Here is a 70,664-nt window from a genome sequence, read left to right as displayed (position 1 = left end):
CCAGTATGATGGTGCAGCTCTGGTTTTCCTGCTACAACGGCTTTACCACTCAGGTATGGGGTGTGTGTGTGTGTGTGTAGCAGGGCCCTCAGAGGCATGGCTTCTCCCTGGTCACCTCGCAGGTGCAGCCTGGGTATCGTTGGGGGGCCACACAGCCCAGGTGCTCAGTGGCTATCCCTGGCTCTGTGCTCAAGAGTCGCCCCTGGCAGTAATTGAAGGGCCATATGCAATTGCTGGAGATCCAACTGTGGTGGGCTGTATGCCAGAGAAAAGTTGTTTTGTTTTGTAGCTACATCTGCCCCTGCTAAAGGGTTATTCCTGGCTCTACACTCAGGAATTACTCCTGGAAAAGCTTAGGAGACAATTTAGGATGCCAGGGTTTGAATCTGGGTGGACCATGTTGCAAGGCAAGTGTCCTCCATGTTGTATTATCCTTTTTTTTTTTTTTTTTTTGGTTTTTGGGCCACACCCGGTGACGCTCAGGGGTTACTCCTGGCTAGGCTAGCGCAGGTAAGGCAGGCACCTTACCTTTAGCACCGCCTGGCCCCAGAAAGACTTGACTTTTTTTTTTTTTTTTGGTTTTTTGGGCCACACCCGGCGTTGCTCAGGGGTTACTCCTGGCTGTCTGCTCAGAAATAGTTCCTGGCAGGCACGGGGGACCATATGGGACACCGGGATTCGAACCAACCACCTTTGGTTCTGCATCGGCTGCTTGCAAGGCAAATGCCGCTGTGCTATCTCTCCGGGCCCGTATTATTCTTTTGATCCTAGACATCTTAAGTCCTTTGCCTCTTATTTTTTCATTTTTGGGTTTTCCATTTTTGGTCATACCCTGCAGTTTCAAGAAGTCCCTCATGGTGGCGCTCAAGACACCAGAAATTGAACCCAGATTCTATGTACAAATCCTGCACTCCAGGCCTTTAAGCCATTTTTCTTATAGCTCTGTTTTGTTTTTGTTTGTTTTTGAGAGTAGGGAGGCATATCCTACAGTGCTCAAGGATCACTCCTAGAGGGGTTCAGAGGACCCATTGGGATCCCGGGGATCGAACCTGGGTTAGTCCGGTGCAATGCAAGCACCCTGTTGCTGTGTTGTCTCTTGGGCACTTTTCCCTACATTCTCATTAGTTTGGAAAGTCTCTGGGTTGCAGCTTGCTGGGTGGGTGTATGAATGTGGAGCGCCATCTGAGGTGTTGCTCTGCCCCTGTCCCTCAGCCAATGTATGAGGGCTGGTTCCTGGCTCTCTTCAACCTGCTTTACAGCACCCTCCCCGCGCTCTACATTGGACTCTTTGAACAGGTAAGCCTGCCCTAAGGCCTGAAAGCTTTCGTTCCTATGAACTTTTAACCAGACCCTCTCTCCCTGTGCCAACCTCATCCTGGGGTCCATGGATCAGCCCTTTGCCCTTTGTGGGACACCCCAGTCCCCACCACAAGGCTGATCCCTCTATCTGTAACTCTGAGGAACAATGGTGAACGTGACTTAGAAATGATGCCTTGGGGCCAGAGAGGTGGTACAAGTGGTAGGGTGTTTGCCTTACACGCACTAGCCTAGGAAAGATCACGGTTCGATCCCATATGGTCCCATATGTCCCATATGGTCCCCCAAGCCAGGAGCGATTTCTGAGCGCATAGCCAGAAGTAACCCCTGAGAGTCACTGGGTGTGGGCCCACCCCCCCAAAAAAAAGGGAAAGAAACGATGCCTTGCATGCAGCCAACTCAGATTTGATCCCTGACATCCCATATGGTCTCCTGAACACCACCAAAAGTAATTCCTGAGTTCATAGCCAGGATATGCCTGAAACATTGCTAGGCACGGCCCCAAAACCAAAAAAGAAAATATTTGTCCAGCATAAAAACCTGTGCTCCAGCTTTCTGGGACTATATGACATACTGCTGGGGATTGAACCTGTTTGAGATGACCTACAAGATAAGTTTCTTTACCTCTGTACTATTTCTCTGATGTCCCCCTTTTTGTTTATGGGACACACCCAGTGGTGCTCAAGGCTTACTCCTGGCTCTGCGCTCAGGAATTACTCCTGGTGGTATGCTCAGGGGACCCTTTGGGATGCCAGGGATCAAACCTGGGTTGGCCAGGACAAGGCAAATGTTGTACCCACTGTACTTACTGAAACTCCAGCCCTTGTTTTTCGGTTTTTGGGCCACACCTGGCAGCGCTCAAAAGTTACTTCTGGCTCTGTGCTCAAAAATCACCTCTGGCAGGCTCGGGGGAACCATATGGGAAACTGAGAATTGAACCCAGGTTCGTCCCGGTTGGCCACGTGCAAGGCAAACACCCTACTGCTGTGCTATCTCTCTGTCCCCAACTTCTTTTTTGGGGAGGCCACACCCGGTGACATTCAGGGGTTACTCCTGGCTATGCACTCAGAAATTGCTCCTGTCTTGGGGGACCATATGGGACGCCAGGGATTGAACCCAGGTCTGTCCTGAGTCAGTCGCTTGCAAGGCAAGCACCCTACCACTGCGCTACCGCTCCACCCCCACTTTTTTAATAGGGCCATTTTCAGGGTAGAGTTCAGGATCTTCCTAGGGACATAGATAGCCTAGCAGTGCTGGCCTGCCAGTTTGGTGCTCCATCCCTGCAGTGCTTGGAGAGCCAGCCAGAGTACTACCACCCAGCAGTGTTGGGGTGGGTATGAGGCACCAGGGATCAAACTTGGGGCCTTGAACAAATAAGGCACATATTCCCGTCCTTCCATCCCCTGTGAAACCATTTCTTTCTCTCTCTCTCTCTCTCTCTCTCTCTCTCTCTCTCTCTCTCTCTCTCTCTCTCTCTCTCTCTCTCTCGTCCAGGACACCCACTTATATATCCAGAACTCCTTCTTGGGGTAGTAAGTCTCCCAAGCAGTGCTCAGAGAGCCGGGATGCTACCGGAGTACTTAAAAAAATGAGCTTAGAGGAGCCGGAGCGGTGGCACAAGCGGTAGGGCGTTTGCCTTGCATGCGCTGACCTAGGACAAATCGTGGTTCCATCCATGACGTTTTATATAGTCCCCCAAGCCAGGAACAATCAATTTCTGAGTGCATAGCCAGGAGTAACACCTGAACGTCACTGGATGTGGCCCCCCCCAAAAAAAATGACCTTAGAGGTTTATTGCCAACCATATGAAGGTACATGTCCTTAACTTGAAGCTTCCCTTTCTTTCGTGCCCTTCCACCCACATCCCCTCTGAAGGAACTCCCTTTGGAGCTCAAGGGCATCCTACTCATGAGTGACCCCCAGCGGTGTCCAGTGGAACTGCAGGCAGTTGGTTAAACAAGAGTTGGTCCTGTGCCAACCAAGCTCTTGTCCCCCTGGTACTACCTCTGTGTAGGACTGGAGCGATAGGACAATGGGGAGGGCGCTTGCTTGGCATGTAGCCTATCTGGGTTGGATCCCTGGCGTCCTGTAGGGACCCCCAAGCACCACCAGGAGAGATCCCTTTGCGCAGAGTCAGGAGTGAGCCCTGAGCATCATCAGGTGTGGTGCAAAACCAACCCCCCAAATAACACCCTCCTCTAAATCCTCTGTATTATCTCTGAAAAGCCAAATGCTTCATCTCTTATTCCACTCATGGGTGGGGCTGTTCACCCCTCCACCTCCAGGATTCCAAGAGCTTGTCCCCACCCCACCCCAGGATGTGAGCGCAGAGGAGAGCCTGAAGCTGCCAGAGCTGTACACTTTGGGCCAGCAGGACAAACTGTTCAACTACTTTGTCTTCCTGCAAGCCGTGGTTCACGGCATGCTCACCTCGCTAGTCAACTTCTTCATGACCTTCTGGGCCAGCACGCACGGGCTTCCTGGCCTCAACGACTACCAGTCCTTCGCCGTGGTGCTCGCTCTCTCCTGCCTGCTGACTGTCACGTTGGAGGTAGCCAGCCACCCGTTTACCCCATCTGGGCCTCATACACCTGGGGGCCCCCCATTCTGGAGCCCCTGAAGTCTCATCTCCCTCCTCCCTGTGCAGATTATAGTGATCATTAAGTATTGGACCGTCCTGGCGGTACTAGCCATCATCATCAGCCTGTTATCTTACTTCATCATCACCCAGAGCAACCAGACCTATGCTTTCTTCAGACTCTCCCCCAAGGCTTTTCCGTTTTTGTGTGAGCCACCCCCTTTGTTTCCCTCGGCAAAGGGATGGATGGATGGAGGACCTGGGGCGCTGGCCAGAAAGTGCCCAATCCTTTCATCAGCTACAGGCAGGGCGAGTGGGGATGTGGCAAGTGGGTGGGGCAATGTTAGGGGCTTGGCACTGTGGAGGGGCTGGTAACTGGGTGGGCAGTGTTGGGGGCATGGCAAAGTGGCACAAGGCCTGGCACAAGGCTCAGGGTCATGGCAAAGGGGAGGGAAGTGGCAGGGTGGGGGTGTGTGGCAAATTGGAATAAGTGGGGTAAGGTGAAAGGGAAGAGCCAGGAGAATAGTTGGCCTTGGGCACAGAGGCTTGCAAGGGAAGTAGGGACCTCCAGGAGACACAAAGGGTGCCCAGCAGGCTCTGGCAAGGCCCCAGACCCAGCTGGCCTTGGTTCTCCCCGCCCTAGATGCCGACCAACTGGTGCTGAGCCAGCCCTTCCTCCTGCTGGTCATTCTCATGAACATCTCCCTGAACACGCTTCCGGCTCTGGCCTTCCGCTTCCTGCAGGAGATAGTCAAGAAGCCTCTCCAGAAAGTGAGGCTGGAAGCCACAGGCCAGCCGGTAAGTCCTTGTGAGCAGCCGACCCAGGTTCATGTCCAGCACCCTATAGGGTACCCGGAACCCCACTTGGAGGGATCCCTGAGCTCAGAGCTAGGAGTCAGCCCTAAGCATTACTGGGTGCAACCCAAAATCCAAACAAATAAAAGTGAAGTTTATTGCCCTTCCCTGCCCCCTAATCAGCCAGATTGAGGGGGGGGGGCAGCAGGCTACTTCCTGAAGGAAGGGTGGCCCAGTTCCAGCACTAACACCTAATACATGCACCTCAGATAATCTAAGGCTGATGACAAGGAACCTGAGAAATGGTTTCCAAAATATGGGAGGCATGGGCCAGAGCGTTAGTACAGCGGGTAGGGCACTTGTCTTGCACGCGAATGACCCGGGTTCAATCCCCCCAAATCACATATGATTCCTTGAGACTGCCCAGAAATGATTCCTGAGCGCAGAGCCAGGACTAACCTCTGAGCACTGTCAGGTGTGACCCAAAAGCGAAAAAAGAAACAAGGAAGACTTGAGGGCTGGACAGTTTCCTTGCACCCTTGAGGACCCAGGTATGAGCGTGCAACTCAACGATGCAGCCCTCAAAGGAAGGGCACATTGACATCAACTGCAGTGTGGGACACCAGGAGAAAGGAGACGCAGGGACATGTCCTGGGGACACCCACCCTAGGCAAGTTCCCCCTGCAGGGGGGACACAGTGTATGGAGTATGGAGGTGTGTATGGGTGTGGCAGTTGAGGGAGAGGAGAATGTTCTTTTTGTCTTTCTTTGGAGAATTTTGGGTCATACCCAGCAGTGCTCAGGGCTTACTCCTAGCTCTGTACTCAGGAGTCACTCCTGGGGCTGTTCAGGGCATTCTCTGGTGCTGGGGATTGAACCCAGGTTGGCCACATGCAAAGCAAGCTCCCTACCCTCTGTACTATTTATTGTTCCAGTCTGAGGAACACGAGGAACTCCGGGAGGGTCTTGAAACCTAATGAGCAGAACTAACTTCATGCTCCTGAGCCATGACCACCTGGCTGTGCTTTTTTTTTTTTTTTTTTGGTTTTTGGGCCACACCCGGTGATGCTCAGGGGTTACTCCTGGCTATATGCGCTCAGAAGTCGCTCCTGGCTTGGGGGACCATATGGGACGCCGGGGGATCGAACCACGGTCCGTCTCCTAGGCTAGCGCAGGTAAGGCAGGCACCTTACCTCCAGCGCCACCGCCCGGCCCCCTGGCTGTGCTTAATATGGGTGAATAAGAGGTTGGGAGGGGGCCGAAGAGATAGCATGGAGGTAGGGCGTTTGCCTTGCCTGCAGAAGGACAGAGGTTCGAATCCCGGCATCCCAAATGGTCCCCTGAGCCTGCCAGGAGCAACCACTGAGCGCTGCTGGTTGTGACCCAAAAATTAAAAAAAAAAAAAAAAAAAAGAGGTTGGGAGATAGTACAAGGGTTAAGACATTGCCTTGCATGTTGTGATCCTGCTTCAATCCCCAGTATCAGGAGTGATCCCTGAACACCACTGGGTATGGCTCAAAAACAAAGAAGTAGGGGGCTGGAGTGATAGCACAGCTGTAGGGTGTTTGCCTTACCAGTGGCTGACACAGGACAGATCTGGGTTCGATCCCCAGCATCCCATATGGTCCCCCAAGCCAGGAGCGATTTCTGAGCACATATCTAGGAGTAACCTGTGAAGGTCATTGTGTGTGGCCCAAAAACCATAACCAAAAACAAACAAAGAAGCAAAATTAAAATGGAGAGCTGGGAAGGTTGTTCTGAGGCAGGAGCAGGTGCCTTTTGTAAAACAGCAACTAGCATAGTACAATTAAAGAACAAGTCTACTTGGTTTGCAGAGCCAAAAACTCCAGGGTGTGCCCTACAGTGGAGGGGAATTGAGTTAAACCTACGCAGGGCTACAGATCTGCCACCTTTTTTTCATAATCTGGGCACATGGCCACCCAAGCCCACTTCCTGGTTAGTGGGTGCACAAGACATCAGAATTGAGTCCCAGGGAAGGACTCTGCTAAGATTCACACAGGAGTGTTCTGATTGGCTGGTTCCAGAATTGAGTCCCAGGGGAAACTCTGATTGGCTAATTGCAAGATGAACTCTCAGGGAAGGACTCTGATTGCCTGGCTTCAGAATTGAGTCCAGGGAAGATTTTGATTGCCTAGTTGCAAATGAAATCTCAGGGAAGGACTCTGATTGGCAGGCCCTATGTTGATTCTCAGGGAAGGAGTATGACCATGAGTTAAGTTCCAGAGGTCAGATCATCTTGGACAGGGAGTAGCCTGACCCCCACTGTAGGGTGGTGTCAGGTGACAGGCTTCTTTGTGGCCCATGACTCCTGCCTCCCTTTTGCTCAACAGAATGTAGAGGTCACAAAGGACACCACCCCCAGTCTGAAGCGTCAATTGAATTCCCGGCGCTCCAGCTATGCCTTCTCCCATCTGGAGGGCTATGCAAGCCTTATCACTCAAGGCACAGTTATGCGGAGGGCCACAGAGATCCACCCCAACTTGCCGACTGACCTCAACTTCAAGGAGCAGGAAACCAGCAAGCCGCAGTCCTGGGACTCCAGGAAGATGTCATGGCTGGGGAGGAAGAGACGCTTGCTACACCAGGGCATCATGTCCTCTGAGGACTCCCAGCCTGCCTTCCCACTTGGCTTCTGTCTGGAGGAAAGGTCTTCTGAAGACCTGGAGAAACCATCTTCCTTCCCCAAACACTAGCCCTCTGTCACCAAGGTGCCCTCTGGTTCCTTCCAAGTCTCAAGTCACAAGAGAGCCAGTGGGAGCTGTGGGCTCACTGGCCTGCTTCCATAAGGCCAACCCAGGAAAGAGTATTCTCCTTGGAGGAGAAGGTCTCCACCATCCCTGAGAGCCACTTGTAGCATTTTCTGAGTCAACCACAGCTGTTGGTGAGTCACTGAAGAAGATGCTCACTTGGAAGTCCTATTTGTCCTTCCTTAGGTCACAGAAGAAAGAGTTGGGTCCCCATTTCCCATTACCACCAGAGGCAGGAGGAGCATGTGGAAGGGGAAGAGCTAGTGGAAGCATTTCAGGGGCCTAGGGGAGGGTCTGCCCTCGCCCAGGTTACCCAGACATGTCCCTTCCCTCTCTTGAATACCAGTGACCTTCCTGGCTGCAGAGGGGACCTGGCTGCCCAGGTCTGGCAAAAGTTTCCCAGGCTTCTGCTCAACACAGGGATGAAAGACCTTTTTTTTTTTTTTTTTCAATAAACCAGGGTCTTCCCGCCTCCAGGGATCAATGAAGCTCCCTTCTCTTTTCATTTCTTGTAAGGTCACCTGGAATCATTATAAAAGGGAGTGGGGCAGGGAGATAGTACAGATGGCAGGTGCTTGCCTTGCGTTTGGCCGACCCACGTTTGATCCCTTACACCCCATAAAATCCCCTAAGCTTGGGTGCTGAGCCAGGAGTAAATCAGGAGAACCACGGGGTGGGGCCCAGAAACCAAAAGAAAGAAAGAAAGAAAGGGGCCAGAGCTGTGGCATAGCAGGAACAGATCCACGGTTCAATCCCCTGGCATCCCATATGGTTCCCCAAGCCAGGAGCTATTTCTGAGCACACAGCCAGGAGTAATCCCTGAGTGGCTCAAAAACAAACAAAAACAACAACAAAGAAAAAGAAAAAGAAAGAAAGAGCACTGGTCTCTAGTGGTCACAAGTGAGAATTGCAAGAAAAGCGTTTTTTTGTTTTTTTGTTTTTTTTTTTGGTTTTTGGGCCACACCCGTTTGACGCTCAGGGGTTACTCCTGGCTATGTGCTCAGAAATCGCCCCTGGCTTGGGGGGACCATATGGGACGCCGGGGGATCGAACCGCGGTCCGTTCCTTGGCTAGCGCTTGTAAGGCAGACACCTTACCTCTAGCACCACCTTCCCGGCCCCAAGAAAAGCGTTTTGATTTGCATTTTCTTCCCACACAACTGTCAACCCCATTTCCCACCCGCCTTTTTATGGCAGGTGCAGGGTGTGGGGGGGGGGCAACCAGCAATGCTCAGGGGTTATTTCTGGTTCTGCTCTCAGGACATACTCCTGGCAGTATTCAGGGTAGGATGTTGAGAATTAAGCTCAGCTTTTTGCAAGGCAAATTCCCTGCTTTTGTTCTATGGCCCCAGCCCCCCCCCATGTTTTCTCTTGGATGCTTTTCCCTTCAGTTTTTTTTTTGGGGGGTGGTCACACCCAGCAGTGCTCAGGGGTTATTCCTGGCTCCAGGCTCAGAAATTGCTCCTGGCAGGCACGGGGGACCATATGGGACTCTGGGATTCGAACTGATGACCTCCTGCATGAAAGGCAAACACCTTACCTCCATGCTATCTCTCCGGCCCCTCTTTTTGGTTTTTGAGTCACACCCAGCAGCACTCAGGGGTTACTCCTGGCTCCACGCTCAGAAATCGCTCCTGGCAGGCTCGGGGGACCATATGGGAACCTGGAATTCGAACCAATGACCTTCTGCATGAAAGGCAAATGCCTTACCTCCATGCTATCTCTCCGCCCCCCCCCATCCAGTTTATTTTTAATGAGGTCCCTGCCTCTCCCTCATTCCTTCCAAGCACACCTCCATTTTACCCTCTCTAATAAGGCACTTCATATTCTAGAATGATTCTAGGATGAAATACTGCACAGGGAGCAAACCCCCCCCCCCCCAAAAGGCAGAGACCAACAAGATCCTACATCCCAAAGGGAATAGAGTTGATTCTGTTTCCTTGGGAGAGGACTTGGAGGGCTAGGGAGCAGAGAGTGAGTGATGCTCCTTTGCCCTTGGTGCTCCCTCCTCCCCTTCCTGCCCCCTGCCCTGAGCAGTCAACACACAGGCCCAGATGAATGACTAGAAAATAATTTATTGCAGAAAAACCAAACAAGAAATCCAGCCCACACCAATGGTTAACAAGGAGGATGACACAGAGAAAGAAAAACCCAGAAAATTGTCCTGCCTGGCACCGGTGGGGGGTGTGGAATGGCTGGCTGGGTGGGAAGAGCTTGGATCCCTCTAGTATTGTGGGATTTTTTTTTTTTTTTTGCGGGAGAGGAGGGAACTTGAGGGAATCCAAGCAGCAATTCTCCTGAAGGCAGAGAGCACCCTTCCTGTCTTGATAACACATTCAGGACCTCTTGGACTCTGGGTCACCCTTGCCTGGATCTGGGACAATCCTGAACCCCTAAAGCCCTATCCTTGGAGGGGGAGAAATTTTGCCAAGACCACAGGATGGAACTCAGGTGTCTGCTGGGCTATTTTTGGAGCTACAGGCTGTAGAAGTAGAATCAGAGTCCCAGGGACTGATACAGGACCCCCTTTATGATTTGGGGTTCTCCAGAGTGCATACCAGGATTAGGGGGATCTCTATTTCTGATCCCTGCCTCCTAGGGCTTTTTTTTGTGTGTCCTTGGGAGATGCCTTCTTGGGATGTGAGGGCCCTGGGGATATTAGGAAAGGGGTTCAGCCCAGCACTCCACCTACAGCGACGGGACTCTAGTGGCTGATTGTCTCTTCTCTGAAAAAGACACTTGGGAATTCATGCTGATGAACCCAGCCAGGTTAGGGGTCTGAGATAGTGGTGGCTGCCTGTACCGCCAAAGCAAGGAAAGGTGTCCAAAGAGGGAGTCCCAGCTGGGAGGTGGAAAGATCCCCCTTCCTTCCTTCCTTCCTTCCTTCCTTCCTTCCTTCCTTCCTTCCTTCCTTCCTTCCTTCCTTCTTCCTTCCTTCCTTCCTCTCCCCACCTTCCACTGTAGGGACACAGTAATCTCCCCCCCCCCAATAAAATAGGGGTAAGAAAATGCAGCTAAGGGGCAGTGAAGCCCCAAACAGCCTTGGCCATGGAACACAGATGTGACATGGATTCTGGGGACACCCCAAGGTCCCAGCCCACCCCCCACCCCTTCCACCCAGTACAGAACCAGCAAAAAAGATTACATTAGTCATGCAACAAATCAAATGCGGTCGCATCTTTTTTTTCTTTTCATTTTTTTTTCTGTCATTTTTTTTTTGCCTTAAATTACATCAGAACACCAAAGACACAATAATACTCTGATAAGACAGAAGAACTTCAAAAAAGGAAAGGAACCAAACCAGGACACTTCAGAGACAGAAAGCTCTCTCCCTCTCTCTCTTCCTCTCACTCTCACTCTCTCCCTCCCTCTCACTCTCTCTCCCTCTCTTCCTCTCTCTCCCCTTTCTCTTTTCCTCTCTCTCTCCCTCTCTGCTCTATCTCCCTTTCCCTCCTCTCTTTCTCTTCCCCTCCCTCCCACTCACCCCTTTCCTTTCCCCCTCTCTCCCTTTTTCCTCCTTCTTTCCTTTCCTCCTTTTCTCTCTCTCCCCTCCTTCCCTCTCTCCTTCCATCCTTTCCTTGCTCTCTCTCTCTCTCTCTCTCTCTCTCTCTCTCTCTCTCTCTCTCTCTCTCTCTCTCTCTCTCTCCCTCTGCTAAAGGACTTGTCCAAGTAAGAAATCTGTAAACTCCTGTTTCTCCCTCCCTGCCTCAGTCTCTGGGCCACAGCCTGTTGTGGAGCAGCCTGACATGGCAGGATTTGGGGCCTCAGGAAGCTTCAAGTCACGTACTCTCAAAACTAGCTAAGGATTTCCTTTTCCTTTTTTTTTTATATCACATAAACTATACATTAAATATTTTGAGGTATTTCAGAGAAAATTGTCAAAGGCTCAACGGATTTGTGCTGGAAGAACCCTTCCCTGTCTGAAGAATTGGACCTGGGACCACCAGTGGGTGCAAGGGCTGGGGGTGGGCTGGAGTGGGGAAACCCCTGGAGTCTAGGGGCCTTACTTGGGCTGGTCAAGGGGGGGAGCTGGTGGGTATGTTGTGTGTGTGTGTGTGTGTGTGTGTGTGTGTGTGTGTGTGTGTAATGAGACCTGGGAAGGGGTGGAGAGTCATCATCCTTGATTTCAGAGAGGGACCCCAATACATTCCTGGTTAGGCCTTCTAGAATATTCCCCTGCCAGAACCACCTCCTCAGACTGCAGTGAGCAGGTAGAATCAGGTGCCAGCTAGAGGTGGAAGGAAAGGGCCCCCCAATTCCCCCACAAGGACAGCAGATGCAGGTGCAAATGTGTGTGTGCCTGTGTGTGTGTGTGTGTGTGTGTGTGTGTGTAGACAGTTGTGTGTGTCTGTGGCAGAGAGGATGTGGACATGGAGCAGGAATGGGACTGGGGATTTTGCTCCCACACTGGGAGGTTCTAGAAACTTCACCCAGTTGTTTAAAAAAAAAAAAAGCCAAGAGAATAGCAAGTTGTTGTGATAACAAGAGAACGTTCCATACACATCTTTGGTTCAAGAAAAAGGCAGTCGTCAACTTTGCTATTCTCTCTCTCTCTCTCTCTCTCTCTCTCTCTCTCTCTCTCTCTCTCTCTCTCTCTCTCTCTCTCTCTCTCTCTCTCTTTCTCACTCACTCACTATGGGTCCCCACACCAGGGAACGGGTATATCCAGCACAAATCCTTGGGGGGGTGGGGGAAATCTTTGGTATCAAGTGATTTTTTTCCAATCACAGAACATTTGTGTGAGGTAGTCTTTACCTGGGGGCGGGGCATTTCTCTAGAAACGTCCTTTGCATTCTTGACGGGGCAGGGAGGGGGGCTCTCGGAGAGGGGGGGTGTTGGCTACCTCCCTAGGAGGCCTTGGGACAGGAGACAAGGTTTTGGGGTGGGTGGGCGAGGATGAGGGGAGAAGTTCCTTCCAGTCTCCAGATCTTGCAGCCCCAAGAGCTGGGGTGGGGGAGGCAGGCGCTTTGAGGGGGCCAGCAAGGAGGCAGTTTTGGAGGTTGCCTCCCCCACTCCGTGGGGCACAGAGGGACAGTCACTGTCTTAGTCACAACAGAGAAGATGAAGGCTTTGGTGGGGTTGGGGGTGATGGTGCGTATCTTCCTCTTCCTCTCGGACCCTTCCTTCCCTCTCCAGGGAAAAAAAAGGTTTTTTTGTTGCTGGAAAGACAAAAACAACCCCCCCCCCAATAAAAACCGGAGCATGACTATTGTGCAGTAGAGGCTTTTTGTCCGTCTTTGGAGAGGCCACGGATCAACCACGACACCCCCATGACGTCCCATGAGGACCAACCAGTGCAGGAGTGGTGGTGCAAGTAGGGGGCACATCCAAAGCTGGAAGGTGTGGCTGGGGGGAAATTGCAGAAGGTTCCAGATTCCAGAAGAACAAACCACCCCCAGAAGAAGTGCCAGCAGGCAGCGACTCTGGGACGAAGAGTAGGATGAGGGAGGGCAAGTGGGGGGACGCTGCCTAGCCGGGATCCGGTTTTCCGTGCAGTCTAGGGGTGTCCTTCTGTCCTTCTGTCTCTCTGTCTTTCAAGGTGCCTAAAGCTAAAGTGAACTTGACCGAGGAGGAGCGAGCGGGCCGGGAGGCGCCTGGAATGTACCCGTGTGTTCACACGAGAGCCCCCTCCTGCCGGTGGGGGGTGGTATAAGGGGGTCGGGAAAGGGTCCCCGAGACTGGCCGGCCCCTCCCCAGGCTTTAAGGCAGGGCGATTCTTGGCACGGGAAGGCCATGGCCGCCGGGAGGGGCAGCCGGGGTTTCGGCGGTGTATGGGGGAGGCGGGATGGGATGGAGGACAGTGCTGCCCCCAAAAGGGGCTCAGCTGGAATCGGGGTGCGCGCGGGCACGGCGGGGCGTAGCTCCGGCCAGCGGGTTTTGGCGGTTCTGGAAGAAGGAGTCCTGGGGAAGGGAGAGAGGCGCAGGAGCGGTCTCCCCACGCCCCTCTCTTCGGGCTGGAGTTTGGGGGGCTGGCGAAGGAAGAATAAGTCTTAAACTTCCTTTGCTACAAGTAACCATGTGCTTTCCATCCACAATGAGCCTGATTTTTGAATTGTTGTTTTGTTTGTTTTTGGAGACTCACCCTGAATTGAAAGGTGGAGCTGCGGGGGGGGAGTGGGGTGTTGTCTTTCTGCGGCCTCTTGCCCTGAAGGGGGAAAAGTGGGATGCAGAGATTTGGCCTGGAGGAAAAGATGGGGAGCTTTGGTGGTTGTGCATTTGGAGGGGGGCCTGGGACGGTACCCCTTCTCAGCACCCCCGCACCCTAGGGCAGGTCTCCAGTGGGGGAGACCGAGCGGGCCCGGGCCGGGGGAGCTGGGGTGCGGGCGTGTGGCGCGCTTCAGGCCTTGGAGAAGGTGGCGGCGGCGCCGGCGGGGCCCCCGGGCGCGGCGGGGGGCTCCTCGGCCCAGCGGTTCATGCAGCGGCGCCGCGCGTTCATGAAGAAGTTGCTGACGGTGTTGAGCTCCAGGCCGAGCTGCTGAGAGATGGTGACCTGCATCTCCTTGGAGGGCCGCTTGTTCTCCTTGAAGATGGCGATGAGCGTGCGCCGCTGCAGGTCGGTGAACACCAGCCGCTGCTTCTTGGGCTGCAGCGCGCGCTCCTTCTGCTGCTCCTGCTCTTTGCGCTTGCAGGCTGCGGCGCGCGGAACCAGGAGCAGGAACCGGGGCGCAGGAACCAGAGGCGTAGGAGTCAGGGCGCGCAGGAGCCGGGCGCAGAGCCAGGAGCAGGAATTCGGATGCGCAGGAGCCGGGGCGCAGAGCCAGGAGCAGGAATTCGGATGCACAGGAGCCGGGGCGCAGGAACCAGAGACAGCAATCGGTAACACAGGAGCCGGGGCGCAGGAACCAGAGGCAGAAATTGGAGGCGCACAAGTCAGAACCGGGGCGCGCGGGAACCAGGTGCAGAAAAGTCGCAGACAGGCAACGCGCAGATTCGGGTCAGGCCCACGTGGAAACATCCCGGGTGAGCCGGTGCAGGCGGTGACAGGCAGAAAGGGGAAGAAGGAGAAGGAGGGGAGAAGAGAAAATAGAGGGGAGACAAGGAGGGAACATCGTGAGTCCACATTCAAGCAATAGGAAACCCCCCTCTTGCCATCAGTCCTTTCTGTAGATAGCTTGGTAGATCTCCTCCGTCAAAGCTGCCCGCTAGATATCTCAGAGTAACTGTCTGAAATTCACTACTTTACTCCTTTCTCAGGCAAAGCATACAGCCAATGAGGGGGGTGATAAGGAGACAGGCTCTGTGAGTGAGTGACCCAGGGTAAATGGATAGTGAATAGATCCTCTAACCACTAACGGATCCTCCTGCACCTCAGGGTGCCCTTAGCACCAGTGGGAGTGAACCAGAGTCCACAGGCGTCTCCAAGTACAGCCAGGTATGACCTCCAAATAAACCGGAAGGAACCGGAAGGGAGCCATAGGACAGAGGTGGTGGTGCAGGCCTTGCATGTGGACCCCATCCAGGTTTGATCCTAGCATCCCATAGGGTCCCCCAGGCCTGCCAGGAGTCAACAACCCCAAGCACTGCTTGGTGTGGTCCCAAACAATACAAAAAGAATGAGCAGACCTTTGGGTTACTGTAATGTGTGTAACATGTGAGTCACACGTGTAATATATGACACATGTGTAATGTGGCATGTGTGCAATGTTATATGGTGTGTGTCATGTGTATTATGTAAGGTGCATGTATAATATGTGTAAACCTGTAATGTGTATTACATGAGTTTTGTAATGTGTGTTTCCACACTCAAGGATGGGTCGGCTTGGGTGTCCAAAGGGCGCTGGTGCCACCTAGCCTGGACCATTCTGGGGACCCCCTGAGGGCTGCTTCGAGCATTTTTGAGCATGGCTGGCTCCTTACCCACTTCAGCTACAATGCACCCCCAGATCCCACCACACAGGGTGGGGATGCACATCTTCCTCTGGAGAGGAGAACCTGCCCCATACACTGGGCACAGTGGTGGCTGTCACCACTGTCAGTGACAAGCAGAGCCCCTTGGCATCCCTGGTGACCTGCTGGGCTCACACAGTGAGCCTGTGATCGTTTCAGAATAATCCCCAGATCTAGGTTCACAGCAAAATAAATGAAGGGACCAAAGATAGTACAGGAGGGAGGGTGCTTGTCTTGTACAAGCAGGTTGATCCTCAGCATCCCATGTGGTCCCCAGAGCCTGCCAGGAGTGACTTCTGAGTGCAGAGTAGGGAGTATTCTCCTGAGCATTGCCTGGTCCTCCCCAAAACAGCTGTCCTATAGCAGACGAGTGCCACCCCCAAAAGAGGTAATTCAAAGGAGAAGAGAGGGACAGAGCAATAGGACGGTAGGGAGGGCGATTGCCTTGTATGCTGCCAACCCGGGTTCGAGCCCCAGCATCCCAAAGGTCCCCTGAACCCACCTGGAGTGATTCCTGAGTGCAGAGCCAGGAGAAGACCCTGAGCATCATTGGGTGTGGCTCAAAACCAAACAAAATTCAAAAGAAAAGAGATTACTTGGGGCCGGGTAGGTGGCGCTGGAGGTAAGGTGCCTGCCTTGCAAGCGCTAGCCAAGGAAGGACCAAGGTTCGATCCCCGGCGTCCCATATGGTCCCCCCAAGCCAGGGGCGATTTCTGAGCACATAGCCAGGAGTAACCCCTGAGCGTCAAACGGGTGTGGCCCAAAAACCAAAAAAAAAAAAAAAAAAAAAAAAGAAAAGAGATTACTTGTAACGGAAAGATTATGGAAAAGGGAAGAAGGAAAATAAAACAGACTGACGGAGGGTGTGGCCTAGTTAAAAAAACCCCAAGGAGAGTGCTGGGAGGCTTGGTGGGCCCCCAGCCATCCCCCTCTTTTTCCCCTGGACTCCAGGCCCTCCCTGGATGCCGGCTCAGATGGCCAGAAGTGGGTTCAGATGGATTCTTAGGGGTCCTCAGGCTTCTCTCCTCCTTCCGTACTCCAGGGGGGAGGTGCGTGAGGAGGAGGGTGGGCAAATATCTGGCTTCCGGTTTCCCCTTTGATTCTGGAGGCTAGCTCTTCCCCGGTATGGGGTTTGGGGAGTCCCCATACCAGAGGCCTTCTCCCTACCCTGGGGAGTGCTGGGATGCTTGGCAGGCCCCCATCCATCCCTCTCTTTTCCCCCTGGACTCCAGGCCTTCCCTGGGCGCCAGTCCAAGTGGGCTCTATAGGGGTCATCAGGCTTTCCCCCTACTTCTCCCTACAGTAATGGGAATGAGCTTTGGGAGGAGAGGGGGTCATTCTAGTACTGGTTTATGTTGGGACAGTCACTGGAAATTTTTTCTCCTTGGTCTCCTATTGACAGTATTGTATGCATATAGTTTATATATGCATAATATCCAACTTGTATTGTGACCTTGATACTGCCCTACAAAGCTCATCTCTAATCTTTTACTGCCTCAGTCCCAACCCTTATTTCCCCCCATCTTCCCATGTAGGTGCAGCTCATGACATGAAGCTCAACACATAGAGTGATGAGTGCAGTTAGAGAAATAATTATAACAATGTGAATGAATGAGGAAAATAGAAAGCCTGTCTTGAGTACAGGTGTGGGTGGGGTGGGGAGGAGGGAGATCTGGGAAATTGGTGGTGGGAATCTTGCTCTGGTGAAGGGAGGTGTTCTTTACATGACTGTTATCATACAACTACAATCATATTTGTAATCACGTTGTTTAAATAAAGATAATTTAAAAAAACCCAAGGAGGGCTGGGACAATAGTACAGCTAGGACGGTCTACGCCTTATAAGTGATTGGTTGACCTGGGTTTGAGCACTGCCAGGAATGATCCCTTAAGTCAGAGCCAAGAGTTAAACTTGAACATCATTGAGTGTGACCCGAAAAACAATAATTAGAAAAATAAAATATCCCAAGGGTAGCTGGAACTATAGCACAGCAGGGAGGGTGTTTGCCTTGCACGCAGCCAACCTGAGTTTGATCTCTGGCATCCCATATGGTCCCCAAGCCTGCCAGAAGTGATTTCTGAGCACAGAGCCAGGACTAACCCCTGAGCACCCCTGGGTATGCTCCCCGCAAAGTATCTAAGGAGAATCTCCACACTCAATGAATTCAAAACAAAATAAAAATTAAACAGGACACCCACAATCCATAGGAGAATTTTAAAGTCTCCAAATAGCGATCCTAAAAGTTTTCAGAAAGAAAAGTCAGATATAGGAGGCTGGTAGATGCAATAACACAGTAGGGAGGGTGCTTTCCTTGCATGTAGCTGACCCTAGTTTGATTCTCAGCATCCCATAGGGTCCCCTGAGCCCAGGAGAATTTATTCTTCAACTCAGAGCCAGAAGTAACCCTGAGCACAGCTAGCTGTGACCCCAAAACAACCAGAAAAATGCCAGATTTTATGCAAAAGTTTAGGAATCAGAGTGGTGGGGCTTACAGAGAAGTAGCTCACCCAAATTTGGCACTGCAGGAGAGATTTAGCACAGAGCCAGTAATAGTAAGCTTGGTGTGGCTCAAAACCAAAATAACAAATAAAAGAAAAGAAAGAATTGGAGTGACTGTGACTTCTCAAAACCCAAGAGACACAGGGGAGCCAGAGCTTTGAACAATTTGAGCTAGAAACATATTCAGCTAGAATTACATAGCCAAGAACAACTATGGGGAAAAGAGGGTCACAATTCCAGGTAAGAATTCCTGCTAGGGGGCTGGAAAGATAGCATGGAGGTAAGGCGTTTGCCTTTCATGCAGAAGGATGGTGGTTCGAATCCCGACATCCCATATGGTCCCCTGTGCCTGCCAGGAGCGATTTCTGAGCATAGAGCCAGGAGTAACCCCTGAGCACTGCCGGGTGTGACCCCCCCCAAAAAAAAGACAAACAAACAAACAAAAGAATTTCTGCTAGAAGGTACCATAGGCTGCTCTCAGACCATACCCCCCCCCACTCTCCATGCAGCCCAAGGTTATCAGCAAGAGTACCAAGAAGTTCATCAGGCACCAATCCGACCACTATGACAAGAGTTAAGTGTAACTGGTGGAAACTCAAAAGCATAGACAAGAAGGTGTACCAAAGACTCAAGAGCCCAGCATCAGTGATGGGAGCCCCAAGAAGACAAAGTGCATGTCTAGTGGCTTCCGGAAGTTCCTGATTTGCAGTTTGCAGTTTCAAGGAGCTGCAGGTGCTGCTGGGATGTATGAGTCTTACAGGGCTGAGATGGCTCCTAATGGCTTCTCCAAGAATCACAAAGCCACTGTGTAAAGAAAATCCCTACTGGCCATCAGAGGCCACATACCAATCTGGACTGCCCCATGAAAAAGATAAAGAGACAGTCGTTGAGCATGTTAATAAAATCAGAACACTGTAGCAACAAGAAAAAGAATTCAAGGCTGATGAGAGTCTAGATCCACAGACTTTCCTTGAGAAACTTGAGGAAGTTTCAACATCAACGTAAGGAGGGATTCCAGAAATGAGTTTTACCTTAGGGAGATGAGGAAAGGGGTGCCCCCCAAGGGATGGAGGATGGTGAAAACCTGGAGCTAGAAGGACAAAGACCTCAAGGAGAAGGGGGCACAGTGAGAAGTGGAAGTGGCAAAGGAGGAATTGATGATGCATTTAATTTTGAAATTTTTTTTTTTGTTTTTGAATTTAGGCCACACCCGGCGGTGCTTAGGGATTACTCCTAGCTCTGTGTTGGCAGGCTCAGGGAACCATATGGGATGCCAGTGATCTAACTCAGGTCCATCCCAGGTCATCCGTGTGCAAGGCAATGCCCTACAACTGTGTTATCACTCTGGCCCTTATTTGTATTTTACTGGGGCCAGTGTTGCCACTAATTCTGGGAAATAAGTGCAGTGAGAAAGGAAAGGTGAGTCAAGAACCTGGTGTATCTTAGTGGTGGACACTACTCTTTTTTTTGTGGGGGGCACACCCAGTGGCGTTCAGGGTTACTCCTGGCAGGTTTGGGGATCCAACTTAGGTCAGCCTCATTTAATGTAAGTGCCTTCCCCATTCTATAATGGCTCCAGCCCAAAGAAGATGGATTGGAGGGCCGGAGAGATAGCATGGAGGTAAGGTGTTTGCCTTTCATGCAGGAGGTCATCGGTTCAAGTCCCGGCATCCCATATGGTCCCCCGTGCCTGCCAGGAGCAATTTCTGAGCCTGGAGCCAGAAATAACCCCTGAGCACTGCCGGGTGTGACCCAAAAACCACACACACACACACACAAAAAAAAAAAAAAAAAAAAAGAAGATGGATTGGAAAAAAAAATGGTTTTTGTAGGATTTGTGTGTGTGTGTGTGTGTGTGAGGTTACACCTGGTTGTACTCAGGGCTTATTGTTGGCTCTGTGCTCAGTGATAATTCCTTAAAGTACTCAGGGGACCTATGGGATACTGGGGATCAAACCCAGGTCGACCATGTGTAAGGCCAGCACCCACCCACTGTGCTGTGCTATTGCTCTGGCTCCAAAAGTGAGCAATAAATAAATATAATATACCATACTTGTCGGCATATAAGACGACTGGGCGTATAAGACGACCCCCTAATTTTGCAGTTAAGACATAGGTTTAGGCCTATATTTGCTGTTTCAGACAGAATGTTCCTGTGCTGCAACTGTATGTACCACAGTGAGCCAATCACAACAAGCAAAGGTTCAAAGGTTCTACTGTAATAGACTTCCTCTCCGACTCTGGCCAATCTGAGCAGGCTTTTCACAGTGTAGATTTGGGTCCAGAACATTGTCTAATTTGCATGCATAAAAAGCCTGCTTGGATTAGCTGAGTTAGAGAGGCGGTCTGAGCAGCCTGGCAGTGATTGGTGCAGGATTGAGTTGGAAAATTCGTTTTGTGGCAATATTCAGACAATTTTTGTTTAGCGGCATATTGAAACATTTTTTGAGATATACTCGGCGTATAAGACGACCCCAGATTTTTGGTTGACTTTTTTTTTTGTTTCAAAAGTTGTCGTATGGGCCCGGAGAGATAGCACAGCAACAAAGTTTGCCTTGCAAGCAGCCGATCCAGGACCAAAGGTGGTTGGTTCGAATCCCGGTGTCCCATATGGTCCCCTGTGCCTGCCAGGAGCTATTTCTGAGCAGACAGCCAGGAGTAACCCCTGAGCAACGCCGGTGTGGCCCAAAAACCAAACCAAACCAAACCAAACCAAACCAAACCAAACCAAACAAAAAAAGTTGTCGTATACGCCGGAAAATACGGTATGTTGGTTTTGGGGTCACATCCCGTGATGCTCAGGAATTACTCATGGCTCTAGCCCCAGAAATTACTCCTGGTAGGCTCGGGACCATATGGGATGCCAGGGATTGAACCCAGGTGGATCGTGTACAAGGCAACTGCCCTCCCCACTGTGCTGTCTCTTAGCTCCGTGAGCAATATTCTTTCTGACATTATCATGTGCTAGCTCAGGATTGTCTTAGACAAGAGAATGTTTCTGCCCGGAATTGTGGGAGCTGACTGTGGGAAAAGAGGTGTGGCTGGAAAAGAAGGTGAGATGAGGAGAGATCCCCGAGGGCAGAGCCAGGAGTAACCCCTGAACACCTCTGTGTGTGCCCCTAAGCAAACAAACAAAAATAAACTAGCAAAAAATCAGCCCCAGGGGGCCAGAGAGTTTCAACTGGAGTAAGAAACACGTCGTGCCTCTGAGCACAGAGGCAGGAGTCAGCTCTGAGCACCACCAAGTGTGGTTCCCAATCAAAGAAAAAAATTAGCCCCTTGTCTTTGTATTCCTGGGTAAGCCCTTTGTTCTGACTTGTTGCTTGTTTGAATTCATTCATTCATTCTCTCATTTATTCATTCACTCATTTGCAGTTGATCTGGGATTTCCTCCCATATTAGCTGTCAGGACAGAAATGAAAAGACTTTGAAAGTTCTGAAGTGCTTCACTTATAAGAACCACCTTTTCAGGGGCCAGAGTGATGACAGTACAATGGATAGTGCACTTGCCTTGCACATAGCCAGCTCAGGTTCGATTCTTGACATCCCAGATTTCACCAGGAGTGATGCCTGAGCACAGAGCCAAGGGTAAGCCCTGAGCACCTCTAAGTGTGGCCTCTAAACAAAGAACCATCTTTCCAACCTATTGGTCACTCCATACAGAAAGTGGTGCTTAGGGATTACTCTGGCTCTGAGCTCAAAAATCGCTCCTAGCAGGCATGGGGGACCATATGGATGCCGGGATTCGAATCACCACCACCATCCATCCTGGATCTGCTGTGTGCAGGGCAAACGACCTACTGCTGTGATCTCTGCTCTTGGGGCCCCAGAGAGAATTTATTTTCTCTTTTTATTCCCTAGTTCAGAGAAGACAAGACACTTGTTTGAGGGTACACAGCAAACCTGGGCAGGGCTAGAAACCAGAGGACACATAAATTAGGACATTCCCTTTCCTTAGCAAGTACTTTAGCCCTCCTTCATTTCTACCCCCCAAGTAAGGGCTGGGGAAGGCACCAGCCAAAGCTGATTCGCTTGGATAAAGAAAAAAAAAAAAGTCGCGTTTTGTTGATCGCAGCAGAAAAGACTCCACGTTCAATCTAATTACAGCTGCTCACAGTCGATCGATCCTGCTCCGCGCTGTTTACTGCCAGCGGCTTTGTCCACCTCTATCCCCTGCACCCCCAGGGCCTGGCCCGGAGCCCTTTCTGGGGGGTGCTGGAGGCTGTAAGCTCAAAGTGCATCCTGAATCCCATCACCCCCATGCACCCCACACCACAGGCAGGTTCTGGGGTTGCTGCAGCCCCAGAAAGGGGGAGACAGAAGTGGGTGTGCATTTCCCCTAGCTAGTGCAGGCTGGGCTGGGCAAGGGGAGTTTGCAGGAGCCCCAGACTCAGCAACTGCAGCAAATTCACACTTGGATGAGCTCACTGGGGTCTCCACAGACCCCCACCGAGCAGTGAGCAGTGACCTGCTTCCAGGAACAGCAGCTTCCATCCTCTCTTCCATCACCTCCTCCTCTACTTCCATTACTTCCTCCACTCCTACTTCCACTTCCTCCCCCTTCCAGCATCCTCATCTTGACTCACATCTTCATGACCCCACCCTGGACCTCTCATCACCTCCCCTGGGAAATGGCTCGAACCCCATGTTAGCACTGAACTTTAAGAGCTCCTTGGTGCAGGCTGGGACTCCCTTCATCCCATTCCTCATCCAGGGATGGGACGTCTTCAGCACCAGCATCTCAGCTCAGAGCAACCAAGGGTTCCCTTCCTCTTCCTCCCCTCCTTCTCCTCTCCTCACCCCTCCCTTGTTCTTCATTTCCTCCTTTCTCCTTCCTCCTATTCCCTTCTTTTTCCTCCTGAGAGGCCTCATGCCTAGGATCGAGCCCTGAACTCTTGTGTACCAGCCCGAGGGACCATCTCCCCACCTGCCATCTTAGAATATTCCTGTGGATCTAGGGAAGTCCAGGGATAGGGAGGAGCTGGCACTGACTTCTGGGGACTTCCTGGAGGAGGTCAAAGTTGATCTAGAAGAGATGTTAGGTCAAATTTGAGACCCACATTCAGGCCCCCACCATTGCTACCAAACTAACCCCATCTCTGCAAGTCAAACACTCACGGGCAGTTCTCATAGTAGCCAGCAGAGGACAGCCTCGCCCTCCCGGGGCCAGATTCAGGGTGCTGGTAGCTTAAAGGGAAACAAAATCCAGGATAAGGGGGAACCTCACTTTACAGCTACTCCTGGGATATGCCCCCCAACACCTCCTTTCCTGCATCCTGTCTTTCCAGAAAGCCATTGGGATCAACTGATGAAGCCACCCCAGGAGATGGGAACCCCCTAGTCCTCCTTGCTAGACCCTTTAATGTTGTGGAACTGGAATGAGGTTCTGAGCTCCCAAGTGGGGTGCAGAAACTATCTCTGGGAGGACCTGAGCATTAAACCCCACTTGCTGGGAGGTGAAGAAGCTTCTGAAAGATTTCTTTTGGGGGTCACACCCAGCGGTGCTAAGGGTTACTCCTGGTTCTGTGCTCAGAAATCGCTCCTGACAGGCATAGGAGTCCATATGGGATGCTGGGATTCAAACCACCATTCGTTCCGGATTGGCTGCGTGCAAGGCAAACGCCCTACTGTTGTGCTATCTCTCCAGCCCATTCTGAAGGATTTTGATGCCACTCCCAAAATCTTACACATCCATCAAGGCCCCAACACCATGACCCTTCCTCCAAAAAGTGCTCCTCTCCTTCCAGGAGAGTCTCAATTCCCTTCTCTGGAACCTGGACTCAGATCCTGTGGGCCTGAGATTTCTCTGTCCTGCAGGGTTGGTTGGATAGTGGGTCTGGGAGGGGACCCAGCTCTAGGTCAGACCAAGTCTATAGAATCAGGCAAAATAGTGGGGCTCAGAATAGTCAGGACCTGGGCCCGGAGAGATAGCACAGCGGCGTTTGCCTTGCAAGCAGCCGATCCAGAACCTAAGGTGGTTGGTTCTAATCCCGGTGTCCCATATGGTCCCCCGTGCCTGCCAGGAGCTATTTCTGAGCAGACAGCCAGGAATAACCCCTGAGCACCGCCGGGTGTGGCCCAAAAACAAAAAACAAACAAAAAAAAAAGAATAGTCAGGACCGGGGCCAAAGAGATAGCATGGAAGTAGAGCATTTGTCTTGCATGCAGAAGGATGGAGGTTTGAATCCTGGCATACCATATGATCCCCCGAGCCTGCCAGGAGTGATTTCTGAGTTTAGAGCCAGGAGTAACCCCTGAGCGCTGCTGAATGTGACCCCAAATTAAAAAAAAACAACAAAACACAGAATAGGCAGGACAGACACATTCCTGGGTTCAGTTCTAGATCTAGCTCTTAGCTTCTTTCTCCTATCTCCTTCCCTCTACTCCCCCCCACCCACCTAGCCTCCCACTTCCTCCTCCTCTGTCCTCCCCTGGGACTGTGGGGTCAGGCTTTTCCTCCAGTATACCTAGATCTCCCACTGGTCACCTGTGGGAACAAGTCCATCTGTAGGGTCCCATTCCTGGCCTGAGCAGAATGACCATCAGTGGCCCATCTGTCCCCTCTCACTGGGTGGGGGAACCCAGGGATCTGTACAAGGGCTTGGCCAGGCAGCGGGCAGGTATGCAAGACAGAAGGGCTGCAGAGTGTACCCCATGCCAGGACCCCTGTAGTGGAAGCAAGAACCAGCCCATAGGGGGCTAGGCCAGGTGGTTTAGGACATGGCGAGAGGCTGAAGGGCGGTGTGAGGTGACCAGAGAAATAGTGGGTGATGTCCCTGCTGAGCCTGAGTGTTTGTGGTATGTACCTGAGTCCCTGCAAGAGCTCCCACAAATTCAGACACATATACAGACTCTGGCACCTTGCACTCACTCGTGTACACACACACACACACACACACACACACACACACACACACACACACAGTTCCTGGCCTGTGGGGAGATAGAATCTGAATTTTTTGGAGTTGAGTAGCCACACCCCACAGTGATGGGGCTGACTCCTGGATCTGGGCTCAGGAATCACTCCATGTTTGGGGCCCTCTGGAGTGCCAGGGATCATATCGAGATTGGCTGTATAGAAGGCAATTGCCCCTCCCTGCTAAGAAAACTTGAGCAGGGGCCTGAGAGATAGCAAAGTGGAGTTTGCCTTGCAAGCAGCAGATCCAGGACCTAAGGTGGTTGGTTCAAATCCCAGCATCCCATATGGTCCCCCGTGCCTGCCAGGAGCTATTTCTGAGCAGATAGCCAGGAGTGACCCATGAGCACCGGCTGGGTGTGGCCCAAAAAACAAAACAAAAAAGAAAACTTGAGCATATACTGGGTAGAGTGACACTCTGTGTCACAAGTGGAGGTGCGTGTCACCCTATGCTTGAGCTGTTGGACCTGTGAAATGGGCTTTGAAAGAATATTCAAGTGAGGGACCCTATAGTCAGCCCCCACCAGCTGCACTTGCATCCATCCATCCATCCACCCCCAACCCCCATGCAGCCATGAATCCAACTATCCACCCATGTATCTATCCACTCATCCATTCACCCATATATCCACCCACCCATCTGTAAAATAAAAATCTAGGAGTTGTGGGACCGGAACGGTGGTGCTAGAGGTAAGGCATCTGCTTTGCAAGCACTAGGCTAGGATTAACTGCAGTTTGATCCCCTGGCGTCCCATATGGTCCCCCAAGCCAGGAGCGATTTCTGAGTGCATAGCCAAGAGTAACCCCTGAGCGTCACCGGGTGTAACCCAAAAAACAAACAAAAAAAAAATCTATGAGTTGTGAGATCACTCCAGGCACCGTAGTTCTTTATTTTTTAAAATTTTTTGTTTGTTTTTTTTTGTTTTTGTTTTGTTTTGTTTGGGTCACACCCTGCATTGCTCATGGGTTCCTCCTGGCTCTACACTCATAAATCGCTCCTGGCAGGCTCGGGAGATCATATGGAATGCCAGGATTCAAACCACTGTCCTTCTGAATGTAAGGCAAATGCCCTACCTCCATGCTATCTCTCCGGCCCCCAGGCACCATATTTTTTCTTTTTCTTTTCTTTTTTTTTTTTGGTTTTTGGGTCACACCTGGCAGTGCTCAGGGGTTACTCCTGGCTGTCTGCTCAGAAATCGCTCCTGGCAGGCACGGGGGACCATATGGGACGCCGGGATTTGAACCACGGACCTTCTGCATGAAAGTCAAACGCCTTACCTCCATGCTATCTCTCCAGCCCCATCTTTTCTTTTCTTTTTTTTTTTTTTCGGGTCACACCAGTTTGATGCTCAGGGGTTACTCCTGGCTAAGCGCTCAGAAATTGCTCCTGGCTTGAGGGGACCATATGGGACGCCAGGGGATCAAACCGTGGTCCTACCTTGGCTAGCGCTTGCAAGGCTTACCTCTAGTGCCACCTTGCCGGCCACTCTTTTTTTCTTCTTTTTGTTTTTGGGTCACACCTGGCAGTGCTTAGGGGTTACTCCTGTCTCTACGCTCAGAAATCACCCCCAGCAGGGTCGGGGGACCATATAGGATGCCTGGATTTGACCCACCGTCCTTTTGCATGCAAGGCAAATGCCTTACCTCCATGCTATCTCTCTGGCCCCAGACACTGTATTTCTTTTTTTTTTTTTTTTTTTTTTTGGTTTTTGGTTTTTGGGCCACACCTGGCAGTGCTCAGGGGTTACTCCTGGCTGTCTGCTCAGAAATAGCTCCTGGCAGGCACGGGGGACCATATGGGACACCGGGATTCGAACGAACCACCTTTGGTCCTGGATCGGCTGCTTGCAAGGCAAACGCCACTGTGCTATTTCTCCAGGCCCAAGACACTGTATTTTGTGTGTGTGTGTGTGTGTGTGTGTGTGTGTGTTTTGGGTCACACCCGGCAGTGCTCAGGGGTTATTCCTGGCTCCATGCTCAGAAATTGCTCCTGGCAGGCACGGGGGACCATATGGGATGCCGGGATTTGAACGGATGACCTTCTGCATGAAAGGCAAATGCCTTACCTCCATGCTATCTCTCCGGCCCCAAGACACTGTATTTCTAAACCTCATGCAGTCGGGTCTGAAGAAGCAGGGTAACGAGGAAGAAAAATCACCCAAGTTAGACAGAAAAGGATGATCATGGCATCCATGGCCTTTTTCCTCATGCTCTCTGCCTATGCCAAAAAGCCAGAACTCTTTCTTTACTAGAATAAATTCCCAATTCCAGGAGGGAGAAGATTGAGTAATCCAGGTGGGTTTTTATATACCAAAAGAAAGATTTGCAGAAAAGAGAAAGACTGGGAACAACTTCACTTCATTTGGGGTTGTTAGCTGGATGTCATCTTACATCCATCCACCCATTCACTATCCATCCTTCCACTCACCCATCCATTCATCATTCCACCCATCCATTCATCCATTCACCCATTCACCTATCCACTCACCCATACATCCATTGTTCCACCCATCCATCCACTCACCCATCCACCCACCCATACATACATTCATCCATCTACCCATTCATCCATCCACATATCCATTCACCCATCCATCTACTCACCTATCCATCCATCATTTCACTGGTCCATTCATCCTTCCACCCATCTATCATTCCACCCATCCATTCATCCACCTATCCTTTCACCCATTCATCCACCTATCCACTCACCCATCCATCCACTTACTCATTGATTCATCCATCCATCCATCCACCCTCCTATCCATCTACCTATCCACTCACCATCCATCCATCCATCCATCCACTCATCCATCCATCCACCTATCCACTCACCATCCATCCATCCATCCATCCATCCACTCATCCATCCATCCACTTGTCCACTGTTCTACCCACCCATCCATCCACCATTCTACCCATCCATTTATTCATCCATCCATCTATTTATCCATTGTTCCACCCATCCATCCATCCATCCATCCATCCATCCATCCATCTATCCATCCACCCATTCAGCTATCCTTCCATCTATCCACTTACCCATTCATTCATCCACCCAGCCTCCTTCCCACCCACCCATCCATCTATCTATTGTTCTGGCCATCCATTCATCCATCTATCCATCCACCAAGCCACTCACCATCCATCCATCCACCAAGCTACTCACCATCCATCCATCCACTCATCCATCTATACATCCATTTATCCATTGTTCCATCCATCCATCATTCTACCCATCCATTCATCCACCCACCCACCCACCCATCCATCCATCCATTTATCCATTGTTCCACTCATCCATTCATCCATCCACCCATCCATCTATCCATCCACCTATCCACTTACCCATTTATTCATCCACCCACCCACCCACCCATCCATCCATCCATTTACCCATTGTTCTACCCATCCATTCATCCACCCACCCATCCATCTATCCATTGTTCCACCCATCCATTCATCTATCCATCTACCAAGCCACTCACCATCCATCCATCCATCCACTCATCCATTCATCCATCCATCCATTTATCCATGGTTCCACCCATCCATTCATTTATCCATCCATCCACCCATTCAACCACCCACCCACTAATGTATCCACCCATCCATCCATTCACACACCATTTATCTATCCATCATCCTACCATATTGTCATTCATCTGCTCACCCACTTACCATAACCCCCCATTCTTTCTCCAATCTATCCACTCACTCACCCACCCACCTAGCCATGTACCCACCGAGCACACACTCATCACACCCTATGTCTGCACGTGAGGTTTTGCTGGGTTCAGCTGTGTGAGATGAGACAGAACCAAGACACAGGGTCACCGTGGTCCATGATATTGTGTGTTCCTTCACCACAGGGACTACATTACTGAGTGCTGTGCCCATGGTTGAATATGTCACTGTGTGGACACCCCTTAGTGGTGGAGACCCCCATGTCTGTGGCACAGTACCTTGTATTGAGTTCATGTTATTGCAGGAAGCAACTATTATTTCTCTACCTAGAGCTTTGTGGGGTCTCTACTGGGGGAAAGAGAACTGGCGGGGGGGGGGGCACAGGGGAGAAGCTATAAACTCAGCTGGGCTATAATTGGAGCTCAGGACATCCAAGTAAGAGAAAAACCAGGGGAAGGAGCTTTCTGGAAAAAGGGGCAAGAAGCTGAGGCTGGAAAGGTGTTTGACTTGCATACAGTTGAACTGGGTTTCATCCCCAGCATCCCACAGGGTCCCCTGAGCCTACCAGAAAAGATTCCTAAAAGTAGAGCCAAGAGTAACTCTTAAGGGCCTGGAGAGATAGCACAGTGGCATTTGCCTTGCAAGCAGCCGATCCAGGACCAAAGGTGGTTGGTTCGAATCCCGGTGTCCCATATGGTCCCTGTGCCTGCCAGGAGCTATTTCTGAGCAGACAGCCAGGAGTAGCACCTGAGCACTGCCAGGTGTGGCCCAAAAACCAAAACCAAAAAAAAAAGAGTAACTCTTGAGCACTGCCAGGTGTGGCCCCCAAACAAATCAAAATCAAAGGTTCAAGGGTGACTGCCCCATGGGAAAAATAGGATTTTGTGGACCCCCATATCGTATCCAAGGTTGAACACAACCTGGCTCTTGCCCTCTGCCCCAACAACAATGGAGATGATCCTAAGGTCATCCCTTTGGGGGCCTGCCCCACTAGTGGGCATTGGGTAAAGATGTGGGGGGCTGGAGTTGGTGGCCCCACCCATTCCCTCCTATCTACCCACCCACCAGCTCTAAGCACTTGCTTTCCTGCTGGGACAATTCAGTAGGGAACTTGGTCTTGATTGGTGACTGGTTTCCTTGGTGACAGACCCGCCCCAGCCACCAGCTGCCCACCCTCCTCGCAGTTGTGGGGGAAAACATTGAGGTGCCCTGAGCCTCTTCCCCTAGGACAGAGGAGCCCTGAGAACTGCCTTGGTACTTGAGTCACAAAGAAGGGGGCCCAGAATTTGGGGTACAAAATTAGGCAGGAACTTTTAGGCCCCTCATCTTTGTTTTGTTTGGGGGCCACGCCTGGCAGTGCTCAGGGTGGATTCCTGGCTCTGTGCTCAGGGGTCACTCCTGGTAGGGCTAGGGAGGACCCTAAGGGAAACCAGAGATCAAAACCAGTTTGGTTTTTGGGCCACACCCGGCGGTGCTCAGGGGTTACTCCTGGCTATCTGCTCAGAAATAGCTCCTGGCAGGCACGGGGGACCATATGGGACACCGGGATTCAAACCAACCACCTTTGGTGCTGGATCGGCTGCTTGCAAGGCAAACGCCGCTGTGCTCTCTCTGGGCCCTCAAAACCAGTTTGGTTGTGTTCAAGGCCAGTGTCTTTCTCTCTGCTCCCGGAAAATGTTGCTAAAATATTGGGGGATTTTGTTTTGTCTTTTGGTACCTTTCATTTTTTTAGGGGCCACATCCAGCAGTAGGCCTCTCTGCTGCCTCTGCCCCCCCACCAGCCCCCAGCCCCCTGTGGGCTCCCAGCCAGGCAGGAACCCGCCTCCCGATTCCACGTATCCTAATGGGATTTTAATAACCGCATTTTCAAATTAGTTCTGAGCCTTTCAAAGACTTATCAGGGAAATGTGCTTCCCGAGGGCCTCTGGGCCTGCCCCTCCCTGGGGCTCCATCTGGAGGTTCCCCGGAGGGGGGAGGGGTTGTCATGGGCTATTCCCTAACTGGGATCTGCAGCCCTAAAAACTGCCCCCCCCCCATTCAGCAGCTTTTGGCCTGACTCAGAGCTTTTAATTTTGAGAGCCAAAAGGGGCCAGAGTGCCAGAGTGACAGGACAGCAGGCAGGGAGATTGCTTTGCATGCAAAGAACTGGGGTTAAATCCCAGACACCCCATAGAATCCCCTGAGCCCCACCAGGAGTGATGCCAGAGCACAGAGCCAGGAGTCAGCCTTGAGCACCACCGGATTTGTTCTAAATACCAAAACCAAATGAGTGAATCAAAGAACAGAATGGAAAGGTCGGAAGTCACTGCAGCTGGCAACCCGGAGATGGATTTGAGAAAAATGACCGAAAGCGGGATAAGGAAGCAGCTCGATAAGGGGGCGCTTCAGTGACCCGAATTTAATCCCCAGATACACTCATACGCACACGCAAACACTCTGGGTCCTCGGCTCTGCCTCTGAGCACAGCTGGAGTTGGGGGGTGGGGTTTGACCACACGTACCATCCAACAGCCTCACGTTTCCTGAGCTTCAAAGTGCCTCACCAGGAAGGATTGGGGTGAGGGGGTTGAGGTATTGGCACCCTGCTGATCCTCACACCACATCTAGCTTCCAGCAACACCACAGTGACCCCCAAGAACTTCCAGGTGTGTCCTCTACCCCTGAAATAACACAATGAAAAGGCTTAGGACAGACTAGACTAGGAGGAAGTGGGGGGGGACACTCTTCTAATGTGGAGTGTTGTCTGCCGTCCCTTAAGGGGAGGTTATCCCTCTTTTCTCCTTCCTTCCTTCCTTCCTTCCTTCCTTCCTTCCTTCCTTCCTTCCTTCCTTCCTTCCTTCCTTCCTTCCTTCCTTCCTTCCTTCCTCCTTCCTTCCGTCCTTCCTCCCTCCCTCCCGTTCTTCCGTCCTTCCTTCCTCCCTCTTTCCCTCCCTCCCTCCCTCCCTCCCTCCCTCCCTTCCTCCCTCTTAGGGGTTATTTCTGCCTCTACACTCAGTAATTATTTCTGGAGACTATATGGGGGTGCCATGGATTAAACCTGGGTTGGGTTTGTGAAAGGTAAGCGCCCTCCCAGCTATACTATCTCTCTGACCTCCCTCCCTCTCTCCCTCGCTCCCTTTCTTCCTTCCTCCCTCCCTCTTCAGTACTCTAAATGGTATTGGGGATTGAATAGGAGTAAGTGGCCAGCAGTTCCCCACTGTGTGGCTCCCTTTAAGGAGATAAGAACTTGCCCTTGGTTTGGGGTGAAGTTCTCTGTCTCCAAAAGAACTGGAGATGAAGTTTGGGTCTAGAGAGGAAACTAGGAAGCTTCTAGTTCTGTTTCAGTTTGGAACCTGGCCAAGGTGTCAATTTGGAAAGAGTTTTGGGGTCACACCTAGGCTTTGGGATCAGTTCTGGCTATGGATTCCCAGTGGGGCTCAGGTGGGAGGACATGATTGGGCGTCAGGGACCCAGCAAGATCAGACTCAAACAAGGCAAGTGCTTTTGACGCTCTCTGGGCTCTAAAAAAATATTTAAAACTTTACATTAATTAATTAATTAATTAATTAATTTGAGGCTTTTGGGCCACTCCAGCTATGCTCAGGGCTGACTTCTGGCTCTGCACTAAGGGATCACTCCTGGTGGGTTTGGGGGACCTTATGGAATGCTGGGGATAAAACTCAGATCCATTGTGTACAAGGCAAGCACTGCTCTGTTGTACTATAGCTTTGGCCCAGTTTGTATTTCTGTTTTAGTTTTAGGTTTTTTTTTTTTTGGTTTTTGGGTCACACCCGGCAGTGCTCAGGGGTTACTCCTGGCTGTCTGCTCAGAAATACCTCCTGGCAGGCATGGGGGGGGGTGGGGGTAGGGTGGGGGGGGCACGACCATATGGGACACCGGGATTCGAACCAACCACCTTTGGTCCTGGATCAGCTGCTTGCTAGGCAAACGCTGCTGTGCTATCTCTCCGGGCCCCTAGTCTTAGTTTTTGGACTACAGCCAAGGATGCACAGGGGTTATTCCTGTCTCTATGCTATGAAATTACTCCTGGCTGGTGCTGGAGAGATAGCACAGGGGGTAGGGCATATACCTTGCACGTGGCCGATCCCGGTTTGATCTAGAACATTCTATATGGTCTCCAGGAATAACTGCCAGGAATAACTTCCTTTTTAGGTTTCTGGGCCACACCTGGTGATGCTTAGGGGTTACTCCTGGCTATGTGCTCAGAAATAGCTCCTGGCTTGGGGAACCATATGGGACACCTGGGGATTGAACCGCTGTCCATTCTAGGTCAGCACATGCAAGGCAAATGCCGTACCACTGCGCTATGGCACCAGCCCCAATGCCAGGAATAACTTCTGAGCACAGGCCAGAAGTAACTCCTGAACGCCTCCGCCGAGTGTGCCCCCCCCCCGAAAAAAAGGAAAGAAATCACTCCTGGTAGGCTCTGGGACCATAGGAGATACCAGGGATAGACCACAGGTTGGTTGCTTGCAAGGCAAATGCCTTCCCTGCTGTGCAATTGCTCTAGCCACCCACTTTCTCTTTGTTTTAAAAGGGAGAGAATAGGGTGAAGGGAACAGCATCCACCTCCAGGTTACTAGTTCCTCCCTGTGCTGGAGACCTTAAACCCATCCTCAGGAGCTGCCTCTCTTAACCTCCCCTTCCCCTTCCCCAATGTGCTTTCAATGCACACCCCAAGCCTCTTCTCCCCGACATTCATTCATTCACCGAATGAAGCCCCAAGACGGAGGATTCTCAGATTCTCAGTGTGGACTGCACCCCAGTATTAGGTGCGGGTCAGCTACCTGCGCTCCAATCGGAGTAGCAAACCAAACTGAACTGGCTTCTTTGGGGTTTGGTAACAAGACTCTGGTCTGACTGACCTCAGGAGCGCCTTGGAGCAACAGGGTGGCAGTGGGGAAACTGAGACATTGTCCTTTCCACTTTCACTCTCCACGCAGGCTTGCTCCAGAGCACTTGGAAATCCAGTGTCCCCGCATATTCTGGCTCCCCGTACCCTATCAGCTCCTCTTCCCGAGGTCTGGGGGCGGGTCTAGACTAGCATATGAATGACCCCCAGGCTGCGTCTGAAAAAGTCTTGGAGTTAGAGAAGAAATCCCGCCCCCCCCCTTTTTTTTTTTTTTGTTTTTGGGCCACACCCGGCAGTGCTCAGGGGTTACTCCTGGCTATCTGCTCAGAAATAGCTCCTGGCAGGCACGGGGGACCATATGGGACACCGGGATTCGAACCAACCACCTTTGGTCCTGGATCGGCTGCTTGCAGGGCAAACGCCGCTGTGCTATCTCTCCGGGCCCGCCCCCCTTTTCCTATCCCCTGACACCCAGACACCTCCAATTGGCAGGCGGTGTCAGGAGCTGAACCCTGGGGGAAATGGTCCCAGGCCCTAGGGAAAGTTTCCATGTGTGTGCGCATGGGGCTGCACCTGCTTTTCAGAGTGAGTTCGTCCACACTGGCGTGTCTGCGTGTCCACACGCGCATCCTTGAACACGTCCACACCTGCCTCATTGTGCGTGTCCACATTCGCTTCTCCGTGTGTTTTCACATGTGCATCCTTTTTTTTTTTTTTTTTTTTGTGGTTTTTGGGTCACACCCGGCAGTACTCAGGGGTTTTTCCTGGCTCCGTGCTCAGAAATTGCTCCTGGCATGCACAGGGGACCATATGGGACGCCGGGATTCGAACCGATGACCTTCTGCATGAAAGGTAAATGCCTTACCTCCATGCTATCTCTCCGGCCCCATCATGTGCATCCTTGAGCCCTTCCACGCTTGCGTCTCTGCATTCTGAGTGGTGTGGCGCATTCGCACTGGTGGACCCGTTTGGCAGCCACAAGCATTCTTGAGCGAGTGTACACGGCTTTTCGGAACCGTCCATCCTGGGTCTTCGAGACCGCACTCGAGTGAGCTTGTCCAATATCCAATATGCGTGTCTGTTCTGCAGCCTGAGAGTGTCCATACCCGTATGTGCACATCCTATGAGTCTTTTTTTTTTTTTTTTGTGGTTTTTGGGTCACACCCGGCAGTGCTCAGGGGTTACTCCTGGCTCCATGCTCAGAAATTGCTCCTGGCAGGCACAGGGGACCATATGGGACGCTGGGATTCGAACCGATGACCTCTTGCATGAAAGGCAAACGCTTTACCTCCATGCTATCTCTCCAGCCCCTATGAGTCTTTTTGTGTTGGTACACGAGTGCGCGTATCCGTTCTTATGCGCGCATCTGTCTTGGAGTCTATGCGTGTCTGTGTGCGTGTCCAGTCTAAGGACACATGTCCCCGCCAGATTGCTTGTCTCTGTCCCTATCCCTGTCTGCTGTAGGACACTGCTCCATCCCATCATACTTCAGTAGGTTGAGGGACTCCCGGGTCCCACAACTGCCCACAAAGGGGGACCCCACTGACTGAAGGGGAGTTCCTTGTCCTAACTCCCCTGCAGGCGAGTCTGAGGTGGCTGTGGGGAAACTGAGACCCAGTGGCTGTCGTCCCAGGCTCTGCCTCTCCCTTCCCTCACCAGCCAGGCCTGCCTTATTGATCAAGGTGCATATTTAATTCCAAGCTTGATTTAAAAAGAGAAAAGGCAAGAAAAATGAAGCAATCTAGAGCAGCAGAGAAGGAGCCCTAAGAAGTGCCTGTAGTTGGTGGGGAGCTGGAGGCAGTCATGGGGTGTGGGCGTCTGGGCACCAGGGAGGAAGAGGGGAGAAAGTGAGGAGGGAGAAAGGAGCGGAATGAGGGGAGGAGAGGAGGAGAAAGGGGGGGAGAGGAGGAAGGTGAGGAGGAGCTGGAGGAAGAGGAGAGGGAGGGAGGAAAGAGGGAAGAGTTGCAATGAGTTGTTCAGACTCTGGATGGTCCTAAAGGGGCTGCTAAGAGGAGAGACAGAGGTTGGAGGCTCCAGGGCTGAGGGATAAAGGCTGAGGGGGAAGGAACTGGAGAGACAGAGTGGGGAGGCTTGATGAAGAAGCAAAGGGAAATGTAGGGGTGAGGACCCCCCCAGGCTGCCTCTGGAGGGGCTTGGCAAGTCCTTGTCTCACTGCATGGAGGAATGATGGGGCCTGGGACATCATCCCCAAGTGGCAGGTTCAGATGGCCCTCCCTAAGGATCTCTGGTGACCCCTCAAGGAATCCTCAAGATTCTGCCTCCCCAGAGAGCCCCCCAAAGGGACTCTGGACATACACCTGTGAGGCCAGGCTGTTTGACCTGTGCCTCTTTCCTTTGCTCCTGCTAGCCCACTTGCCTGCCCCTGCCAGGCTTTGTCTCCTGGGGGTGCTGCAGCTCTTCTGCCATTCTTCACATCTGGGGACCAGGGTCCACCTCACAGAGGGGTGGAAGTATAGGGGAGAGAGAGGAGTGTCTTGGACTCAGTTCTAGGATCCTAAACTGGGTACCAGCAAGTCAGAGTGGAGAGGCTTAATGGGTGAGCTCAGGCCCTTCAGGTAGTGCCCCAGTTCCCATCCTCAGCAGCGCAGGGTCCCCCTGAGCAACCCAAGAAGCAGCTCTGAAAGCTGAGTCAGGAGTAGTCTCTGAGCATGGTCATAAATAGCCCAAACACACCTCAAAAAATATAAGGGGTTGGTGAGATGAAACGGCAGGGAGGGTGCTTCCTTTACATACCCCATCACATCCCTACTGAGTGTGGCCCCCAAACAAAACAATCCCCCCTCAAGAAAACCCCACAATCTCTTGGAATCTCATTTGAATCCTTTCACTCCTGGGGTGCACCATGCTGGGGAGTGGATTTAGGCATATTTTCCCCACCACCCCTGAACTTATGGGGTAGAAAGGGGGGTGTAGAATTCTGTTCATTTCTCAGATGAGGAAACTGGGGCACATCCCCGGCACACAGGGATCATTGGTGGAGCCCTAGGTTTAGAGTCAGAGAGTTTGCGGCCCTTTGCAATGGAAGGTGAAGGTTTTAGGCTTTCTGTTTGACTTGGCTTTGCCTGCTTTGAAGCCATATGTGGTGGTGCTCAGGACTTACCCCAGATTGTTCTGTGCTTAGGAATCATTCCTAGTGGAGTTTAGAGGACCCTATGGGGTGCTGAGGATTGATTCTGGGTCAGCTGTATGCAAGGCTAGAGCTCTCTCTGTCTGCTGTACTTCCACTCTGCTAGGTCCCTGGAAGGTAAAATTTCGACAGCAAAGATGGGGAGACCTGTGGGGTTCTCTCCAATGGGAGCCATTAGATTGGCTTTTGCCAGTTTGAGAACCTTCAACCTTGAACCCTTTTCCCCCAGATTTCTGTCTAGAATGGTGGTCTGGGGGGCAGGGAAGTGGGGTGCAGGTCAGGCCTGCCCTAGCCTGTGGGTGCTGGTGGGTTTTTCTCCTTTCCCTTCTCATCCACCCCATATCCACTCTAACCACGCCTGCCTCATGCTTCCTGCCTCAGTTTTCCCCAAATTGGCCTCCACCACTTCTTCTCCAGGATTCTGCACATGGTAGGTTGCGTGCGCGAGCGTGTGTGTGTGTGTGTGTGTGTGTGTGTGTGTGTGTGTGTGTACACACGCGCGCAGTACAACCCTCCTTTGATCCATTTTTCTCTGATATTTTCTTTTATACATTTTTTTTTCTGATCAGTTACCAAAAAATAAAATACTTTTCTCTCCCGAGTTGCAATTTTAACAATATTTGAAGCCGGCCAAAGCTGTAGCTATCGACCTGGCGTCGGTGATGAATCGGAGACGGTAATTCGAATTCATCGACCGCCCCCAGCCCCACCGGAGCAGCCGCCCCTCCCCCAGGCCCTCTCCCGTAATTACTGTTGGAGATGGCCCAGGGGAGGGCTAGCTCTGGGTGGCGGGGAACCACAGGCCCCTCGGTGGAGTGAGAACCTCCGGGTAGCGGGTTGAGGAGGGGTAGTTGGGCTACAGGACCAACCTGGGGGGTTCCCAAAATCTTAGCTTATCAGAACCCTGCTTGTGCACACATTTCACAGACCGGTAAACTGAGGCACGAGACCCAGACAGGCCTGAAGCACATGGGTGGGGAGTCTTGAGGTTGCCTAGCTGGATTTTTCTGGTTGCTTCTGAAAAAAAGAAAAGGGAATCACCCCTTTCTCAGGGAGCTGGTGGTGGAGCTGAGAAGTGGAGAGTCTTGGCAGGCTCACACTTTTTCGCTGTTTTGGGGGGGGCTTTCTTGGGCTTTTGTGCTTCTGTTTCTTCCCTTTTATTGCTACTCGCTCCATCTCTAGGTCTTGTTAGCTTGCTTGTTTGGTTAATTGATTTTGTTTTGGGGACCACACCTAGTGGCTTAGGACTGATTTCTGGCTCTGCACTCAGGGATCACTCCTGGCCTTGCTAAGGAGATCCTTTGGGGTACTAAGGATTGAACCCAGATGGGCCACGTGCACGGCAAATGCTTCCCCCCCTACCCCGCTGTCCCATCTTTCGGGCTCCACCTCTGTGTCTTTTTTTCTGCCAGGACCCAAGTGCCAGGAGGGTGAACCTCGCAGCCTACGCACAGTCCAGGGACACCCAGAGGGTGATCAGGCCGAGCCCAGAGCCCAGAGATGGTTGACAGGGGAGGAAAAAAGGCAACGCCACCATCCCTGACGTTGAGGTGTGGAGGGGACGAACTGGTCCACAGAGGTGCTTGGGGAGCCCGGGGATTCGCGTGCGGTGGTGGCGGGGGACGCGCCCTGCCGCCTCCCCTAACTGTGGCGATTTTCCGCCACTTAAAGTCTTTTCATTTGCGCAGCGACCGGAACTAAAGGCCTCTTGGCCGCCCGGCGCCTAATTAGCACGTAGCCCCTCGGCGGGTCCCAGACCGGCCTGGCGTGCTCCGGAGCTGCCGGCAACTGCGGGACGTGTGGCTGAGCAGCCGGGTTCTGGAAGGCCCCAATCGGGGTCACCAGAGGGGCCAGAGGAGGGGGGGGCAGTCTATATTCTCCAGACCTGCAAGCACGACAGGATCCTGCACTCATTCCCCACACCCTCTGCAGCCCCGAAGCAGACATTTAGTGCACTGTAGGTTAGGGAACCAAGAAGCCTCAGTTTCTCCTGTAACTACAGAAGGAGCAGTGGAAGGGAAGCCTAAACAGGGACTCCTTCTTTGGGTTGGGGCTTTCTCGCAGAGCCTGTGTGATTCTGGGGTGGTCTGAAGCCCCCAAGTATATGATTTCATACACAGCTCCATGAAGGAACAACGGGCAAGAAATAAGGAGGATGTTCTTAGGGGTACAGCTGTGTTGGACATAATATCCCCCCAAATGTGTGTGCTAAGGAGGAAGTAGGGTGGTCTGTTTGGTGACAGCAGAGTCATTCGATGTCCTCCTACAATGAAGCCTCTCACCACCCTCAGAACCCCGCCTTTGCTAGAGTACTTCAAAGGGGGGTGACCTGCCTCTCCCTTGTGTCCTCCCAGTGCCCGAGAGTCAGAGCCCTGTAGGGGCATGGCCTAGTCTGACCCCCAGCCCCCCCACTTTGATTACATATGTCGGGTGTGGTGAGCAAGACAGAGGGAACCCCACCACCCCCAAAACTACCCATCTCCTCGTCGCCATTTCTAATCTAACAATGACACCCGAACACGCATGGACTTTGTCACCAAGCCCATGGAAGGGGCAAGAATGTGTCTCCCCAGGACCCAAATGTAAGCGTCCCAGACACTCAGTGAGACGCCTGGTGCTGTACAAGGGGGAAACTGAGGCCCACCTAGGGGCACGGACTGGTGCAACTCACCTGGCAGGGGGAGGGAGAAAGTCAGGGTCCCTCTACATCCCCCCCACCCTGCGAGGCTGCCTGGGTTAGAGGTTCCAGTACCCCCTCCCCTAGCCTCCCTCCTCTGGCCACTTTGCGCCCCAACCCCCTCCAGCTTCGCGGGCCCCAGTGTGCAGAGAAGCGATCGATTGGGCGCTCGCTCCAAGCGGCTATTGTCCCCGCAGCAGCAGGGGGAGAGAGAGAGAGAGAGAGAGAGAGAGAGAGAGAGAGAGAGAGAGAGAGAGAGATATAGAGAGAGAGAGAGAGAGTGTTGAGAGAGAGAGAGAGAGAGAGAGAGAGAGAGAGAGAGAGAGAGAGAGAGAGAGAGAGAGGCACCCTCTACCCAAACCAAGTCCGGGACACGGGTGGGGCATTCTCCTGCGCTCCTACTGCACCCAGGAGAAAGGGACCTGCTCGTGGGGGGGGGGGAGGCATGGAAAACCTAATGGAGGGACGCATGTCTCTGGGACCTGGTGGCTGGAGTGGGCTGTAAGAGACAGAAACACAGCGAGAGAGAGAGAGAGAGAGAGAGAGAGAGAGAGAGAGAGAGAGAGAGAGAGAGAGAGAGAGAGAGAGAGAGAGAGAGAGAGAGAGAGAGAAATATGGAGAGAAATAATGATAAGGAGGGGACACTTGACCCCCAACAAAGCCTGGAGCTGGAAATACCAGGCACCCATCGGAGAAGGGGAGGCAGCCGCGCCCCCCAGCATCCCGGGGGAGGCCAGAAGCGAAGCCATCGGAGCAGGCAGCCGGCAGGGATGTAAAGGCCTCCAGACCCTGCGGGCGAGGGTCCCCGGGCAGCCCCTCCCCCGCCCGTTCTCGAGTGACCTTTGCCAGCGGCCGGAGGGGGGCGGGGGGCTATCGATCGCGGGGGCCGAGCTACAAAGAAGCGCGCTCTGGGGCAGCGGGGAGCTGAGCGCGCGGTCCCGGCCCCGATCGGTGACCGGTGGCCGCCGCGGCGTGCGGAGCTCGGGGCTCGGCGCTGTCCGCTTCGGCCCTGAGGGAAGTGGGGACCCCAGCGAACGAGTCCGGGGCCAGAGCACCCCTAAAGGCACGGGAGCGCGCGCGCACACACACAATAAGCTAGTGGATAAGTTGTTTGGGGGACAAGACCCAAACCTCTAGGTCCTACCCTAGCGCCCTGATCTTTCCCCCAGGAGTAATTCCTGGTCCCGGCGGGGCTGATTTGGGGTGCGCCGAATCCCTTTCCCGTTTGGACGAGGGTACCCGCAGTCTCCGGGCGCAGTCTCTTCGCTCTGCTGGGCTGAGCGAGCAGACTCGGGCCAAGCGGCCACCTCGGGCCAGGTGGGCGCGCGCTCGCAGCTGGAGAACCGGGGAGCCGGGTCCGCCCCCCAACCCGCCTGGCCCTTGCAGCCCCGCGCTCGCTTCTGCCAATTCCTTCTTCCTTCCTTCCTTCCTTCCTTCCTTCCTTCCTTCCTTCCTTCCTTCCTTCCTTCCTTCCTTCCTTCCTTCCTCTTTCCTTTCCTTCCTTCCTTCCTCTTTCCTTTCCTCCCTTCCTTCCTCCCTCCCTCCCTTCCTTCCTCTTTCCTTTCCTTCCCTTACCTGCGAGACGCAGCGCCGACATGCGCTGGAACTCGGGCTCCTGCAGCCATTTCCACATCCTGCGGAAGGTCTCGCGGCCCGACTTGAGCTTGCTCCAGGGCTTGGGGTTCCGCAGCAGGTCGGACAGGGTCCCCTGCGAGCGGCACAGGATGCGCTGCGCGAAGATGGCCTGCGGGATGCTGTAGCGCTTCAGCTCGGCCGTGATGCGCTGCGCCACCTCCTTGGTGTTGATCTCCTCGGCCGCCGCGCCCGCGCCCGCGCCGGGGCCGCCCCCGCCGGGGCCGCCTCCGCCGCCCCCCGAGTGCGGCCCGTGCGCCCCGGCCGCCGCCAGCCCGCCCAGAGGCGCCAGCAGCCCCGCGGGCCCCCCGCCGCTCGCGCCGCCGCCGCCGCCGCCCCCGCCGCCGCCTCCGGGCAGCCCGCGGGCCAGCGCGTCCTCGGCGCGCCCCAGCAGCGCGGCGTGGGGCTCGAAGGCGGCGGGGGGCAGCAGCTTGTCGCCGGCCAGGTGGCCCGGCGCGCCGTAGGCGGCCAGCGGCGGCGGCGGCGGCGGCGGGGGCTGCGGGGCGCCGTGCAGCGCGGGGGGCAGCGCGTTGGGCAGCGGCGACAGCGGCGAGCCCATGGCCTGCAGCTCCTTGCCGTAGGGCCCGTAGAGGTGGCCCACGGAGGCGAGCGCCGCGCGCTCGTCGCGCATGAGGGTGAAGCTGCCGCTCACGCTGGCCGCCAGGCGCTGCGGCGGGGGCGGCGCGGGCCGCGGGGTGCGGGTGGGCGTGCGGGTGGCCGCCGTGCGCCCCGGCCACCGCCGCGGCCGCCGCGTGCTGGTGGAACTTGTCGGCCACGGCGGCGAGCGGCGGCAGGTGCTGCAGGGGCGTGAGCGTGGTGTAGGTGCCCCCCAGGCCGGGCGCCTCGCAGGCCATGCCCATGGCGGGGTGCAGCGGGCCGGCCAGCTCGCCGCGGAAATCGGCGCCGCCGCCCGCGCCCCCCCGCGCCCCGCGCCCGCCCCGCCGCCGCCCGCCGCCGCCGCCGCGTCCAGCAAGCTGGCCATGCCCGCCACCAGGCCGGGCCGCCCGGGCGCCACCAGGCCGCGGTGTTGCGCCGCCGCGGAGCGCGCGTGGCCCGGGCTCAGCAGCTCGCCCGCCGGCGCGTGGGCCACGCCGTGCAGCCCCCCCAGACTCTCCAAGCTCAGCTCCATGCTCGGCCGCGCGCGCTCAGGGCCGCCGCATGGCCCGCCTGTCCGTCCGTCCGTCCGTGCGTTTGTCCGTCCGTCCGCCCGCCCGCCGGGCCGGTGGCTGGCTTTGCGCGCGCGAGGCTATCGGAGACGCCGCGCGCGGCGGGCACTCGGCTGTGGATGTGGCGCGGGAACCGCAGCCGGCGCCCCGGCCCCGGCCCTGACGTCACTCCCCGCCCACCCGCTCCCCGCGCCCCCCCGCCTCCCGCCGCCCGCTCGCCCGCCCGCCCGCCCGCGCCCCCACGGGGGCCAGCCCGGCCGCACCCGGAGACCGACCGCGCCGGGCGCGGGACACACGCGAGCGCGGCGGGGCGGGGGGGCGTGTCTGCCAGGGCTCTGCTCCCCAGGAATACACACAGCTCCCCCAGCTCTTCTAGCTCAGCTTCAGCCCCCTTTCCTGGGGCGGCTCTGGGGCACAGTACCCTCAGCTGTAACTGGGAGCATCTGATTTCAGGGCGGCACGGTTGGGCACAGGTTTGGAGGAGTCCCTAAGAGCCCTAGTACTTGGGACCAGAGCGATGGGACACACGGCGGGGAGGGCATTTGTCTTGCACTCCACCGACTCGGGTTGGATCTTCGGCATCCCACAGGGTCCCTCGAGTTTGCCAGGAGTGATTCCTGAGTGCAGAGCCAAGAGTAACCGCCTGAACATCACTAGGGGTAGCCCCCCCCCCCACAAAAATAAAATATCTGAAAAGAACCCAATGCCTCTCGAATACAGTTAAGGATGATCCTTCTCTGCTCTCCACCTGGAAATGGGGACTCACTCGGATTCTGTCCCCCTCCAGCTCAAGACACCCCTTATTTTTTTTTGGGGGGTGGTCAGTTTGCTTCTTTGCCTGGAAATACATTTGGCCTGGGCTCCCTGGAAATGGAGATGAAAGGGAAGAATTCCATAGGCAGAGAGCCTCCAATTGATCCCCAATGGAAGTAGGGGTTTGACCCCAACAAGTAGGACCCCCATTTTTGTGTCTAAGCCAGAATCCTGGGGAGGGAGTGATTCCATCAGGAAAACCCATCTTCACCTCCTTCCTGGTGAGGTCAACATCCCTTTCCCACATTTGCCATTTTTCCAGGAGAGGAAAAGGATCTTTGTTTTATTTATTTATTTATTTATTTATTTATTTATTTATTTATTTATTTATTTATTTATTTATTTATTTATTTATTGGTGGTGGTTTGTTTTCTGGCCACATCGGACCACATTAAGGCCACTTCAGGGCTGGTTCCTGGCTGGGCACTCAGGGATTACTCCTGATGGGGCTCTGGGGACTCTATCGGGTGCAGGGGATCAACCCCAGGGCAAGTGTCCTCCCTGCCCTCTTCTCTCTCTCTCTCTCTCTCTCTCTCTCTCTCTCTCTCTCTCTCTCTCTCTGTCTCTCTCTCTGTCTCTCTGTCTCTCTCTGTCTCTCTGTCTCTCTGTCTCTCTGTCTCTCTCTGTCTCTGTCTCTCTCTGTCTCTCTCTGTCTCTCTGTCTCTCTCTGTCTCTGTCTCTGTCTCTCTCTCTCTCTCTGTCTCTCTCTCTCTCTCTCTGTCTCTCTCTCTCTCTCTCTCTCTCTCTCTCTCTCTCTCTCTGGGGGAGAGCGTGTCTCCTCCCCTCAGCCTGGTCTCAGCAAGAGCACCAAGCCTTGAAGCCCTAGAACTAGGAAAACTCTGGCGTCCCCAAGCAAATCAGCTGGAGCCACGTCCTCGGCTCTCAGTCCTTACCCCAGCAGATGCGATTAATCTTTGCATATTCCTTTCTCCAAAGGACTACGAGGCAAGGGGGAGGGAGCGGCATGGGGGGATTGGGGTGCTTTCACTACCTCAGCACAGTATGGAGATGCTAACTACCTAATAGGGGGTCCTGTAGGGATTGGTTCAGCCTGGGGGGGGGGGACCCGGCTCTAGTGCTGGGGGGCATAATTCCAGGAAATCTGTTGATGCTTAAATTCAACATCTAGTCAGAACCAACTGACTCTCCCTCAGCTCTAGAGATCCAAGCTGCCCACTAAGTCCTAGAGAGCTGGAAAGTGAGTGCCCTTCTCTGGTAGCCCCAATGCAAAAGACACCTGTGCCCCCATCCAGAACCACACATCTCCTAGTGCTGGAGGGTGAACCCCTAACTCCCAAGTGGGAAACCACATGTGGGAAAGGGAATCAGCATGCTCCTTCTCCCCAAGTAGAATTTAGGGGGTGGGTCTGGCTGTGCTAAGCCCCTAACCCACCCCTACCCATCCTCCAACAATCACAGATCATTAAAAATAATCGCGGCATCTAAAATCAATCCATCCCCATAAAATGTTCCGTGTCCCTGGTCCATGGGGGATGGATTAGGTGGGCGGTGGGGTGGGATGTGGGGGGATGAAGGAAAACAAAAGAGTGAGTCCCCCCAATATCAGGCTATGGGTGCTCTGTACAAGATTTTAAAGCTTCTGATTTTTCTCATTACATCTTTCTAGCACTCTGAGAGCTATTTTTATTTTGATCATTAGCTTGTATTTTGGCCTCATTTTGGTGGGGGGTATAGTCAAAACCATTCATCCCCTTTTTGAGGGGAAAAAGCCAGGGTATGGGTTTGAGATGCAACCTCTCCCCGCTGCTGTCTGGGGTCACCATAAGTCCAAAGACCCTACAAAAACAGCCTCCTAGGGGTGTCCACAGTCCCCCCCCCCCAGCTCCCTGACTGGCTGGGACACAGACTCCTCTGGGCATTCCAGAATTTTCCATTCTCTGAAGAGCCGGGTGGGGCCCCAGGAACCCTAGCACTGGCGGCTCCCCATCACTGCCACCAGCACCCGCGGCCTTTTAGTAATTAGTAAAATAGAATTGAGCTGGCGTGGGGGCGGGGAGGGGCCTCTATCGATCCAGGATCGTTAGGCAAATTGCAGATGGGGGAGGAGAGGGAGGAAAGGGGCTAGGTGCCCCCCATTCTCACCCCTGCGGGGATCTGGGTCAGACCCTGAGAGTTCTCCACCTGTCTACCTTCTAGGAAATGTGGGCATTGGTCACCCGGCCTGTCTGTCTGTGCTTCAGGGTACCCCTGGCTTGGCTGGTGTTAGCTGCCCCACTAGAGGGCAAGAACCCCTCGATGCCCAATTCCAGTTTAGCAGCACAAGGTTAGATCCCCAAAAACAGTGTAATGGGGGTCTCAAGTCCTCTCAGTTCTTCCAACCATCTCCTGAGACCCCCCTACCCTCTTTCTACCTACTATCAGGATTCATCCCTGCTAGAACCCTTCTAATTTCCTTCTAATTTCTTCTGGCTTTGATACTGTGGTTAAAAATCGGGGGCAGGAATATCCCCCAGTTTCTCCTTCTCACCATCCTCCCTTTGGTTCCTTAAAGCTGGTTTTGAGATCCGATTTCTCAGTGCACGCTGCGCTTTATTCCTCGAAGAAGATCCAGACAAGGTTTGCAGAGACATTGAGGACTAAGGAACCCCACATCCAGGCCTCTAACTCCACCTGAGCCCCGATAATGGTGCGCGCGCCCCAAAGCCCCAAACTTGAAGCCTTCTTGCGGGATGAGGAGGCAGCGGAGCGCCTGGTGGACACGCTTTCCGCCTTCCCGACTGGGCTTCTTCGTTCCTGGCGGGGGTGTGAAGATTGGTTTCGATTAAGGGGCGCTTAAGGGGGGGTCAGGGTTATGGGGAGCCTGTCATGGAAGGTACATGTGTGTGTGTGTGTGTAAAGAGGGAGTTTGACGACTCTGAGTGCACCCGTGTCTCCGACAACCTTGCGTAGGGCGGGTGGGGGGCTGTGCGGAACCAGAACTCGGGGCGCCAAGACGCGGGGGATTCTCCCCTGGCGGGCCCGACGTGGCGAACCTCCCGCGGGCGCCGGGGGCGACAGCTGCGCCGCATCGATTCCCGCATCCGCCCGGCTCGGCTTCTTCTGCCTACGGTCCGCGCCGCCCGCCGCGCTCCGGGCACACGCGCTGGTTTGCGCGCGGGGTCCCGGCGGGGGTGCGTCTCTCGGGCTCGCCCCCCGGTGCTCTCCGTCTCCCCACCGTTCAAGACCACCTGGAACCCTTGACCCACCGTGCAGGTGGCCAGCGCCTCGCCTGAGCCTCAAGTTTCCCAATCTGCAGAGGCTCTGGGGGGACCCTCCCTCTCCGTGGCCGCCGGCTGGGTCTCAGTCCCACGCGGCGACTGAGGTCTTGGTTCGGGCTGGAGCTCGGGGATGCGGCCCAGAGGAACTGGGCAGCAGTGGAAGTGGGGGTAACAGGCGCGGCCCGTTCCCTCTCTGCGCTCCCCACCCCCTCGCGGCCCCTCAAAAGCGCACGAAGAAGGGGGCCTTGATTCCGCACTTGGCAATTGGGGAAACTGAGGCAGGGCAGCGGCAGGGCGCGGGTGGTCGCCGCAAAAGAGGGAGCCCGGCCCCGGAGCAGCCGCTCCACGACCTTGCTCCGCCGTTCGAGCCCGCACCCGTCCCGGGAACAACGAAACCCCGCTTGGGGCGCCGGGTCTTTGGAGAAGCAGCAGCTCCGCTCCGCTTTCCCGACCCGAAGCCCCCGAACCCCGCGCCGCCGCCGAGGAAACCCTGAGCGCCCTCTGGCCCTCGGAAGGGGAGGCTGTCTGGACCATTAAGGCGCCTCTACCGGGACCCCAACAGCTCCCGCCTGCAGCCGCGGCCCGCCAAGAATTCAGAGAGGCTGCGGGATGGGAACGTTTGTGTATGGGCTGCACCCCCCGGAAACATCCTAGCGGACCCCTAGGACTCCAGGACAGAGGTGAAGTGAGTCACAGCACCCGCACTCTCGACTCTCGGCGCCTGCACCGCCCGGCCCTCCAGGAGGACCCGGAACCGTCTCTACAGGTGGGTTAAGAGGTTCACTGGGCCAGAGAGCCGCACCCTGCGCCCGGCGCCCCATTAATGTGCCATTTGTCGGGTCACACCCTCTCTTCTTCTTCTGGCCTCGCTGGAAGGAGGGGGCTGGAGAGGGCTCCAATCCTCTTACTGTCCCAAACTTGGGGAGGTTATGCCTGAGGGTCCTAACTGATATGACATGACAGAGGGGACCGTGGCGGACATGAAGAGGGGACTGCCCTACTAGGTAGAAGCTCCTAGTCTAGGAAAAACCTCACCCCCTACTCTCCTTCCCCAAGGATCCTTCTGCTTGGGGAGGAGAAACAAATGCCACCAAAAGAAGGGCAACCAAGGCTGAACTTCATAGGCTGTTTAAAGAGTTCAGGTCAAGTTAGCGCTTGGGGATGGAGACACCTTTTACTATGGAGTCTGGGACTTGGGACAGAGGCTTTGAGAGGTGATTAGAGTGGAGGGTCATAAAAGAGGAGAGACTTGAGTGCCAGATGGGGAAACAGAGGCACAAGATGCTCCCATGTTCACAGAGACTTGGCGGTAAACAGGGTATATGGGTCCTCCTTGTCCAGGACTTGGGGGGGGGGGGCTTCACCAAAGGATCTCCAGGGGTTTGGGGAGGGTGAAAAGAAGGGTTCTGCAAAAGGCCAAACAAGCAGGGGCCTGGTCCTCAGGAGCATCCCAGGGCAGAATCTCAGGACTCACCCCAAGGGCAAAGGCTCAGAAAAGGAAAGGGGGCTGATGGGTCTCCCCTCTTCCTCTCCTTCGTCCTCCCCTTCCCTCCTCTTTTCTCCTTTGTCCCTCTTCTCCCTCCTGCCCTGCCCTTCCTGCTTCCTTCCTTCTTCCTCCATCCTCCTCCTTCCTCTCCTCCCCTCCTCCTCCCTCTTCTTCCCTCCCTTTCTTTTACTCCCCCTCATCTCCTCCATCTCTCTCCCTCCACCCTTCTCTTCCACTTTCCTCCTCTCCCTCCCTCTCCCCCTCCTCTGCCCCCCACTCCCCCTGCCTCCTCCTCCTCCTTCCCACCACTGCTAACAGTCCTAATTGCTAACGGGCTCACCTCTTAACAAGCTGGGCCCCCACGGACTTAACCGGCAGACTGGGAAGGTCTTCAGGAAGGGAAACCTCGTTGGCTACTCTTCAGACATACCAGCTGCAGCCTCACAGGCTCTGGGACTTGTGGGGAGCCTAGGAGATGGATCCTCCTTTGGAGGGATGAATTCCCTCTTTGGAGGAACGCCATAACTCACAGGGACAAGCCCCTTCTGGGCCACCCAGTCTTGTTCTTGGGCTCCAGGGGACACTTCCAGCTCTTGCTCAGGCCGATCACTCAGAAGTGGTGCTCCAGGGAGTACCTGGATGGGGATGGAACCCTGGAGTTCCTGTTGCCTTCCCTTTGAGCCCTCTCTGGGGCCCACTATCTTAGCTTTCATTTTGTTATGGACACATGCAGCTCTGCTCATGACCTACTGCAGGCCTTGTCTTCAATGTGTGGGGGACCCCTGTGGGGTACTACTGAGGACTAAACCCAGGTCTTCAGGCAAACTCCCTACCCTGCTGTACTGTCTCTCTGGCTTCTTGATTTTCTTTACCCCCCCCCCCCCGTGTGGTCCTTATGTTCAGGCCATGTCTGATAGCACTTAGGGCTGATTCATAGCTCTGTTCTCAAGGGTCACTTCTATGAGGTTCAAGGAACCCTATGGGGTGCCAGGGATGGAAATGGTATTGGTATCTGCAAAACCAACAAGACCTTCCTTTTTTGGTCTTTGGAAAACAAAGCAAAAAAGAACCTTCCCAACTGTCCTTTCTCCAGCCCTTTGTTGGTTGGTTGGTTTTGGGCCACTCAGCAGTGGGCCTAGGCTAACCTCCTGGCTCTGACTCTGAAATCACCCCTGGATAAGCTCAGTGGCCTATGGATGCTAGGATCGATGTGGCAAGGCAAGTGCCCTTTCTTCTGTGCTATTGCTCAGGTCCACACTTTTGTTTTATCAAGCACCTACCTAGGGACAGATCTGACTTTGCCCCAGAAGGTCTGTACTGTCACTCCTCAATTGCAGAAAGCAAGCTGTCAGGACATTCTTCACCTCAGAGAAGTTCCTCCCTCAGACTCCTTCAACCTGCCCCAGATTCCCCTGCCCTTGTTTCTGAGGTCCTTGGGCTCTGGAAAGGAAACTCCAGGTTAGAGGCCTCCCATTGGGGGGGGGGGGATTTTGTATATTGACAAAGAATGAAGAGGTGGGGAGGACCTGGGGGACAGAGCCCCAGAACCCAGCTCTATCGGTAGTATGGGGCCTATACTTGGTAGGTGCCTGGTAATGGGGTGATGTACAAATAGATGGATAGACACTGGATGGGTAGGTGGATGGGTGGATGAATGGGTGGATGGGTGGGTGGATGGATGGATGGGTGGATGGGTGGGTGGATGGATGAGTGGTGGATGAATGGATGGGTGGATGATGAATAAGTGGGTAGATGAGTGGATTGGTGGATGGGTGGGTGAATGGATATGGATAGATTGATGGGTGGTTGGATGGATGAATTGATGGGTGCATGGATGTATGAGTGGGTGATGAGTTAACACATGGATGGGTGGGTGGATGGGTGAATTGATGAATGGATGGATGTGTATGTTAGATGAATTAAAAGCGGATGGAGGTGAGTGGGCTAGTGGATAGTTGGGTGGATGGATGGTGAATTCATGGATGGATAGATAATGAGTTAATTATTGGAACGATGGGTGAGTGGATGGAGGGTTAATGGGTAGACGAGTAGGTGGGTAGGTGGGTTAGTGGGTGGGTGTGGGTATAGCTGACTGTATGATGGATGGGTGAATGCATAGAAATATAGATGTATGGAACTGGTCTGGAGAGATATTACAGCAGGTAAGGGGTTTTTCTTTCACACAGCCAACCTGGCTATCTCTAGCAACTCAATGTCCCCTCCAAGCGTATCAGAAGTGACCCCTGAGTGCAGAGGGGTGGCCCAAAAACAAACAAGAAAGGATGAATGGAAGGAGGGATGTAGGAAGGTCAAAGGGAAGGAGGGATAGGTGAATGAATAAATAGAATAATGAATGAGTGAATGAGTATGTGGGTGAGTGAATGAGATTGTGAGTGAAGGAATCAGTGGGTAAGTGAGTGAACAAATGGATGAGCAAATAACTGGGACATGAGTGAGTGGTTGAGTGAATGACTGGGTGGGTGAATGAAGGAGTGGATGAATGAATGAGTGAATGAATAAATAAGTGAACAAATGGGTAAGTGGGTGAGTAAATGAATGAATGAATGGATGAGTGACTTTGCTACCTCCCGCTTCTATATCACCCGAGAGAAAGGAAGGGACCCACCAATAGCTTCCTTGGGATTTTTGGCCAGTGCCCCCAGGTTCCCCCAGGGCTGCTGCAGTTTTGTTGACCACAGCGTGACTGAGTGTCTGCTTTGTGGGGGGCTCCAGGCCTAGGGGGGCATGTAAAGCTGCCTGCATCCAACACCCCCACCCTGCTCTTCATGTCTCTGCAGACACTGAGCCTGGAGGCTTCGGGCTGCCAGCGAGGTGTGGGAGGGGGTGTGTGCTGAGGGAGTTGGGGGGCGGGTGCAGGCGGGCAGAAAAGCCCTCTCCACACACAAAAGCAGAAAAGGCACATTAAGCCCATTATCAATATTTTGCCTGGAAAAAAATGCAAAAAGCATTTTCTTTTCTGAAAAATTAATAACCTGGAAAGAGAAGAGGCTGGGATTGATGTCTGAGAGAGGCAGAAGGAGGGGAGACGCTTCGCTTGGGCCAACCTGCTCCTGCTCAACAGCCCCTGGGATGTGGGGGCTCCAGCTGAGAGCCTGGCCCCCCAAACCCCAGCCTAGGTCCCCAATGGGTCCTTCTCAGTCTGCTTCCACCTTGCCTAGTGAACCCCTCTCAGTCCTCCTCAAATGCCCTTGGTTCTCCTCACTGCCGATGGCTGCTTCAATTCCCTGGCCCTCAGCACTCTCCAGGGAACTTCTATTCTACCTGCAAAGCCCAGCCCCAATGATTCCTCCTCTATACAACTTCCCCTCCTTTCCCAGGAGGGAAGCTGGAGGGGGGGGTATAGTGGGAAGGAAAGGTGCTTACCTTGCAGGGAGCTAGCTAAGCCAGTTCCAGTGAGCAGGTGTGGTTTCCTCTCCTCTGACAGACAAAATCCCAGCTGCTCTCTCCTTGCCCACCACTTCAGCACCCTAAGAGCCCCCACCTACTACCAGAGACTCCCCAGACCTTGGGTATCTTCTTTGTTTCCTGTAGAGACAGGGGAATCTAGCATAATTATCCCCCCACTCCCCTTTATTTCTTCAACCCCATGCTGGTCCTTTTTTTGGGGGGGGTTTGGCCTACACCAGGCGGTGCTTAGGGGTTACTCCTGGCTATCTGCTCAGAAATCGCTCCTGGCAGGCATGGGGGACCATATGGGATGCTGAGATTTGAACCACCGTTGGTCCTGGGTGGGCTGCTTGCAAGGCAAATGCCCTAATGCTGTGCTATCTCTTCGGTCCCTAGGCTGGTTCTTTTAATAAAACACCGAGAGTTCAGGAGGGCAGAAGCCTGAAGAGGCAACTGGGGAGACCCAGAAAGACAATTCTTTTATGGGGTGGCCACACCTGGCTCTGTGCTCAGAAATGACTCTTGGTAGTCTCAGGGGATCATATGGGATGCCAGGGATCATATGGGATGCTGAGGATTGAACCTGGCTTGGCTTCATGCAAGCCAAATGCCCTACCCACTGTGCTATTGCTCTAACTCCCAGAAGGACATTTCTTAGGGGATCCAAGCCTGGATACTCTGAGTGAAAAGGGTGGAGTGAGCTCCAGAGAGAAGCAGGGATTTGTCCTTGGTGCTGAATGCAGAAAAGGAGGAAATGCCAGGATAATGGGACAGTGGGGAGGGCGCTTGCCTTGGTTAGATCCCAGATATCCCATAGGATTTCCTGAGCACCTCCAGGAGTGATCCCCGAACTCCTCCAGGAGTGGTCCCTGAGCCCCTCCAGGAGTGATTCCTGAGCACAAAGCCAGGAGTCAGCCCATAGCACCACGGGCTGTCCCCACTATTCCAACCAAAACAAAACAGGTGTTAGTCTGGCCATTAGCAGTAAGTCCCCACAAGGAATTCACCCTCAGTCACCCCCCCCAGTCTCCCCACCCAGGTCCCTGCCCCCTAAATAGTACAAAACCACTTGTCCAGAAAACAGAGCCTGGTTTCTGGAGGTTAGGGAGGGCTTCCTGGGGGAGGTGACCCCTTTACTCACCCAGGAAAGAGATGTCAGAGAGACGAACTGGAAAGGTTGGGTGGGGGTGAGGGGCAGATTCTGCCGGAGGCGGAGCGAGCCGAGGGGCCCCCTTTTTGGGGCGGGGATCCGTTGCTGAGTGGGGAGGGTGGGGGCAGGGAGGCGCTGACAAGCGGGAATATTTTATCAGGCGGCGGCGCTACCTTCAAGGCCGGCGGCCCCGTCTATCCTGCCGGCTGTAAGTGGAGGGAAAAAAATCGCTTAATGGGCTGTTTGAGCCCCACTCACAGTGGGGGGGTACCCGCCGGCAGAGAAAAGAAGGTGGCGCTGGACACTTCAAGAAGCCTCTCCAGGCTTGGGGGGGCCAGGCGGGGGTCAGCTAATAACCCTTCAAACAGCAAAGCCCATTTACAGAGCTCTGGCTGCAAGCGCTGCGGACACCCCATTTTTGCACCTTGTTGCCGGCACAGATGCCGTCAGGGGTGGGTGCAGGCAGGGGGGCTGTGAGTCTGGAGACTGGGAGCTTTAAGGCGGGACAGGGACAGACAGGGGTGGGATGCAGTGAGGGCAGAGAAAGCCATTGTGGTAAGGATGGTGGGGATTGGTCGCTCTGGACCAGAACTGGGTGCTGAAAGGAGGAAAAGCAATATGCAGGAACAGTATTGCAAACAACGATGTCTAAAAGGAAGAGAAAAAAAGACAGACTGCTCTAGTGACAGGCTGGGGGAGGTAAGGAGGGGAAATTGAAGATATTGGGATATTCTTTGTTTTTGTTTTATGGACACACCTGGTGGTACTCAGGGGTTACTCCTGAGCTTTGCACTCAGAAATTGATCCTGGCAGGCTCCAGGGACAATAGAGGATGCTGGGGATCGAACTCGGGTTCATCCCGGGTTGGCAACATGCAAGGCAAACACCCTATCACTGTACTATCTCTCCAGCCCTGATATTTGGATATTGTATGAAACTCACCATCAATAATTTAACAAGTTTGTATTTCACGATGATTCAATTAAAAAAGGGGGTTTGATCCCAGATGATAGAGGTGGTCTAGGGTTCACCCTGGAGCTGTGGAAATTACAGGAGAAGAGGAAACAGCATTACAGGCAGGAGACAGCCCAGGTGAAGATTTGGGGGTCAGTGGAGCAGAGGATCAGGATAAGGGGGAGGGGGAGGTGGGGAGGGTGTGGTATGGTCATGCCATTTCAGGGGTGTGTGTGTCACATACAAGTGGGGGGACATGGCTAGAGGACTCTCTGGGTTTGTTTTGTCTTGGGATCACCCAGCAGTGCTCAGATTACTGCCTTTGTGCTCAAGGGATCCCTCCTGGCAGTGCTTAGGGATCCCTAGGGGATGCCTGAGATTGAACCCAGGTTGGCCGCATGCAAGACAAGTGACCCCCCCTCACGCTGTGCTATGGTTTCGGATTCCCATAAAGTTTATTCTGATCCAGGTTACAAGGGACAGTGGTGGTCAGGGCTGGGTGTGGACGAAGGAGACCAACAGAGCCTGGGAGCAGCTGGCAGAGCCCCCCACGTCTCTCACCAGCATCTCTGTCATTGATTTTTTATTTTTTCCCCTTCCCTACACTTGGTTGCTGTGCTAGTTACAATGATCATGGATCTCACACACACATACAGACACACACATGCACAATTGGAATGTTTGCCAGGGGATGTGTTGAATCAAATATGCACACACCATAATCTTTTAGTATTTTTAATTTTTTTGGTTTTGGGACCTCACCTAGTGATAGTCAGCAATGACTCCTGGTTCTGTGCTCAGGGATCACTCCTGGCAGGGCTCAGGGGACCACATGGGATGCTGGAGATGGAACCTGAATCAGCTGCCTGCAAAATATAAGTGCCTTCCCTCACTGTCCCATCACTTTGGCCCCACCTTTGTGATATTGATAAATGTCAGGTGTTGTGTTCCAGAATGTTGAAGTAAACCCTTTGTCAAAAGATGAGGGCTTGGGCTGGAGAAATAGTACAATGGGGAGGTACCTTTTTCTGGCATGCGGCCAACATGGGTTCAATCCCCTGAAATCATAAGGTCCCCTGTACCCCCTGGAATGATCCCTGAGCAACATCGGGTGAAGCCCCTAAATAAAATAAAACTATTATATAAATATATGGGTGATTTTTTGGTCCCGGAGGGGCTTGAATTGACTATTACTCCTGGGTGGATGGAGCTGGAGGGGGGGCTTGTCAGGGTCCTAGGGAAGCAGCAGCAGCTGAAGAGCGAAGAGCGAAGCCATCGATCATTCCAGCAGCTGCACTGGGTTAATAATGCAGCCAGGTGAAGAGCTGAGGGCACGCAGCCACCCGCAGCACAGACAGTGCCCGGAACAGGGCATGAAAGGGGGGCACCTTGTGTTTCTCCACCCATTGATCCCAGCTCCAGCTTCCACATGGGGCTCTGGGTACTGGGCAGAAGAGTCTGAACCCCCACATAGCCATAGCCCTGCCCTTGAGCACAAGTTAGCAGCTCTATTTGGACCCACAAAATCCACCATGCAAGCCCTGCCTCCAGACTCTGTTTCTTCCCCCATGGCCCATGCAGGCAGACACATGCACACAAACATGTACACATATGCACACATGTAGGCTCTCACGCAATGCACAGTCACACAATTCACTCAGTCACACAACTACACATGGGCATTGGCCTTCACAATCTCACTCAAACACACACGAAGCTGCTTCCTAATATTCCCTTGATCCAGGCGCAGCCTTTCTCTTCCTTGGTCACCGCCCCCCTACTTACTAACCAGTTTGAAATGAAAATTGAATCCGGCATCTGCTATCAACCCCTTACCTGCCTGCACCCCCACAGTCGCCTCTGCTGTGAGAACAAGAAGCTGGGGGGGGGGCAGCCACCCTCCAACGCTGACATTGTGCTACAAGAGGTCTGAGCCACAGTGCAGTAGAGAGAGCACTGGCCTTGCACAGGACCAGCCCTGCACCCCATAGGGACCCCAGAGCTCCCCAGGAGTGATCCCTCAGCTCAGAGGTAGGAGTCAGCCCTGAGCACCATCAAATGTAGCCCCCAAAGCAAAACAAAATAAATTTAAAATATTTTAAGGTGTGGATGCTGCTGAACTTGGAGCACCTGAAGGGTTGCTCTGCCCTGAGTCTTTGCTGGCCCTGGAGGGGGGCCCTGGGAGACCCCAACAACAGCTGTGACCATCATCTCCACAGACTCAGCATGGGAGGAAACCCTGGGTGGAAGGAAGTGTGGTTGGATTGGAGCATAGGATTCTGATAACTTGAATAGGAACAATTTTGAGATTATGGTTCCTTCATGCATTTAACATAAGGAAAAAAAGTGGAAATAAAAATATTGTAAAATCTGGGGGTTGAGTGGCAGCACAGCTGGGAAGGCACTAACCTTGTCAGCAACTGACCTGGGTTCAAACCCCAGTATCTTATAGCCACCCCCCAGCCCTGACAGGAGTGATCCTTGAGAGCAAACCCTTAGCATCATCAGGTATGGCCCCCAAAGAAACAAATATTTTAAAATCTTGCTTTTTTTTCAGGTATCACTCCTGGCAGGGTTCAGTGGACCCTATGCTAGAGATCAAATTCAGGTAGGTCATATGCAAGGTGAATGCTGTACCCATTGTACTATCTCTTTGACCCCTAAAAATCTTATTAGAAATTTAAAATATTGGGGCCGGAGAGATAGCATGGAGGTAAGGTGTTTTACCTTTCATGCAGAAGGTCATCGGTTCGAATCCCGGCGTCCCATATGGTCCCCCGTGCCTGCCAAGAGCAATTTCTGAGCACGGAGCCAGAAAAAAATCCTGAGCACTGCCGGGTGTGACCCAAAAACCACAAAAAAAAAAAAAAGAAATTTAAAATATTTGGGGAGGGCTATACCTGGTAATAATCAGGGCTTACTCCTGATTGTGCTTTGGGGGACCCTATGCAGTGATAGGGATCCAACCTGGGTCCAAGGCAAGTGCCTTCCCTAATGGCTTATTTTTCTGAACTCTAGAAATAAAATATTTGAGATAAAAAATTAAAACTCTCAGATTTGAATGGTGTTTCCCATGTAACCCCACCAATTTGGGGGGGGTATGGATGGAGCAGTGACCACAAAGCCTTTTAAAAATATTTTTTTAGAGTTGGGAGCCACTCCTAGCAGTGCCAGTCCTTGGGACCATCTCCCCACCACCTTGAGATTTTCTTTAATTCACTCTTTGTAGTTCTTGGGAGCTACTTCTGTAGTAGGGTTTGAGGCTCACTCATAACAGTGTTTAGAGGACCATGGGGTGCCAGTGATCAAAACGGAAGCTCCTGCAAGCAAACTGGATGACTAGTTTGAGTCATGAATCCCTGTGAGTCATTAGTCATCAGTCATCAGGCCCTTTGCGTTATTTTTTGGAGGGAGGGGCAAACAGCCAGCAATGCTCAGGGCTTACTCCTTGGCTCTGCACTCAGGGACCAATACTGGGGGTTTTGAGGGACCCTATACATTGCTGAGGTTTGAATCAGGGTCTTAACCTGCTGTACATTTCTCAGTTTCCCCCCCAAACCCTACCACTGGGATTTTTTTGTTTTTGTTTTTGGGTCATACCCAGTGATGCTCAGGGCTGATTTCTTGGTATGCTCAGGGATCACTCCTGGTGGTGCTCAGAAGACCATATGGAATGTAGGATTGGAACTGGGTCAGCTGCAATCAAGGACCCAATCTGTTGTAACATCACCGGCCATCCTATTTTCTTTTTAATTAAACTAGAGTTTTGTGAGCACCATCTTATCTGTTCCAAAATAGCCAAGGTCTTTGGGCTGGAGCTATAGCACCTCAGTTAGGGCATTTGCCTTGCACGTGGCTGACCTGGGTTTGATCTCTGGCATCCCATATGGTCCCTTGAGTCTGCCAGGAGTAATTTCTTTTTTTTTTTTTTTTTTTTTTTGGTTTTTGGGTCACACCTGGCAGTGCTCAGGGGTTATTCCTGGCTCCAGGCTCAGAAATTGCTCCTGGCAGGCACGGGGGACCATATGGGGCGCCGGGATTCGAACCGATGATCTCCTGCATGAAAGGCAAACGCTTTACCTCCATGCTATCTCTCCGGCCCCCAGGAGTAATTTCTGAGCAGAGTCAAACGTAATCCCTGATCGCTGCCAGGTATGATGCCACAAAACCAAAAAATTAAATAACTATGGTATTTTTTTTTTTTTTACAGCTGGTCTGGAGTTGAACTTTCCTTGGAGCAAACCGCTTTGGAATAAAAATCTCAGGTAAATAAGATCTCAATTTCTTTTCTTTTAATTTTTTTTTTTACATCTCAATTTCAATCTCACTTTTTTTTAGGGGTGCTCACCCAACCAGTGCTCAGGGCTTATTACTCCTGGAGCTGTGTTCAGAAATCACTGCTGATGGGCTTGAGGACTTTTTTTTTGTGGTTTTTGGGTCACACCCGGCAGTGCTCAGGGGTTATTCCTGACTCCAGGCTCAGAAATTGCTCCTGGCAGGCACGGGGGACCATATGGGACGCCGGGATTCGAACCGATGACCTTCTGCATGAAAGGCAAACACCTTACCTCCATGCTATCTCTCTGGCCCTGCGCTTGAGGACTTTATGGGAAACCTGGGACCAAACCCAGGTCAGCTAGGTACAAAACAAGTACCTTACCTGCTATATCATTTCTTTAACCTTTATCTCACATTTTACTTTAAAGAATTGGTTTCCCCTCATGGACCTGAGGATAGTACAGCGGTAGGACCTTTGCCTTGAATGCTGCCGACACAGGACAGACCCGGGTTTGATCCTCGGCATCCCATATGGTTTCTCGAGCCTGCCAGGAGCGATTTCTGAGCACAGAGCCAGGAATAACCCCTGAGCACCGCCGGGTGTGGCCCAAAATCAACCCCCCAAAAGAATTGGGGTTTTCCCCTTATGGAGTTGTAGGGTCCAGTGAGCACTGAGTCTTGATTCTCTCGGTGGGGGGGAAGAATCTTGGGGGTCAGAATATTCTAAAGCCCTGTAGCCTCATCCTCCTGATACTTTTCCACCCTCCAGCCTCGATATTGAAGGGTTCAGGACCAGCCCCCCGTTCTCGTGTTTCTGTGTCTTGATTTTCCATCTGGGGAATGGACAGATAAGACGTATGGAGAGAGGGTGGTGGCAGGGGTGTCCTGTCTTCTCTTCCCTCACCCCCACACCCCAGACTTCTCCCGCTCTCACTGCAGGAAGCCTTGCATGCCCGAGATAAGAAACGGGTCAATAAACTTTTTTTTTCTTCCCAAGACTGGCCCGGCTGGTTCAATCCTCCCTCCCACCTCCCCTACCCTCACCCCACTGGGCCCCCCCTGTCCGCCGGCAGCCCCCTGTCCGCGCCAGGAAAGGTCAGATGGGAGGCGGCATCGACCCGCGCCCGGAGCCAGGCCCCCGGCCACGTCGTGGCCGCGCTGACCGACTGACCACGCGCCTCGGAGAGCGGTCCAGCCGCCAGCCAATGGGAACGCGCGGAGCGGCCGTTGCTAGGCAACGCGCGCGGGATGAGGGGCGGGTCTAGCGCTGCCAGGGATGCTCTGGCCCCGATCAATCCAGCGGGCGCTCGTGCGCAGGCGCGGCCGGGCCGGGAGGGAGGCGGCGGCCGGGCGCCCGGTGGCCATCGATCGCCGTGGCCCGAGGCGCTTAATAAGCTCAGGGAAGGGTTCGGTAGGGGGGGAACAGCACCCCCCTTCTTGCCAGAAAATCATCCTAGCACCCCCTGCAGGACCCCCGCCCCAGAATCTGCCCTTCTCCCCACTTAGCCTCCAGTGAGAGCTCTTGGGGACCACCCCCTCTCCCCCTAGTTTCTTTCCTTCTGCATCCACTCACCTGGACCCCCTGGACCGCCGCTAGAGGGGTACAGAGGGGGAGAAACTGTCCATGGAGGAGTATTTGGGTCCCCCCCTTTTCGATGATTGGCTTTTGGGGGGTAACATTGAGGCCTACAGAAATCAAGTCAGGATAAAGTTCAGAAGACCATTCAGGGAGACCAGGGGGATCCCCAATTTTTCCCCCTCTTGACTTCCTTTTTACCTGCCCTCCTGGTCTTCTGAAATTGCTGTGCCTCTGCAGTGACCCCCCCCACTGTTGGTTGGGGTTCACTCATTGTTAAGCCCTCACTTTTCTCTCTCGTTGGTTCTTCGACATTGCAGAACTTCTGCAAGATGAAAAATTACCTCATCTTGTTGAGGGAATAGAACCAGGGGACACCCTCTGCATTCCAGATCCCCTCTCTCATCATCATCATGCACCTTTTACTTCTGTTTTGTTTGGGGGAGATCACACCTAGCGGAGCTCAGGGCTGACTCCTGACTTTGTGCTCAGGGATTACTTCTGGCTGACTGGGTGGCCTATGGGATGCTGAGGATCAAACCCAGATCAGCTGCCTCCAAGACAAGCACCTTCTCTGCTGTCCTATCTCTCCAGTTCCTACACCACTTACTCTGGAAGGCTCCCAGATTCTCAAATCCTATTGATGGGGAGGGAAGTTCCTGAGGTTCTTGAGGCAGGGTTCTCTGTCTCCCTTTTGGGGTCTGCATCTTGACTGTACTGAAACCCCCATAGTATTACCACTTTCACTGTAGAGGACCTTTCATTCTGCCACCGGCCAGTCTGCTTGAAGGGGTGAGTGGACTGGGAATGAGTGGTTGGCTCTGGGTTGCTAGCAGCATTGAGGGGGTCACAATTTCTCTCCACCATAAAACCACCAGCTGATGTTTATGTGCCATGAGGCCACAAAGGGAACAGGGAACCATATTGGATGCTGGGAATCAAACCACTGCAAGCACCCATTTTCCTATATAGGCCCCCTCACCTTTTTTTCTTTGCAGGGGTCTCAAACTCATGGCCCGCGGGCCGTTTGCGGCCCTCCATACATTTTGTGACCCTGTCCTAGAGGAATCTTTTTTTGTTTTGTTTTAGTTGTTTGGGTCACACCCCCCAATGTTCAATGCTTACTACTGACTCTGCACTCAAGGATCACCCTGACTTTGCCTCCTGCGGCCCCCAGGTAAATTGAGTTTGAGACCTCTGGTTTATGAGGTACACCCAGCAGTACCAGAGCTAATACTTTTGGCTCTGTGCTCATTGATCATTTCTGGTGAACTCAAGGGACCATATAGGATTGCCAGGGAGTCATGCATGTGTAAGAAGCACCCTACCCACTGCATTATTTCTCTGGCCCTTGATTTAGTGATTCATTTTTATTTGGTTCTGGTGTTTGAGCCAAAGTTGGTGGTGCATGTTCAGGGAATATTCCTGGTTCAATGCTCAGGACACCATGTTCAGTGCTGGAGATGGAACAGAGTTTGCTGTATGCAAGACAAATGTCAGGTCCCAGATTCACCAGAGTGGAGGGTACATGGAAGAGGTACTTACCTTACCTGATGCCCAGTCAAGTACCTGCAAAATACTGCCATTGCTCTCAGATAAAACCTGGTTCTTGTTTGTGGTCACCTCCACCCCTTTTTTCTAGCCCCCAGCAGTAGGCACCAACTTCCATTCTATGGACCATACCCATGAGCCTCTGAGAGCTCAGACTGTCTCCCCAAATATCTTGTACTCAAGAAGCACCCATGTTATCAGGGTGGATCCTTTAAGAATTTATTCTTAGGGCCCGGAGAGATAGTACAGCGGCGTTTGCCTTGCAAGCAGCCGATCCAGGACCAAAAGTGGTTGGTTCGAATCCCGGTGTCCCATATGGTCCCCCATGCCTGCCAGGAGCTATTTCTGAGCAGACAGCCAGGAGTAACCCCTGAGCACCGCCGGGTGTGACCCAAAAACAAAAACAAAAAAAAAAAAGAATTTATTTTTAGAGGCCAGAGCAATAGCACAGTGGTAGAGTGTTTGCCTTGCATGCAACCAACCTGGGATGGACCCTAGTTCGATCCTGGCATCCCATATGGTTCCCTAAGCCTGCCAGGAGTGATTTCTGAGAGCAGAGGCAGGAGTAACTCCTCAGTGCCACTGGATTTGCCCCCCAAAAAAGTTACAGAACTCATGCATGCTCATGACAATGAGTGTCCCCCACCATAAAATGAATTACTGAGGGTCAGAGCTATATAGCACAGTGGAGAGGGTGTTTATCTTGCATTTGGCCAACACCAATTTGATTTTCTGCACACACACACCCAGCCCACCAGGAGTGATCCCTGAGTGCAGAGCCATGAGTTAACTCTGAGCACCACTGAGTATGCCCCCCCAAATAAAACAAAAGTTATCCTTGTTATCAAGTACACAGTTTAGAGGTAGGAAGGCCTTTCACAGAATCCTTATCTCCAGAATTTTCTCTTCTTCTAACCCAGGAAACCCCCTCTCCACCTCCCACCTTGCTCCCATCATTCTCTGTCTCTGTGTGTCCAGCTCATGTCTCTGAGTCTTCCACTCTGAGATGCCCCCTTACAGTGTAGCAAGGGTCAGAGTCTTCTCCTTTTTCCTCCTCCTTTTTTTTCTCTCTCCTCCTCTTCTTCCTCCTTCTCCTTTTCCCCAAAACCCAGTGCTAAAACAAAAACAAACAAAAACAAAACCCAGTGCTTCTCAGGGCTTACTGCTGGCTCCATGCTCAGGAATTGTTCCTGGCAGTGCTCAGGGGACCATATGGGGTGATGGGGATTGAATCTGGGTCAGCTGTATGCAAGGCAAATGTACCCCTGCTGTGCTATTGCTCTGGCCTCTGGAGGGTCAAGGTTTTCTTCTTCCTCCTCCTCTTCCTCTTCCTTCTTCTTCTTCTTCTTCTTCTTCTTCTTCTTCTTCTTCTTCTTCTTCTTCTTCTTCTTCTTCTTCTTCTTCTTCTTCTTCTTCTTCTTCTTCTCCTTCTCCTCCTCCTCCTCCTCCTTTTCCTTCTCCTACTTCTCCTTTTCCTCATCTTCTTCCTCTTCCTCCTCCTTTGTTTTGTGACCACACCAAACAGTACTCAGGGCTTTCTTCTGATTCTGTGCTCAAGGATGACACCTGGTGAGCTTGAAGGACTACTATGGGGACATCAGGAATCAAACCCAACTCAGGCAAATGCAAGGCAAATGCCCTCCCTGCTGTACTATTGTGCCAACCTGGAGCCTGGTTCAACTTGCATCTCCCCAGGCTGCTGCGCAAACCACTTGGAATCCCAGAACCCCACACTGCATCTGGGAGTGGGTCTGAAGGTCTGGGGTGAGAGACATTGAGGGGTCTAGTGGAGAGGGGCCTCCAGTCACAACTCCAGGCCCTGCAGTCTGGGTGGGGCTGGAGCATGCTGTAAGCTGTCTCGAGTCCTGGGTTAGAGGACTGGGTCCCACTGCCCTCTGCCCTGTGTAAGCCCCAACTGGGGAGCAGGGAGGGGGGTCCAGACACCCTTCCCCCCAGCCCACCGCAGCGGGCCGCCGATCAGCAGAGAGCAATCGATGGCATATTGAGCACTTTGCAAGCTTCGGTGATTTTTGTGGATTCAGTATAAACTGCAGCTTGAGCCCCCTCTCCCATTGACTGGAGGAGAGGTGCCCCTCCCCACAGTGAGGGCGCGCTGACAGCTCTGGCCAGCCAGTGCTGCACCCCAGCACCCCACAGAGAGCTGTCTGCTGATGGGTTTGGAGGGTAGAAAGGGCACATGGGATGGACCCTCAGGGATGGGGCCCGGTGGCAGGACCCAGCTCTGGGTGTTAGAAAGGAGGAGGCAGTAGAGCAGTCTTGGGGGGGGCCTGATCCTCTATACATCCTTCCTCATCAAGAATCCACTTTGCGGGGCCGGAGAGATAGCATGGAGGTAAGGCGTTTGCCTCTGATGCAGAAGGTCATCGGTTCGAATCCCGGCGTCCCATATGGTCCCCCGTGCTTGCCAGGAGCGACTTCTGAGCGTGGAGCCAGGAGTAACCCCTGAGCACTGCCAGGTGAGACCCAAAAACCAAAAACCAAAAAAAAAAAAAAAAAAAAGAATCCACTTTGCCCCAGGTCTCTTTTTTTTGTTTGTTTTTGGGGCCACACCCGTTGGATGCTCAGGGGTTACTCCTGGCTAAGCGCTCAGAAATCGCCTCTGGCTTGGGGGGACCATATGGGACTCTGGGGGATCAAACCATGGTCCTTCCTTGGCTAGCGCTTGCAAGGCAGACACCTTACCTCTAGCGCCACCTCGCCCCCCCCAGGTCTCTTTTGTGGCCCTGAGTCCCCTCTCCATGCCTGCTGATTTCTATGGTCCCCACCTCTGTCCCAGGCACCACAGTTTGCAGAGGACAACAGTGCTCAGCCCTGAGGGTCCTCCAGGGGCTCCTGGGTAGGCACTGGGACCCTAGAGAGGCCCCAAAACCAGCTCCAATAATCCTGCCAGTTCCCAAGTCCACTGACACACACCCTTTCCCCATCATGCCTGTCCGTGTGCTCATTTTTCCCCTACCCACCCACTGAGGTACTCATCAACTCACCTCCTTCATCTCTTTGCCCCAAGATTCGTCCATTAACCAGTCATGGACATAGTCAGAGCCACTTAGTTACCAGTTCATCCACTCAGCAAGTACCTCCACTTCCCATTTATCCACCCATCCATCTATCCACCCAACATTTACACCATCCATTGACCTACCCAACATCACCCACCCATCCATCTATCTACCCACTCATACATCTATAATCTTCTACCCATCCAACATTCACACTTGTCCATTCATCGTTCCAACATCTAACCCATCCACCCACCTATCCAACATCCACCTACCCATCTAACATTCACACCCATCCATTTTTCCACTCATCCATATAATAACCACCCACACACAGAGCTAACAGTATCCACCCACCCATCCATCCAAACCCATCCATCATCCACATATCCACCCATTCAACATTCACACACGTCCATTCACCCATCCAAACCATCCATCCACCCCCCTGTCCAACTTTTTTTTTTTGTGGTTTTTGAGTCACACCCAGCAGTGCTCAGGAGTTATTCCTGGCTCCATGCTCAGAAATTGCTCCTGGCAGGCACGGGGGACCATATGGGATGCCGAGATTTGAACCGATGACCTCCTGCATGAAAGGCAAATGCCTTACCTCCATGTTATCTCTCTGCCACACCCCCGGTCCAACTTTGACTTACCTATCTAGCATTCACACCCATCCATCTAACATCCACTCTTGGAATAACCAGTTTTCACTCTATTCAGGATAATTCTTCTTTGCTTGTGCTTGTCTCTCATGGACTAGAAATACCTCTAGATGGGTCCCCAGCTCCTACTTGTTTTCCACCCATGGAGATGGTCCTTTTCTTCCCAGTAGAGACTTCGGGTCACCAGGAGAAGCTTGCTTGAGGTTTCAGTTCCACAGCTAACCTGTCTGCCTGCTTGTATCTTTGCCTGATGGTAGATAGCTTGTGGTGGAAGTTTTCCTAAATGTGTTCTATCTCTACAACTTTGTGTGGATTATTGGTGTGTCAGCATTGCTTCCAGACCCACCTTTCCCCAATCCCCTCAATACAAGGGGATAAGACTTCCACTACAATAAATCCACCCACCTATCCATCCATCCATCCATCCATCCATCCATCCATCCATCCATCCAACGTTCACTCGTCCATTCACCCATTCAACATCTAACCACCCATCCATCCATCTATCCATGAATCTACCCATCCATACATTCATCCTTACACCTACCCTCCCATTCATCCACCCATCCTCAATTCACTCCATTCATCTATCCTTCCATCCATCCATCCCCACCTTCATCTACCCTTCCATAATCCCTCCATTCTATTCATCTACTAATTTTCCATATTTCTTTCTTGTTTTTTTTTTTTTGTGGTTTTTGGGTCACACCCGGCAGTGCTCAGGGGTTATTCCTGGCTCCAGGCTCAGAAATTGCTCCTGGCAGGCACGGGGGACCATATGGGGTGCCGGGATTCGAACTGATGACCTCCTGCATGAAAGGCAAATGCCTTACCTCCATGCTATCTCTCCAGCCCCCTAATTTTCCATATTTCTATCCACCAATTGTTCATTGACTCATCCATTCTCCTACACACATGCATTAGTTTCTATCCATTCATTCATTCATTCACCCACCCAGTAAACCACCCATTCATTATACACCTATTCATTTATTTCCCTCTCCATTCACCCATCCATGCATCTATTGATTGACCATCTATTCTCCTAACCATTTCTCCACTCACTTATCTACCCACACACTTAACAATTCTCCCACACATTAGTACCACACACTTAGCAATTCTCCCTCCTCTATCCATCACCCATCTAGTGTCCACCCAACAGTCTATTCACCAAATCATGTTCCCACACATTCACCAGTTCACCCATCCACTCATGCATACATTTTAGTCCTTTTAGTCCTTTTTATTTTGTTTTGTTTTTTGTTTTTGGGTCACACCTGGCAGCGCTTAGAGGTTTATTCTTGACTCTACGCTCAGAAATCGCTCCTGGAAGACTCGGGGGACCATATGGGATACCAGTATTTGAACCACCATCCTTCTGCATGCAAGGCAAATGCCCTACCTCCATGCTATCTCCCTGGCCCTTTAATCCTTTTTATTTATTTTGGGGTGGGAGGCAGACCTGGTGGTGCTAAGGACTTAGGGATTACTCCTAAAGGGATTTGGGGAACACTGTGTAGTGCCAGGAATTGAGCCTGAGTTGGCTGCATGCAATGCAATGCAAAAAAGCTCCTAGACCTAGACCATTTCTCTAGCCTTGTATCTGTACTTATCTGTACTCATCCCTTTTCTTATTCAGATATTTGGGAATCCACTTATATGACCAGTCATGTACATGTTTTTACATTCAACCCTTCCACTCAATTACCAATCCACTCTTTTTCTACTTCGTACTCTGTTTATTTAACCACCCACCCAACCTTCTGTCCATCCACATTTATTCATGTATTTATCTAGTCACTCAATCACCCAACCACCTCCCATTTTCCATCAATCCATTTCCTACTCACTCCCCTACTGATCTATTTATCTACCTCTACTTACCCATCCATCCAACTACTCATCTATTGACCCACCCATCCATCCAACAGCCATCACACAATTCACCCACCCATCCATCTACCTACCCACCTATCCCATTCATCCTTCCATCCACATATACATTCACCCATCCACCCATTATTCATCCATCATTCACACTTTCTTTTTTTTGTTTGTTTGTTTGTTTTTGGGTCACACCCATCGATGCTCAGGGGTTACTCCTGTCTGTCTGCTCAGAAATAGCTCCTGGCAGGCACGGGGGACCATATGGGACACCGGGATTCGAATCAACCACCTTTGGTCCTGGATCGGCTGCTTGCAAGGCAAACGCCGCTGTGCTATCTCTCTGGGCCCTCATTCACACTTTCATCCACCATCCATCTGCACAATCCATCCTTTCACTGACTCATCCATCCATCTAGCCATTCACTCATCCATCCATCAGCATCCATCCACCAACTTATGCATCCATCAACCCATCCATCTATTCATTCATTTTTACAGCACCATCACTTTCACTGGGCACCTATGCATTATCCTTGCCTGCTATCTGGGTTTAAGGTGAGTTTTTGTTTGTTTGTTTGGCCACACCCCTTTGATGCTCAGGGGTTACTCCTGGTTAAGTGCTCAGAAATTGCCCCTGGCTTGGGGGAACCATGTGGGGCGCCGGGGGATCAAACTGTGGTCCTTCCTTGGCTAGCGCTTGCAAGGCAGACACCTTACCTCTAGTGCCACCTCACCGGCCCCGTGAGTTTAAAGTTTAAGGTGCCACAAGGTCCCAGACCCAGGACAGATCTGCTTTCTCAGATGTTAGCTCAGCAAGAATTAGCCAGAGGAAACATCTCATGTGAAGGAAGTACCATTTCACAGGTAGAAAAAAAACCTGTATTTGCCCCACTGGCCACCACCCATTAAGCCTGAGCTTAATCATAAGAATTTTACCAGGTGCTGGAGAGAGAAAGAGCACAGAGGTGAGGGCATTTGCCTTGCATGCAGCCAACAATGTTGGTTTCATCCCCAGCATCCTATATGGTCCCCCTGAACTCTTCAGGAATGACTCATGAGTCCAGAGTCCAGAGTAAAGTCTGAGCATAGCTGAGTGTGCCCCCAAAGAAAAACAAAAAACAGGGGCCACGGTGATAGCACAGTGGTAGGGCATTTGCCTTGCATGCAACCAACCCAGGTTCTTTTTCTTTGGTGGGGGGGTCACACCCGGCAGCACTCAGGGGTTCCTCCTGGCTCTATGCTCAGAAATCACTCCTGGCAGGCTCAGGGGACCATATGGGATGCTGGAATTCGAACCACCAACTTTCTACATGCAAGGCAAATGCCTTACCTCCATGCTATCTCTCCGGCCCCCCAACCCAGGTTGGATCCCTAAGAGTGATTTCTGAACGTATAGTCAGGAGTAACCCCTGAGCGCTGACAACTGTGGCCCCAAAACAAACAAACAAAACAAAACAAAGAGTTTATCTAGGTTCTAGTTGGTGCTGTCTATTCTCTCTTGCAGTCCTTACCTTGGCCTGCCTGTTCCCTCTGGCTCAGTAGTTGGGACCCTCAGCAGTTCATTCATGAAGTCAAAGCAATAGAATAGCAGAGAGGGCTCTTGCCTAGCACACAGCCAACCAAAATTCAATACCTGGCATCCCAAAAGGTTCCCCAGCCCTCCAGGGTGATCCCTGAATGCAGAACCAGGACTAAATCCTGAGTCCTAAGTTTCACATAGTGACCAAAACAAAAAAAAAAAATTATTTCTGAGTGTGTGGATTCTGTCTGCCAACAAAGGCCAACTTATGTCCTCCTGATGTGTTTGGGACCAATGATGTTCCCCCCAGCTGATGACCAGGAAAAATTGGGTACCAGGCTGGTGACCAGAGACTTTATTCCATTCCAACATGGGGAAGAGGAACTGAGATGGACAAGAGGAACTGGCATGCATGCAGGGTGGTAGAACATAGCAGAAGCATAGCCAGGGAGCAGTGAGTTGCCGGGAGAAGATAAGCATGACTTTTGGGGCTTAGAAATGCCTCTTGAGGGGCCGGGCGGTGGCGCTAGAGGTAAGGTGCCTGCCTTGCCTGTGCTAGCCTTGGACAGACCGTGGTTCGATCCCCTGGCGTCCCATATGGTCCCCCAAGCCAGGAGCAACTTCTGAGCGCATAGCCAGGAGTAACCCCTGAGCGTCACTGGGTGTGGCCCAAAAACAAAACAAAAAAAAAAAAAGAAGAAATGTCTCTTGGGCAACACAGCGGGCTATAAGTGACCTATAGGGCTGGAGCAATAGCACAGTGGTAGGGTGTTTTCCTTGCATGAGGCTGACCTGGGACAGACCCGGATTTGATCCCTTGCATTCCATATGATCCCCCAAGCCTGCCAGGAGCTATTTCTGAGCACAGAGCCAGGAGTAACCCCTGGCTTTGCCCCCCAAAGTAACCTGTAATCTCCCTAAATCAGAGCTTTCTGTAAGGGGGAAAGGACAGCCGAATCAAGCCTGAGAGTAACTGATGATCAGGGGAGATGGCTCCCCTCTTTGTGTGCTGTCCTTCCCCATCTCTGAAGTGGTGTCTCTGAAGCCTTAAGGAGAAACCCTGGAACAATTGCTCTACAAATTCTGTCTGCCAGATGGTTCAAGCACAGTATTACAAAGGGGTTCAAGTACCCCAGGACTCATGCCTGTAGTAAGAAATATAGGAAAGGGGCCAGAGCTATAGCATAGCTGTAGGGCATTTGCCTTGCATGTGGCCAACCCAAGACAGACCCAGGTTCGATTCCCAGCATCCCATATGGTTCCCAAGTTGGCCAGGAGCAAATTTGAGTACAGAGCCAGGAGTAACCTTTGAGCACCACCAGGTGTGACCCAACACCCCCCCCAAAAAAAAGAGAGAAGAAGCAGGGAGATACAGAGGGATTAAACTCTTGCCTTACAAGCAGCAAACCCAGTTCAACCCCCAGCACCTCATAGTCTCCTGAGCTCCGATAGGAGTCACTCCTGAGCACAGTGTCAGGGATAGTCCCTGAGTACAGCCAGGTGTACCATCTACCCCCAAACCCCCAAAACACATTTAAAACCATAGGGGAGAAATCTCAATGGAGTTTCCATTCTCACGAGCAAACAGACTTGGGGACAAAGAAAAAAGGAAAGAAAGGAAGAAGACGAATAATTTTATTCTGAAGCTTCCAGCTCTGCAAATAGGGAGATCCAGTGTGCATGGAGGTGGGGGTGGTTCCGGGACCTAGACCTAGGGAGGTGGGGAAAAGGGGAAGATGCCGCAGGAAATGGGGGGGGGCGCAGGCAACACTCCTGTGTCACAGCCAAGGAGACGGTGGTTCTGAAATCTCCCTTCATAATTAATAAATGGAGAATATGGTTGTTAATCGATGCAGCTGTGAAGAGAATATTGATCTCACCCTCGCATGATTCCCCCCCCCCTTTTTTTTTGGTGCTGCTTAGATTTTTACACCTCATTTAGAACAAGGCTTCCCCCGGGAACTCTTAAAACCAAAAGATATTTGCAAGACTCCAGTGGGAAGGGATGGGGGGATGACATGGGGGGACAGGAAAGAAAAAAAAGAGGGGGTCAAGGGGGAAAGAAACAGAGGAGCAGCTGCGGGGGGTGGGGAGGACACAAGAATATCATTTCGCATCGAAGTTGCCGAATCATTGTCTCCCCGAAGTCACATTTGAATATTTGATCAAAGGATCAATGATCCTGGGGATCGGCAGAGGTCAGAGGGCAAACTCACAGCGAAGGCTGGCAGTGGAGGAAAAGAAAACCCCTTATTATATTTCATTAAGCAAACACTGGGAGTCGATGGCCGCTGCCTTATAGCAAAAGGCAAAAAGCCCAGAGTATCCAGCTCTCAATGGAGAGAAATAGCCAGGAGGGCGCTGGCCTTGCAGGCAGCCAACCCAGGTTCGAACCCCCAGCATCCCATAGGGTCCCCTGAACACTGCCAGGAGTGATCTCTGAGTGCAGAGCTAGGAGTCAGCCCGGAGCATTGCCAGGTGTGGCCCCAAACGAAACAAAACAAGACTGAAAGGAGGCCGGAGTGATAGCATAGCATGTGGCTGACCCAGGACAGACCTGGGTTCGATCCCTGGCATCCCATACAGTCCCCCAAGCCAAGGAGCAATTTCTGAGCACAGAGCCAGGGGTAATGAGCGTCAATGGGTGTGGCCCAAAAACCAAAAATCAGAAAAGAAAAAAAAAGAGACAAAGATTTCTCGCCTGCAACCAGGTAAGTTCCCACAGGCTGATTGATCTTCAATGCTTGAGAAGTTATCCAAGATGCCTCTAGACTGCCCAAGAGAGCCAGGGTGGCTGCTAACACATTGGCAGTTCTTGGGGGCTGGAGAGATAGGACAGTGGAGAAGATGTTTGCCTTGCACCTGGGTTCGATCCCTGGTACCTTTTGGGTCCCCTGAGCCTCTTCAGGAGTGATCTTGTGCAGAGTCAGGAATAACCTTTGAGTGCTATCAGTTGTGGCCCCAAAACAAAACAAAGAGAGTTTTGCAGTTCTTTAGTTTCAAAAATTAAGACTGAATTAAAAAAAAATCATCAGAGGGTTGGGGCCGGAGAAATAGCATGGAGGTAAGGCGTTTGCTTTTCATGCAGGAGGTCATCGGTTCGAATCCCGGCATCCCATATGGTCCCCTGTGCCTGCCAGGAGCAATTTCTGAGCCTGAAGCCAGAAATAACCCCTGAGCACTGCCGGGTGTGACCCAAAAAACCACACACACACAC

At 52.7% G+C, this 70,664-nt stretch overlaps 2 protein-coding genes across 2 annotated transcripts in view; one reads left to right on the top strand and one right to left on the bottom strand.

Moving 5' to 3' along the window:
* Positions 1-7,690, top strand: part of ATP8B3 (ATPase phospholipid transporting 8B3) — a 29,984-nt gene extending 22,294 nt beyond the window's left edge. The window contains exons 22-27 of the mRNA XM_049787914.1: positions 1-53; positions 1,213-1,296; positions 3,635-3,868; positions 3,965-4,103; positions 4,539-4,693; positions 7,041-7,690. The exon at positions 1-53 is cut by the window's left edge and continues 171 nt beyond it. Of these exons, the coding sequence (XP_049643871.1) occupies positions 1-53; positions 1,213-1,296; positions 3,635-3,868; positions 3,965-4,103; positions 4,539-4,693; positions 7,041-7,403 (1,028 nt within the window). The 3' untranslated portion in view covers positions 7,404-7,690. The remainder of the gene's footprint in view (positions 54-1,212; positions 1,297-3,634; positions 3,869-3,964; positions 4,104-4,538; positions 4,694-7,040) is intronic.
* Positions 7,691-13,793: 6,103 nt separating this feature from the next.
* On the bottom strand, positions 13,794-41,882 carry ONECUT3 (one cut homeobox 3). Its single transcript, XM_049787927.1, is given in 4 exon segments — positions 13,794-14,086; positions 40,697-41,442; positions 41,444-41,717; positions 41,720-41,882. Coding segments are annotated over 4 exon segments (1,476 nt in total).
* Positions 41,883-70,664: the final 28,782 nt, after the last annotated feature.

Source organism: Suncus etruscus, chromosome 15 (genome assembly GCF_024139225.1).
Source record: "Suncus etruscus isolate mSunEtr1 chromosome 15, mSunEtr1.pri.cur, whole genome shotgun sequence".
NCBI classification, from domain to species: Eukaryota; Metazoa; Chordata; class Mammalia; order Eulipotyphla; family Soricidae; genus Suncus; species Suncus etruscus.
Note: the sequence above shows the minus strand (reverse complement) of the source record. Positions and strands in the feature narration are given on the sequence as shown.